Source organism: Prionailurus viverrinus, unplaced genomic scaffold, assembly GCF_022837055.1.
Source record: "Prionailurus viverrinus isolate Anna unplaced genomic scaffold, UM_Priviv_1.0 scaffold_50, whole genome shotgun sequence".
Classification (NCBI taxonomy): Eukaryota; Metazoa; Chordata; class Mammalia; order Carnivora; family Felidae; genus Prionailurus; species Prionailurus viverrinus.
Window position 1 is genome coordinate 122,315 of NW_025927613.1, and position 72,089 is coordinate 194,403.

At 43.4% G+C, this 72,089-nt stretch overlaps 1 protein-coding gene across 1 annotated transcript; it reads right to left on the reverse strand.

Annotated features, from left to right (window-relative positions):
- Positions 1-45,437: 45,437 nt before the first annotated feature.
- Positions 45,438-46,943, reverse strand: IVL (involucrin). The gene is made up of 3 exons (XM_047847793.1): positions 46,700-46,943; positions 46,553-46,636; positions 45,438-45,979 (listed from the first exon to the last, which is right to left on the reverse strand). Exons 1-3 carry the CDS (start codon positions 46,941-46,943, stop codon positions 45,438-45,440), a joined length of 870 nt encoding a protein of 289 aa, XP_047703749.1.
- Positions 46,944-72,089: the final 25,146 nt, after the last annotated feature.

The following is a 72,089-nucleotide window of genomic DNA, read 5'->3' on the forward strand; positions in this document are numbered from 1 at the left end:
GGCCATACTTTTGTGGGTCCAATTATGAGTCTTTATTCTATTCCATTGGTCTATGTATCTGTTTTTGTGCCAATACCATGCTGTCTTGATGTTACAGCTTTGTAGTAGAGGCTAAAGTCTGGGATTGTGATGCCTCCTGCTTTGGTCTTCAATATTACTTTGGCTACTCAGGGTGCTTTGTGGTTCCATACAAATTTTAGGATTCCTTGTTCTATCTTCGAGAAGAATGCTGGTGCAATTTTGATTGGGATTGCATTGAATGTGTAGATAACTTTGAGTAGTATGGACATTTTAACAATATTTATTCTTCCAATCCATGAGCACGGAAGGTTTTTCCATTTCTTTATATCTTCTTCAATTTTCTTCATAAGATTTCTATAGTTTTCAGCATACAGATATTTTACATCTTTGGTTAGGTTTAGTCCTAGGTATTTTATGCTTCTTGGTGCAATTGTGAATGGGATCAGTTTCTTTATTTGTCTTTCTGTTGCTTCATTATTAGTGTATAAGGATGCAACTGATTTCTGTACATTGATTTTGTATCCTGCGACTTTGCTGAATTCATGTATCAGTTCTAGCAGACTTTTGGTGGAGACTATCAGGATTTCCATGTATAATATCATGTCATCTGCAAAAAGTGAAAGCTTAACTTCATCTTTGCTAATTTTGATGCCTTTGATTTCCTTTTGTTGTCTTATTGCTGATGCTAGCACTTCCAACACTATGTTAAACAATAGCGGTGAGAGTGGACATCCCTGTCGTATTCCTGGTTAAGGGGGAAAGCTCTCAGTTTTTCCCCATTGAGGATGATATTAGCTGTGGGGTATTCATAAATGGCTTTTATGATGTTTAAGAATGTTCCTTCTATACCGACTTTCTCGAGGTTTTTATTAAGATACGCTGCTGAACTTTGTCAAAGGCCTTTTCTGCATCAATTGACAGGATCATATGGTTCTTATCTTTTCTTTTATTAATGTGATGCATCACATTGATTGATTTGTGAATGTTGAACCAGCCCTGCAGCCCAGGAATGAATCCCACTTGATCATGGGGAATAATTCTTTTTGTATGCTGTTGAATTCGATTTGCTAGTATCTTATTGAGAATTTTTGCATCCATATTCATCAGAGATATTGGCTTCTAGTTCTCTTTTGTTGCTGGGTCTCTGTCTGGTTTAGGAATCAAAGTAATGCTGGTTTCATAGAATGAGTCTTGAAGTTTTCCTTCCCTTTCTATTTTTTGGAATAGCTTGAGAAGGATATGTATTATCTCTGCTTTAAATGTCTGGTAGAATTCTCCAGAGAAGCCATCTGGTCCTGGACTCTTATTTGTTGGGAGATTTTTGATAACTGATTCAATTTCTTCAGTGGTTATGGGTCTGTTCAAGTTTTCTATTTCTTCCTGTTTGAGTTTGGGAAGTGTGTGGGTGCTTAGGAATTTGTCCATTTCTTCCAGGTTGTCCAGTTTGTTGACATATTTTTCATAGTATTCCTTGATAATTGTTTGTCTCTCTGAGGGATTGGTTGTAATAATTCCATTTTCATTAATGATTTTATCTATTTGGGTCATCTCCCTTTTCTTTTTGAGAAGCCTGGCTAGAGGTTTATCAATTTTATTTTTTCAAAAAACCAACTCTTGGTTTCATTGATCTCTACAGTTTTTTTTTTAGATTCTATATTGTTTATTTCTGCTCTGATCTTTATTATTTCTCTTCTTCTGCTGGGTTTAGGCTGCCTTTGCTGTTCTGCTTCTATTTCCTTTAGGTGTGTTGTTAGATTTGTATTTGGGATTTTTCTTGTTTTTTGAGATAAGCCAGGATTGCAATGTATTTTCCTCTCAGGACTGCCTTTGCTGCATCCCAAAGCGTTTGGATTGTTGTATTTTCATTTTCATTTGTTTCCATATAGTTCTTAATTTCTTCTCTAATTGCCTGGTTGACCCACTCATTCTTTAGTAGGGCGTTCTTTAACCTCCATGCTTTTGGAGGTTTTCCAGACTTTTCCCTGTGGTTGATTTCAAGTTTCATAGCTTTGTGGTCTGAAAGTGTGCATGGTATGATCTCAATTCTTGTATACTTATGAAGGGCTATTTTGTGACCCAGTATGTGATCTATCTTGGAGAATGTTCTATGTGAACCCGAGAAGAAAGTATATTCTGTTGCTTTAGGTGGCAGAGTTCTAAATATATCTGTCAAGTCCATCTGATCCAATGTATCATTCAGGGCCCTTGTTTCTTTATTGACTGTGTGTCTAGATGATCTATCCATTGCTGTGAGTGGGGTGTTAAAGTCCCCTGCAGTTACCACATTCTTGTCAATAGGTTGCTTATGTTTGTGAGTAATTGTTTTCTATATTTGGGGGCTCCCGTATTCGGTGCATAGACATTTATAATTGTTAGCTCTTCTTGATGGATAGACCCTGTAATTATTATATAATGCCCTTCTTCATCTCTTGTTACAGCCTTTAATTTAAAGTCTGGTTTGTCTAATATAAGTATGGCTACTCCAGTTTTCTTTTCACTTCCAGTAGCATGATAGATAGTTCTCCATCCCCTCACTTTCAATCTGAAGGTGTCCTCAGGTCTAAAATGAGTCTCTTGTAGACAGAAAATAGATGGGTCTTCTTTTTTTTTTAATCCATTCTGATACCCTATGTCTTTTGGTTGGAGCATTTAGTCCATTTATACTCAGTGTTATCATTAGAGATATCAGTTTAGAGTCATTGTGATGTCTGTAGGTTTCATGCTTGTAATGATGTCTCTGGTACTTTGTGATCCTTGCAACATTTCACTCACAGAAGCCCCCTTAGGATCTCTTGTAGGGCTGGTTTAGTGGTGATGAATTCCTTCAGTTTTTGTGTGTTTGGGAAAACCTTTATCTCTCCTTCTATTCTGAATGACAGACTTTCTGGATAAAGGATTCTTGGTTGCATATTTTTTCAGTTCATCACATTAAAGATTTCCTGTCATTCCTTTCTGGCCTGCCAGTTTCAGTAGATAGGTCTGCCACTACTCTTATATGTCTACCTTTGTAAGTTAGAACCTGTTTATCCCTAGCTGCTTTCAGAATTTTCTCTTTATCCTTGTATTTTGCCAATTTCACTATGCTATGTCATGCCAAAGATTGATTCAAGTCATGTCTGAATGGAGTTCTCTGTGCCTCTTGGATTTCAATGCCTTTTTCCTTCCCCATATCAGGGAAGTTCTCAGCTATGATTTGTTCAAGTACACCTTCCGCCCCTTTCTCTTCATCTTCTGGAATTCCTATTATACGGATATTGTTCTGTTTGACTGCATCACTTAGTTCTCTAATTTTCCCCTCATACTCCTGGATTTTTTTTTATCTCTTTTTCTCAACTTCCTCTTTTTCCATAATTTTATCTTCTAATTCACCTATTATCTCCTCTGCCTCTTCAATCCATGCTATGGCCACCTCCATTTTATTTTGCACCTCATTCATAGCATTTTTTAGGTCCTCATGACTATTTCTTAGTCCCTAGATCTCTGTAGCAATAGATTCTCTTCTGTCCTCTATGTTTTTTTTCAAGCCCAGTGATTAATGTTATGACTGTTTTTCTAAATTCTTATTCTGTTTTATTGCTTAAATCGTTTTTGATAACTTGGTTAGCTGTCGGTACTTCATGGATTTTCTTTTGAGGAGAATTCTTCTGCTTCGTCATCTTGGGTAGTCCCTGTGGTGGCTCCAAACTGCAGGGCACTTCCCATGTGCTGTCTGGAGTAACTTGTACTGGTGGGCGGGGCTGCAGTTAGACCCCATGTCTGCCCCCAGCCCACTGCTGGGGCCACAGTCAGACTGGTGTGTACCTTATCTTCCCCTCTCCCAGGGGCAGGACTCACTGTGGAGTGGTGTGGCCCCTGTCTGGGCTACTTGCCAAGCTTGTGATGTTGCTTTGATGGGATCTGGCATATTAGCCGAGGTGGATCTGCAAGTTGCACAGGGGCAGGAGGGGCAGGCTTAACTTGCTTTGTCTTCGGTGGTCCCCTGCAGGAGGGGCCCTGCAGCACTGGGAGGGAGGCAGATCTGTTAGAGGGATGGATCCACAGAAGCACAGCATTGGGTGTTTGTGTGGTGCAAGCAAGTTCGGTGACAGGAACCGGTTCCCTTTGGAATTTCGGCTGGGGGATGGGAAAGGAAGATGGCGCTTGCCAGCACCTTTGTTGCCCCTCTGAGTTGAGCTCTGTCTTCTGGGGCTCAACAACTCTCCGTCCCAGCGTTCTCTCACCCTCCCTGCTCTCTAAGAGCAGAGCTGTTGACTTTTAACATTCCAGATGTTAAGTCCTGCTGGCTGTCAGAACTCATGGAGTCCAGCCCCTCTGCTTTTGCAAGGGGCTCTGCCTTTCCGGGTGGGCTGCCCCTCCACCACCCCATCTCCCTCCCACCAGTCCATGTAGCACGCACCACCTCTCTGCCCTTCCTACCCTCTTCTGTGGGCCTCTTGTCTACGCTTGGCTCCAGAGAGTGTTCTGCTAGTCTTCTGGAGGTTTTCTGGGTTATTTAGGCATATGTGGATGGGATCTAAGTGATCAGCAGGATGAGGTGAGCCCAGTATCCTCCTACGTCACCATCTTCCCAGGTCTCTCAACCCCTATCTATTCTAAGGAGTATCAGAGTGAGCATCTTTGTAACCAAGATTCTGATTTTACAACTCTTCTCACAGGGGGGCCTCATAATACAAGACATGAAGGGAGACCAATAGGAAACCTTATTAAGATTGTGGTAACTGTTAGCACTCTTCTGCTTGTCCACAAAGAGAATAGCATGTATGCCTGTGTGTGTGCATGCACATACATGTGCACATACACAGACACACAAATGAGTGCTTTGTCTGAAGGGAGTCAAGGCACAAGGCACAAGCCACTACCAGAACCCAGTCTCATGTAAGGAACAGAATAAGAATATTCAGTGAAGACTTGAACTTGTGGCTGACAGCTGTCAATCAGTCTTAAACACAAGCTAATCTCTCTCTCTCTTCCAACAGAGAGGCTCTAGCTCCATGCACATCTGTCTTGCCAGTTACTTTTTATTTCCTTAAGGCCATCATAAACAATAAAAAGGGCTCCTGGTAAGTTCCATGGAGGCCAGAAGTAGTGGCTAAGCAAATACCCTATGAGATATCACCCAGACTTCTCTCCCAACACATACCCTGTGAAATGCAGATGGGAATAGCTCAGAACATGCTTTCCCTGTTAGTTTCTAGCCCATCCATCAGAGGAGGAATAGAATAAGTCAATAAGATGGGTTTGGGTGAAAGACAGCTCTTCAGCCACCAGCTATGTAATCTTCGGCAAAGTTTGTTACCTCCTTGGGTCTGATTTTCCTCATTATTTTTTATGGCAGTAATGAAGAATAGGGTAAGAGTGTTAAAATCTTAGCATAGTGCCTTACTTTTATTTATTTTATTTTATTTTATTTTTTTTCAACATTTTTTATTTATTTTTGGGACAGAGAGAGACAGAGCATGAATGGGGGACGGGCAGAGAGAGAGGGAGACACAGAATCGGAAACAGGCTCCAGGCTCTGAGCCATCAGCCCAGAGCCCGATGCGGGGCTCGAACTCACAGACCGCGAGATCGTGACCTGGCTGAAGTCGGACGCTTAACCAACTGCGCCACCCAGGCGCCCCAGTGCCTTACTTTTAGAAGTAACTCACTCTTTTTAAATATATATGTGTATATATATATATGTATATGCACATATGGGTATATATATATATAAATCTAAAACTGACAGCAGTTGGCTCCCTGGAGGGAGGCAGGTTAGTCCTAAGTCTGAGAGACCTTAGAATATAGATGTGGATTTCGGTGAAGCTTGCTCTGTTCCTCCATGGCAAAGCCACACCCCATCCCTACCTCCAAGGGTTTTCCGTGACTGTGACTACTTAAGGGATGGGGAGATTATATAAAGATTAGAGTGAGTCAGTCACCTTCTAGTGAGTCAGTGTGGGAAGGAAGCTGAGGAAGAATCCAGCAAGCCTGATGTGACCTTGTGTAGGTGAGGAAAACTGAGGCCCAGAAAAAGAAAATAATTTGCCCAGGGTCACACAGGGGTGCAATGACAGAATGAAGATAATAACTCAGGTCTCATGACTGTCCAGTGCTCTTTATTTGAAGCTACAGTGCCTCCTAAAGCCCACTGAAGGTGAACCCCATTGTCCCATCAGCCCTTGGGGCCTGAGGACATTCAAGCCGAAGGCTGCCTGAAAGGTACCTGATACCTGGTACCTGATAGCTGGCATAAATATTCTAGAAGAGAGGACTAGATGCCAGAAGCCGGGAGTCAGATGTCAACAATGACTCCTCTCTGCTCCTTGGCAGATCCCTCCAGATGACAGTAGCCCTTCACTCACACACACACACACACACACACACACGCACACAGTGCCAGATGGCACCACAGTGGCCCAGGAGGAGTTTCAGCAGACTGGGACACAGGCCAAGCCTGCTGTATCTTCAGTGCCAGGCATCTGTGATTCCCCCAGGAATTCCAGACAGCCAAGACACATGCACACACACGCAGAAGAAGGTAGAGTAGGCCACACTGGGCCACACCTATGGGCAGGGTTCCCACTTAAGATTCCCAGTGTCTAGAGCTGGAGCCTAGCTATGGAGATCCATCACCAGCTGGGGTCCCCTGAAGCATAGCGGCTGGCAGTTGAAAGAGGTCTTCACTTTCCCAGGGGGCCTGTGGAAGAAGAGGAGAGGGAAGGGCAAATCACCACTGCCTGTCTGCTTGAGTTTTTAACTCAGGCCTGGAAGTTTTAGTGGTTCTCATTTTATAGCTTAGAAAAGTTAAGTTGGTCAAGGTTACTCAGTGAAAAAGGGAATAAGAGATTTGAAACCAGGTTTCTTAGGCTTCAAAGCAGGTAGGTGTTCTTTTTCCTGTGCCACACCACCTTTCAGGGGATTTCTTTATTTGAAATACATAGCTGCATTCTTTTGTGAGGAAGACGCACATCCTTCCAAGCACCAGCATCAGACTGTCTCCCTCAGGTCTCAAGGCTGTGGCCAGATGTCCCTGCTGTAATGCACCAGAGTCCTGGAAGAAGCTACTGGGACACAAGAACAGAGGTTGGCCATCACATGAGTGAGGGTGACCCCGTGGGCATTTGTGTCTGTGTGTTCAGGTACCTACGAGTGTGTCAGTGTACGGCCACATCTTTGAGTGGGACTGACAGCATGTGACTATGTGTCAGTGTGTGGTGAGTTGTGAATTCCTGTGAGGGCTCATGAATGTATATATATGGGAATATGTGCAACGGTGTGTGAGCATGAGTGAGTGTGCAAGAGTGACTATGCACAGGGATGATATTCAGCAGGAACATTCCAGCATACACCGGTGTTGCAGACTCCATGGTGGAATATTAAAACCACTTCAGTAACAGGTGGCAAACTGTCACTGCACCAACTCCCCTGCCAACCAGCATTCCTGCCACCACCCAAGCTGCCCCAGACTCCTCTACACATTGAGAAAGTAGGGGGTCCATGACCATTCCATCACAATTCTGGAACACTGCCCCAGAGTTCTCTACACACTGAGAAACTGGGGGCACATGCTTATCTCACAAGGGCTTCTGGAACACTGCCTCAGAGTCCTCTGCACTGAGAAACTATGGGGCCCATTCCTATCCCATCAGGGCTTCTGGAACGCTGCCCCAGAGCCTTTTACAAATGAGAAACTAGGGGGTTAATACCCATACCATCACAATTCGGGACACTGCCCCAGAGTCTTCTACACACTGAAAAAGTAGGGGCCCATTGCCTACCCCATCAGGGCTTCTGAAACACTACCCCAGATTCCTCTACACACTGAGAAACTGGAGGCTCATGCCCATACCATCAGTGCTTCTGGAATGCTGCCCCAGAGTTCTCTGCACACTGAAAAACTAAGGGGTCTTTTCCCATCACATCAGGGCTTCTGGAACACTGCCCCAGAGTCCTCCACACACTGAGAAACTAGGTGGCCCATCCATGCCAATCCCATCAGGGCTTCTGGAACGCTGTCCCAGAGTCCTCTACAAACTGAGAGACTAGGGGGCCCATTCCTGTCACATCAGGGCTTCTGGAACGCTGCCCCATGTCTTTTACAAACTGAGAAACCAGGGGCTCATGCCCAAACCATCAGGGCTTCTGGAACACTGCCCCCAGAGTCCTCCACACACTGATAAACTAGGGGGGCCCATGCCCATCCCATCAGGGTTTCTGGAACACTGTCCCAGAGTCCTCCGCACCCTGAGAAATTAGGTGGCCCATGCCCATCACATCAGGGCTTCTGGAACGCTACCCCAGAGTCCTCTACACACTGAGAAATTAGGGGGCCCATAACTATCCCATCAGGGTTTCTGGAACGCTTCCCCAAAGTCCTCCACACACTGAGAATCTAGGGGGTCCATATCCAAACCATCAGGGCTTCTGGAACACTGCCCCAGAGTCCTCCACACACTGAGAGTAGGTGACCCATCCATGCCCATCCCATCAGGGCTTCTGGAGCTCTGCACCAGCTTCTACTCTCAATACTCAATGTCAGTCTATGAAGATGTAAAATGTACTTTGAATAACAACCCACTCTGTGTAATTTACATGAAGGTGTAAAAACAAGTTGAGGCTATGGAGGTTTGTGTACATGCTGGCTTTGCCTCCCCAGTAGATTGGTGGGCTGCACATTCTGGAGAGAGAGGATTCAGGCTTTAGGCCTCTTGTAGCTCCTAGCAGGGTCAGAGCTCTTCTTGTGTCACAGAGAATGTTGGCAGAGGGACAGAGGTTTCCAAGTTTGCAGCTCAGCTCCACTACCTACAGCTATTGTTACTGCAAGCGAAGAGGGAGCTTGTCTGAACCTCAGTCCTCCATCCATGATGGAGACAACCATACCTTCTCCTATAGGGTGGTGTCAATGTGTGTGTTAGTGAGGACCTTGCTGCTGTACGTGCTTCCTCAGCTTGTCAGCTTCCTTTCTGGCCTCCAGGGAGTGTGGCCTGCCTCACAGAAACACGGTTGGCTGTCCAAACTGAGAGCTGAGAACCACTGTAGGTAGAGCTGCCCAGAACTGCCTCAAGGGCAGGACCCGTTGTGGACAGGTATCAAACCACAGAAGATTCTGGAAGTAAAGGGCAATCACCAAATGGGGTACTTATGCCCTAAACTAAATCCTGTTTCCTCCTATGAACACCCACTGTGATTCTTTTCTCTACTTAACTGGATCTGTCCTTGATCCTGAAATGTTCCCTGCACCTTCATAACTTTGCATCATTAAAGGTCTAGAGCCCACGTCCTCCGGTGCAGAAATAGGTGAAGGGTGCTATCTGTGGGCTTCCTGCTCCACCAGAACTGACAATAATAATAAAAGCAACATATAACAGTCATCAAACACTTGCTATGGGTCATGTTATGCTCACTATTTATTTAAATTCTCCTTGAACACCTCCCCCTTGTACCCCAAGAGGTGACTAATCTTTCCCCCCACCACACAGATGAGAAAAACGAGCCTAGGGATATTCCCTAAGTCACTGTGAGTCACTCGCAGAAGGGGGGGGTGGGTTCTGGGATCCAGACATAGTATGACAGTGACGAACAAAAAACTGTCAAGATGGTTCACACGTGAGCTCAGGTGTTCGTGTGCTGATTATGGCAATTAGTAAGGAGAAAATTAAATGAAACCCAGAGAAGCAAAATTCAATCTTCTGTTATGCTGTGGAGTAAGGGAGGGTAAGGAAATACAGGCAAGAGCCCAAATGAGAGAGGCATGGGGAAAGGTGACGTATGGGGGTGAGGAGGACACACTTGGAGACTGTGCTGACTGGCAGCTCTGAATGTTAAAGAGCTGGGGTGTTAAAGAGTTCACCTCATTTTCAAGGTGTTCTCACTCTCTCTGTCTCTGAATTCCAAGGGTGTGAAGTGGTGCCTAAGTCATCACATAATTGATGCCACCCTGACATATTGTTCCTTGTTTCACAGAGGCCTTCTCCCAGGGATTGTTGGACCCAAAGGCCCAGAGCCCCTGTTCTCTGTTTTTATAGCACCTCTCATGTTCTGCACAAATAGGAGGGAGGTGCTTACTAATGTGCTGATGGGTTGGTAGGGTAGGGGGGGAAAGATGGATAAATAAGTGAGTGGATGAATGGAGGAGAGACCACTGAAAGGTGCAGAAGGAGTCTCAGGGACGAGAAGCAGCCCAGCCATGCAGGCAAGCAAGTCTCAGAGCTTTGGTTTGGAGCTAACTCTGTGTTCTCCAGGGTCTGTAATGTATGTTGGGGATAATCCAGACTTTCAATTCATGATAGTTTCCTCTCTGCCTCCTTTTGGGTATTTCTGCTGGCTCTTAGTGACTGCCCTGGAGCCCAGAGACATGAAAGAGAGACAGGTATAGGAAAGGAGGTTCAAAGACTCTAATCTGTGGACCATTTTATAGGAGTGGGGTTTTGTGGAAAGGGATAGAGGAGGTAGTGGAAACAATAGGAACTAGCAGTTTGGATTCCTTGTAGGTCTGAATTATCTGGTTACCACAATCAGATAATGTGAAGAATCAAAAGTAGGAGGGCAGTAGGGGGAAATAGCTCAGGGGAATCCCCGACTGAGGAACAACTGGGGGCTCTGATTTTAATCACATGTTGACAATGGATATAGTGTGTTGAGTATACAGTGTGGTTGCATAGATTTTTCCCAATGGCACATTTGGTTAGCTTGGAGAAAATTTGGTCTTCTCTTTTATTTATGGGAGAAGTTTCAGGCCTTATTCTCAATTCCTTTGGACCTGGAAGCCCTTGGAATGTATTCTCTGAAATATAATTTATCTGCCTCAGTCCTTCTCCTCTGCTAGGTAGCTCTTAGCTGATGGGGGGCGGGGGGTTCCCTTGCTCTTTCTCTTCTGCCAAGGATGCTTTTTCCTCACACATGTTCTCCAGTTGGGAATCATCTCCCCCTGGTTCCAGCTGTGCTTTCGATTTCCCTGGGTGTGGGGTGTGTCTCCATCCTGCAGAAGTGCTCACCTCAAATCCTTATCTTGGCAGGACCACTGGAAATGCCCCACCGCTTACAAGTACATCCATACCATGCCTGCTGCTCTGCCCTCACCCACATGCCCAACTCCCTAGGGCTCTGCAGCAAGGGCAGGGTACAAAACCTGCAGGATGTAACACTGTTCAACAACAAAAGAATCAGACTGAAACATTTGTGCCAGAGGAACTATGTTTAATTGTTTGGAAAACAGGAGTGAAAGAGGGAGGTGGTAAGAAAGGTGTCTGGCCTGCTGCCCAAGCTTCCGAGAAGCAGACGGTGATCCGAGAAGCAGACGGTGATATAAATACAAGTCAGTAGGGATGGTTACACAGTTCAGAACCAGATCCTTGTCTGAGGTGGAAATTGCAGCTGATAATTAATAAGAGGTGGAGATTGAAGAAGCCACACTCCTGGTGCTTGAGGCCAGAAGTTGGGGGTGAGTGGGGCTGACAGCTGGCTGTCTGAGAAAGGGGCAGTGAACTTCATGCTGCTGTTTTCCCTGGAGGTTCCGCCTCTGGTTACATGCTGGGGTCTTACTTCTGCTTGGACTTCTGGCACTGCTGAGGGGGTGGGCATTTCTGTTGGCACTTGGGCGCATAAGACTCCTTGCACTTGGGTGGAGGCTGACAAGGCTGCTTGGTTTGCTGAGGTGGAGGACAGCACTGCTGGGGTGGAGGAGCACACTGCTGGGGTGGGGGAGCACACTGCTGGGGTGGAGGGCAGCATTGCTGGGGGGGAGCACACTGCTTCTGCTTCTGCTGAGACATTCTGGGTTGATGCACAACTGGAAACAGAAAAACACAGAAGTGAGGAGCACCCTCACCACAGAGATACTCTGGGCCCCACGCTGGGTTGTGGGGGGGGACCTTCTGCTACATTCACATCCTGCTCTGCTTCTACTTTGCCTTGGTGGCTTCATCACTTAAGGTGTGTGTGTGTAAATGTGTGTGTGAGAATAAGTTGTGGCTAAAAGTTTGTAAGTCATTTGAATTCTTTCTGAGACAGAGAAACATGGAAGGAAGGAGGTAGGAAAGGAACAGGAGAAAAAGGGAGAAGGGAAAGAGGGAGAAGGAAAGACATGGAGGGCAAGAACAAAAAGAATATACTTTTATGGCAAAACTATGTAATGTGCAACAGGATTGCCTGGGATCAGAGTCCTGGCTAATCATTAACCTGCTGTGTGACTTTGAGCAAGTTACTTAGCCTCTCTGTACTCACATCTCTTAGGGTTGTCGAGATTAAATGAGTACATAAAATACATACATATAAACATGCATGCATACATACATGTACATGTGTGTGTGCACACCTGCAACCACACAGAGTACCTGGCACATGATGAACACAGCATAAGGATTTTGATTTATTAAATAAATTTCTAAAAGCAACTCTTTTCTCTAAGAGAATTATAGAAAAGAGGAATCTAGAGACAAAATGTATCTTTTAGCTTGACTCTTAACTACAGTTGAAGAAAATGGACCACAGAGAGGGAAGTAATTAGTCTCCAGTCACACAGCACAAGTGGGTGTAACAGTGGTCCTCAATTCCCGGACAGGACCTTGCCCCTGTGCCACATCATCCTGTCCCTGCTGTTCTGTGCTCCTCGGGGTCTCTGCACCCCTGTCCCCAATGCAGCCTTCTTCTCTCCCACCCTATAGTTACCTTTTCCATAAAAGGCAACTCTGCCAGCTGCTATGTCTCATAGCTGGCACACCCGCTCCTTCTACTAACCCCCTTTCAACACCTGGCAAGACCCAACACCCGTAATACAACCAGCAGGATCCTCAAGGCACCGGCCTGAGGCTTTCTTCTCCCATCCCAGCCCAGTCCCCACACCCCTTGGCTGGATGGCTTGCAGACTGCTACAGGTTGGTCCCCAATAATACAGAAAAGAGAGATGCTAAATGAGGTCTTCCCGGCCAACCACCCAGAGCTCCAGCCCAGCTCCCAGCCAGGTTGGGACCACATGGAGCAAGGCTGCGAGCAGAGGCACCGCTTTGCCAGACTTACCCAAGTTCTCTTTGCCAGGAGGCTGGAGTGTGGAGATGCCAAAGGGTTTGGGCTGCCCTGAGCCTTCCCACCTTTTATACATCTCACATCCCTGCCCGAGGCCATGAGATGGCTTAGGATTGGAGTGTCCTAATTAGTCCCTTCCTCAAATTTCAGGTTTTACTCACCCCTCCAGGGCTGTCAGCCTCTCTCGTGGCATGGCAGGACTTGGGGTGATGGTGCCTTTACTCTGGCCTCCGCCCCACCTCCCTGTCACTTTACAAGGCTGGCTGCCTTGGATTTCCAAACCCACTCGTGACTTTTGACTTAGAACCTTGGCATCTGGGAGGGTCCTAAGCAGACATTCAGGACAATACTGGTTATGGGGGTGTGAGGGCAGGGTTCCGGGAAGTTCTGTTTGGCAGAGAGGAGGGGGTGGCCTGGGTGGGGTATGCAGACAGCATTGTCTTCAGGGCAATTCAACAACTGAGGAGGTGAATGGCTCTCTGGGAAGCCCATTACACTCAGCAAATGCATGACTTTGACTTAACCTGGGCTCAGAGCCACATTCAGCTTGAACTGGTGGAAAGATAGGGCAAGCGGCTTTGGTTTTGTGTCTATTATTATTTAGGCAATAAATGAGGCCTGTAGTCCTCTGTCCTGCCTTCTATTGAAAAAAACATTAGGCTCCATTCAGGGGAACCAGGTGGTTACATTAGACAGTACTTATGTCTCATCTTTTTACATATATATGTATAAGTCACCCAGACTCTGGGATTCCCAAGGAAGTGATTATCATAAGGTGGAGGGGGTGGGGAAGCCAAGCATTGACTTAGACTGAGCTTCTAGAGGAGTCACCTAGGCTGGTCTCAGATTCTGAGCTGCCAGGGCCCCATCCCAATTCTTCCTCCCTACTCCTGTTAGAGATCCCAAGACAGAGAAGGATGATATAGGGCACAGACCTTGATGCCCTCCATACTTGAGGATGGAATATCTTTGAAACAACCCCAACAAATGTCCTGATCTTTACCGGTGGGTGACATTGGGCACTTAATGTCTTTGAGCTTCAGTTTCCTCATCTAAGGGAGATAACCACACCAACCTGCTTGTTAAATGGCTTAAACTGCACAGCATACATAAAGTACAAGTATTTGGCACAGAATGAGCATTCCACAATTGTTGGGTGCTCCAGAGTTGGGCTCTGAAATACTAGGCAAGACACACTCTTGGAAGCATGGAATATGTAATTGCAAAATTTGAGGGCAAGTAGTGGCACTTGCCAGCCAGCATCCTAAGACCTTGGCTGAAAGAAATGGAAGTTGGCACGCTGGTGGTGAGGGTGGTGTGTTCAAATCTCAACACAGAGTTTAGCTGTAGCTCTACTGAAAAACTTAGACTATCCCAAGATCTTGGGAAGTCAGACTGTAACACTAAAGACACAAGGCTTGGAAATTGATGGTCTCTCTCCAAAACATGGTCCTGGCAGGGTGGGCACAGAACAAGAGAAACTGAGAGGAATCCAGGGGGAGAAATCCTTTGGCCTGGTGTCACTCTGATGGAAGCAACCCTAGAGAGTCTTGGAAAGGGATTTCAGCTCAGGTCCCTAATAGCAGAGAAGAAAGGCCATGTGGGGAAGTTATCCTGGGATGGCTATTTATTCATCAAGATGGAGTACACCTCCATGGGGTGCTGGGCACTGTGCTGGGCCAGTGGTGAGGAAGGAGGAGCCAGGCCCTCACTGTTCCCTAAGGCAGTGGGGCATGGGTTTCCTGTGTGGCAGATCTACCTCTGTGTATTGGGCCTGTGTACATGGGAAAGGAAATAAAAGTACAAGTCCTCTTCTCCTCCTCCTCTTTCCAATGTTTATAGATCCTTTATTTTTAATTGCTGTATAGCTGACATACAATGTTACATTAGTTTCAGGTGTAAAACATTCAACAAATCTATATGTTAAGCTATGCTCACCACAAGTGTAGCTACTATCTGTCACCATACCATGCTATTACAATGCCATTGACTGTATTCCCTATGCTGTGCTTTTCATCCTTGTGATTTACTCAGGCAGTAACTAGAAGCCTGTACCTCCCATTGCCCTCCACCCATTTTGCCTATCCCCCACCCCATTCTCTTCCTTCTGGTTTGTTCTCTGTATTTATGGACATGTTTCTGCCTTTTCTGTTTGTTTGTTTTTTTCATTTGTTTTGTTTCTTAAATTCCACATGAGTGAAATAATATATAGTATTTGTCTTTTTTTCCTGTTTTATTTCACTTAGGATATTACCCTGTAGGACCATCTATGTTGTTGCAAATGGCAAGATCTCATCTTTTATTTTTTCTAAAGTTTATTTATTTATTATGAGAGAGAGAGAGAGAGGGAGAGAGCAAGGGAAGGGCAAAGAGAGAAGGAGAGAGTGAATCCCAAGCAGGCTCCATGTTCAGTGCACAGCCCAACCCTGATCTCACGACAGCAAGATTAGGACCTGAGCCAATATCAAGAGTCAGACACTTAACTGACTGAGAGCCACCCAGGCTCTGCTCATCCTTTTTATGGCTGTATGATATTCTATTAGTTAGCAATAAAATATTCTTATATACACATACACGCACCACATTTTCTTTATTTGTTCATCTGCCAAAGACTTTTAGGTTTGTTCCATATGTTGGTTAGTGTGAATAGTGCTGCAATAAACATAGGAATGCACATATCTTTTCAAAATAATGCTTTTATTTTCTTTGGGTAAATACCCAGTCGTGGAATTGCTGGATCATATTTTTATTTTTACTTTTTTGTGGAGACTTCACAATGTTTTCCACAATAGCTACAAGATTTTTCGATTGCTTGACTTAGATTAGCTGAAGAACTAAAATCCAAATGTCACTGAGTGATGTCTGTGTAGCTAGGGAAAGTATGAACATCAGCTAATTCATGAGTTTTGGGTGTTAAATTCTGTCAGTCTTTTCTTGCAAGGGTCCTGACCACACCAGACAACTACCTCAAGAATGTATTACACAATATTGCTTCTACCACCAGAAGACAGAAAAGGAATGGATAATCTAGAAGCCACCAATAAAACTAATGCTTATTCTGGGCATGTGGAATGCCATTATTCACTAGCTTTCATGAGCATCGCTTTCTGTCTGCCTGTCTCTCTCTCTCTAGTCCTTTTTCTCTCCCCCTCTCTCTCTCACACACACACACATGTTGGTCTCTCCCACACTCTATCTCTAAGTGCTTATGGGCCTATAAGTCCAGTTCTCAGTAAAGTTGATGTGATAGAAGCTGGTGCGTTCCTACTAATTTCCAAATCATGTGTACATACTACCTACCATTAGTCTGTATCTAGCAGACCGATGAACCCTGCTTTCTTTGTATGGCTCCCATCCTCTAAGGCTTTGAATGACTTTAGACGACATTTCTGCCCCGTTAGGTTGTCCTTGGTGTTCATCTCATCCTCATTTTACGTGCATGAACATGCACATGCTGGGAGGGATGGGGATGAGAGGTGTATACGGGGGGAAGGAAGTGAGTGGGGAAACTTCCAGGATGTCCCTGGCTTACAAAAAGACACTCATTTGCTCAGTTTCTAGTGATGGGCACCTGTCAGCACATTTAGCTTGAGAAGAACCAGGAACTAGCTTGGTAGAAGGGCAAGGGGATGACTGGATGATCCAGTCAGTCATCAAGTGTGCAGGAAGCAGACACCATGCCCAGTATTCTGGGGGCCGGGGACTGTGGGACCATAGGCCCAACCCTCAAGGAGGGTTTGATCTTCTTGGGGAGATAAGGCCAGCTCAGTGTGACAGAGGAACTGGAGCAGGGAGGTAGGCCACATGAGTCAAGAACCGAGGGATGATAAGGAATAAGGGTGGCACAGAATTGCTGAGTCGCCATCACCCCTATAGGCTGGACCGCTGTTGACAGCCAAGCATCAGGGAAGACATGAGCAGCTCCAAGATGGTAGGCTCCTTCTGGGCACAAACACTGACTTAATATTTGTACCCTGGTACCTAGCCAAGCTTCTGGTTCAGATTTAGAGCTATATAAATTTATGTGAAATGAACAAGGACATTAGAGGCAAGGAGATATGGACCGACTAAACGGGAGACGTTATGTGGTATTGGGGTAAAGAAAGTGACCTGCCTGGAGTGGGTGACCAGAGCAGATGAGCAGCAGCCAGGCCTATGGAGGGAAGACTCACCAGGACAGCAGGGATTTCAGGGTGGAAAGTGCAGTTAGGCCTGGGCTCTGGTTCTTAATGGTCAGATGTGACACATACTATACATTTAAAAAAAAATTCTATTGACTAGCATAGGGAGGTAGAAAGGCATTGGCTTATGTTAAGAAGGCCTTGGTATACTTCTGGTTCTGACAGTAATAAGCTGTGTGTGTTTGGACAAGTGGCTTCTCCTCTCTGGGGCTCAGATTTTCTATTTGGTGAAATATGATAATCCCCAGAGCCCTTTCCAAACATAAACATGTTATGACTTTCCCATAGGGAACGGGGAGCCAGAGGGCGGACATGTCTGAAAGCCTAGGTTGGCAGGAGGTGAGAGTAGGGCCTGGCGTGGGGATGACAGAGCCAGGGGGCCAGTTGGTAGAGAAGCAAGGATAAAGACCTGACCTGAATACGGAGGACTGCAGGGCTGAGGGAATGGAGGGAGACAGGGGAGAACTCAAATCAAACACTGTGATCCTAAGAGATAGAAATGGGGCTGGGAGCAGGGCAGAGAAGACCAGAGTGCACTTCATACATGCATCTGTGCCTGAAGGACATGGAGGAGCTAACTGACCATGCACTACACGCACACAGCTGTGCAAAACTGTGGTACACGCTTGTGAACACCAGGAAGGAGGGAGATTCCATCTGCTGGGCCTGCAGGAACCACGGGAAGCTCAGACAAGGAAGCTCTAGGTCCCTGGGGTGCAACCCTCCTTCCTGGTAGCAGGACTGGGTCAGGGGGCAGGAAGCATTCCAGACTGAGAGGCTGGAGCTGGAAGGAGCCTGTTGCACAAGCCCGTCACACAAAATATTCCCGATTCTTGGTCCAAGGACAGTGCCAGCGCTAACACTCTCAGCAGGCCACCAAGGAGTGACAGAGCCTTAGCACACTTTGCAGAGTGTGGTGTAAGACTGCGGAGCTCCATTGCTTTGGAAGGTCTTGTTTTCTGTTTGCTCTCTTGAGACTATGCACTTTCCAAAACCACCTATTTTAAAGTTAGCTTTATTTGTTCAAATTATAGTAATTATAAAGAGGCTTTGCCCTTACTTGGAAAAGTAAAAAGTTGGCCCTCTGTGTCGATTTTGTCATTTAAAAAAAAATAACTTTAGTTTTAGTGAACTTCAAACTCCTGGGTACCATGAAACGTGGTCCATCCAGTTTATCACTAAAAAAATGGAAAAGGTGAGGTAGACAAAGGAAGTGACTTACTTGAGGTCACATTTTATAAGATGCCTGAGAGAGGACTTGAACACTGGGTTTCTGACCAAATCCCAAGCCAAATCAAACAAAACAAAATAAAATATAACAACCAAAACCAAACAAACAAATGAAACAGGACTTTGGCCAGTGTCAAAATGTCAGCAAGAAATTCCCCTCCTCTCCTATCTGCTCCCTGCCTTACACCCCCCTTACAACCAGGCCTTTGTAATGATGACAGGACCAGGCTTGTGTGGCACTCACACTGTCTTTTCCCAGACTCTCCAGGATACTGTGCAAAGCTCTGGCCTGCCCTGGTCATCAGGAGACATGCTGTGGTCTGCACTGTGACCTCACTGAGATGGAATTCATTCTCTCTTGCCTTCATCCAGCCTCTCAGATTGGAGGGGATTAACCTCTTCAAACCACCTCTTCTTCCTGACTCTGAGGAAACCCCTTAGTTGTGACAAGTAATTCATTTCCAAGGTCTCCATGCTGGCTTTTATCCACCAGACATTTCCATGCCCAGAAGCAATGCTTTCATTGTGATGATAGGGATGCTTTGCTGTCCCAGGGAACTGAACTTAACTTTGCTCTTTGTGGTCCCAAGATGTGGAATGAGGGCCCTGAAATTTTGAGGATCCACAGGAATCTGCCTCTAGGTTCCTGGTCTCGCTTGGTGGCATTACTCATTCCTGTGCTTCTAATTACCACCTTTACAGTAATGACTTGGGAAATCTGTATTTCCAGACCAGGCTTCTACGTAGTGCTTCAGATCCATGGGACATCCAGTCGCCTCCTCGATATCTCCATCTGGTCTCATTGGTCTCAACACCAGTTCCAGAACTGAACTTCTCATTGTGCCCCCTGCTCACTCTTCATTTCGGTAAACAGGATCACCAAGGACCCCTACCATACACCCAGAAGACCTGACCAGAAACCTGGCACCACCTCTGGCCACATCCCACCACTCATCAAGTCCCACTGATCTACCATCTAGATATGTAGTGTATGCCACACACAGTGTAGATGATTTTAAGAAGCCCCTCCCTGGTCAGATCTTTCCTGATTGCCAAAGATATCCCCTAACCCATTTCCCTGTCTTCAGCGTCTCTGATGCAAACTGTGTTCTACACAGAAGACCAAAATGATCGTCCTGAAAGGCAAATGTAAAAGAATTTCTTGTCTTTGGGAAATATACACTGAAGTATTTTGGAACAAAGATTACCACATCAGTAGAAAACAAAACATAGATAGATAGATAGATAGATGATAGATACAGATATACAGTTATATAGATAGATATATATCTACATACATATAACATATGCATGTGTATCTATATGTATACCAGCTTTATATACATATATCAAAATATGAATATTGATACACATCTCTCTATATATACACATATATATCTTCTTTCTGAACATACATACATGTCTGTATATCTCTCCATATAAATACATACACATGCATACACAAACAGGGGGTGGAAAAGAGATCAACATTCGGGAATCTCAGTGAACCTGTGTGGAAGGTATCCAGAAATTCTTTGTGTTGTTTTTGACACTTTTCTGTAACTCTGAAATTGTATCCAAATAAATAATTTTTAAATAAACACATTTTAAATGTAACGAACCTGTGTCATTTTCCTACATAGAAGCCCCCATAGGTTCCTCATTGCCTCTATCTACAGGGCCGAATCTAAATTCTGATGCAACATAGCCTGCACACCTCTTCAGGTTTATCTCACCACTCCTTGGGTCATGCTTCTGTCCCAATAGGAAAAACCTTCACGTAGTTTCTGGCAGACAACGTGCTGTTTCTCATTGCAAAATTTTTGCTCACATGATCTTTCTGGCAGGAATCCCCAACACTCATCTGCCCCTTTCTGTCTACTGGGTAAGTCAGAGAAATGATCAAACACATAGAATGGTGGATGGAGCTGAATTAACTCCCCATTTTCTCACACCTTCTTCCCTCTGGGTGGCTATAGTTTGTTCCATTTTTTGTTATGGATGGTTCCCCTCACCCTGGAATACAGACAAAAAGGATTCTTAATTTTAAGTGGGTTAGAGGCAGATGTAGAAAACTTGAGGAGGGCCTCTGGGGAAACCAAAGTCTCCCAACAGAACCCCTGGATCTGTGGTTTTATCTCTTGTCACTCAAGGGAAAGGACATTAGTCATGAAGTCTGGTCCTGCTCCTCTCCTGATTCTCTTTAGAGACAACTAAACCTTCAGCCAATCTCCTCTGAAGTTCATCAGGCAACTTTAAGCTGGAGCCAGAGGCTCACATCTGTGTGTTTGCAGGGGTAGGGGCAAGGATAAGAGGCAGACAAGATGAATCTTTCCTCCACCAAGAAGTGCAGCACACTTCACCCTGGCTTTAGAGATATCAATCAGTTATCACATCTAATTTTTTTTTTATTTTATTTATTTATTTATTTTTTTTTCTCAACGTTTATTTATTTTTGGGACAGAGAGAGACAGAGCATGAACGGGGGAGGGGCAGAGAGAGAGGGAAACACAGAATCGGAAACAGGCTCCAGGCTCTGAGCCATCAGCCCAGAGCCTGACGCGGGGCTCGAACTCCCGGACCGCGAGATCGTGACCTGGCTGAAGTCGGACGCTTAACCGACTGCGCCACCCAGGCGCCCCCATCTAATTTTAAAAGTACTTGTGATACATCCCCTTTCCAAGAAAGAAGACATTCTGTTAAGGTCCTATGGATGGGGAGGAAGGACATCCACTGTTCTGGAACACTCAGATCCATAGAATGCAACACCTGCTTGCACATTCTCCGAATTGTCAGAGGACCCTAGAGCTGAAGACTGCTGTCCTTCAGTAGCATTTAGGAGGCCACAGTGCTTTCTCTAGGTTGATGAAGACTAAAGAGAATTATGTTTATAAACCATCTTGTTCCTCCAGACTGTTTCTGTTTCCGTATTGTTCAGGATCAGAGAAATGGGCAAATGAGAGAAACTGAAACTGAACTAAAGAAAACAGAGGCTAAGTTTATCTCTATATTAACGAACTGACCACAGCAGAGAGGAAGAGAGGGAAGGAGAAATGAGTGTGTACACTGAGCCTGTGGATGTTGGTAGAGATTCTATGCAATTTTAGAAAGGAAGGAAATATTTGTTTTTTGAAGGACGCAATTTCTATCTGTGTGGTATCATCCATCTCTATCTATCTACCTATCTATCATCTATCTGTACCTACATATGTCATAATAAATGTAATTTAAAGAAATTTTGCTCTCAGTGTTAATGGAAATTTTCCTTGGTATTTTTCTATTGATCTTAAGAATTTACTTGCTTTCTGAGGTAACTTTTTGATATGATACATAAATCTGTAGCTAAAACATTTTAGTTACAGATATATGGAAGTCTATTAATATATGACTGTTTATCTGTGTAAAATGTATTTTTACAATGTTAAAATATAAGTTACTCCCTGGTTCTTAAGATTAAGGAGAAATGCATTAAATAATAAGCTTGAAATATACTTCAATTTAGGCAGAAAATAATCAGTCAAAAAGGCTGGGGCATAGTCTTGCACCATTAATGCTCATGAGACATAGCAATGTTGCAAAGTGTAGAACAGATACCAAGTGTGGATCCCAAGAGCCGCAGGTCCCACTACTCCTGGCTCTTTCCTGAGTAACTTCCTTCTGTTCTTAGCAGTAAAGCAGAGGCTGGGTAGACAGAGGCAGTGAAGGATTCTTTCCCTGCCTCCTCCTCCTTTTCCATGCATAATCTTCAGCTGGGATAGTGCTGGTAAGTGGGTGTGTGGAACCCAGACAAGCAGGTATCATGTTTGTTTCCCGGTAGAGATATCAGAAACTGTCTGGAATTCTGAGTCATATCAAGGCTCTTTAAGGGTGAATCTCTCTATTTCTTGTGCTACACACACACACACACACACACACACACGTATGCACCTTTAGTTGTTCCCCACTACTCTGCAGGGACTCTCTTTGTGTTCAGTGTCCTTTGCTAGGCACTGGGGGAAGTACATATAAATAAAATGCATCCCTAGTTGTTTGCTAAGGACCTACTGTGTAGTTAAGAAGGAGTTGGGTACCATTGAAAATGGAAGGAGTATAAAAAGATCCTATCCTCAAGTTGCTTAGAGTCTAGCAACTGGAAAAAAAATGAAATGCACAAAAGGGGAGCTCAAATTTTATGCACATATAGAATCCTAGGTTTCTATTGATAATAGGATTGTGGACAGAGAAATAAGACTCTCTGAGGGAGGACAAGGCCCAAAGACTCTGCTCAAGAGAGGAAAATAGAATTGCTGCAAGTAGGGGGGAATGGGTGTGGTGGCCAGTGTTGCACCTATGCATTTCCCCATCACCATGTGGGTCCAGAAGGAGCAGCAGCAGGGCTAGATGGTAGGGCTGGCATTGGCCAAGGACCTCATGGATGTTAATAAGAAGGCCTTGACAGCAATGGAAGACTTGTCCAGGCTGCAGAAGGAGATAGGTGGTAGAAACTCTAGAGGCTACAATAAGGATGTGATGACAGTCTCCCAGAGACACTGAGTCCAGACCTGTAGTGACAGAGAGAAGAGAAGTACTGTCTAGCCTGGAGGCCAAAGCTAACTTGTTAAGAAACAAGTTAGTGCTCTTGGAAATGAAACTTAGACATCCCAAGAGGGAAAGGGTGAATACATAATGAGAAGTTAGCTACCTCCATTTTAAATGAATAATGTCTAATATTTTGAGGTTCTAATAGAGTAGAAAACAAATACCCTTGAAATATACAATTCAAATGGTATCTTCTTCATAAAGCCTTTCTCATGCCCAAGAAATGTGTCCTGTCTAAAGATAGACATTATTTCTCACATCCACAGTCTTTACCACATCTACTAGGATATATAGAATGTTCCTATTGGTTATTGAGATATTTGGCCATACAATTTGTTAACTTCAATAGTGTTAAATGCTTGAGGACAGACCCACAAATGTTCTCCCCCAAATTAGCACAGAGTCAGGCTCCTTACAAGATCCCAGTAAATATTCCAGGGACTGAAGTCATGTTGTTCCACGGATGAAAGCAGGGGTTGAGGGAGTTGTTGTTTTGGAGAAGAGTAAACAGCAGTCTTAAGGAACAAAGCAACCAGATATCAACTTTCCAAGGCTCCCTAATCACAAGCTCAAATGAATGTGGGGCTAAATACAATAAATGTATATTGAATGAATGGTTTGAAAAGAAGGTTATGGGAGGTTGAGCTGAGAGAGACAGTCATGTAGGTAACAGCTTCTTCACCCCATATCCCAAAAGGGACATATGCACACACACACACACACACACACACACACACACGTGCACACACACACATGCATACTTGCCGACTTAGGTGTGTAAAGAACTTTTGTGTTTACAGATACATCTGTATTCCCAATTAAGGAAGGGTATAAATAGAATGGTATCTACATGATGCAAGTTCCAGATTTGCCTCTCTGGGCTCCTCCTTTTGTTGTGAGGCTGCTCTGAAACATGGGTCTATGTAGGGGTGTGGTCTTGGATGCCAATGACATTGAGTGGCTCTTTGCCTGGTAAGACCGCTTCAGAATTGTAGGGAAGGTGTGGTGTAGAGACAGAGAACTCAGGCAAGCCTAAAAAAATATACGCATTCAACATTTAGTGAGCATTTATTATGTTCTAGTCATGGAAGTAGCACTGAGAGATAAACAAGACATTTTGTCTGCTCCACAAGTCAGCAGAACTACAGCAGAAAACAGACTGAATAAATTATTTCAACAGTACCTAGTAAGTGCTTTGGTGGGGTTACTTGGAGACTGTTGTAGAAGTAGGGAAGGACATGAACCAGCCATGAAGCATCGCTAAAGGCCTCCTACAGGAGGGAGGTCCTGCTCAGTATTGTCTTCTCAATGAACTCATGGTGAGTGCAGGTCAAGGATGCCCTCCCTTGTCCCCCAGAAGTTCCCTGATTTGAGAGAGAACTTTATTCATCACTCTGGCTCAGAGAAGTCTTCTCCTCCCACCTGTTTCCTCCACTTCCACCTAACTCCATGGAAAACCATTCCATCATGCTACCAACATTCTCACAAAAGCCCAAAGAAGACTGAGAATTGGGCATCTGTCCAGAAATTGGTCTGATGCACTGACCAGTTTCCAGACTCATAAACTGTGTGATGGGGGTCCCTTCTTGCTACACCTCAAGGGTTTTTGTGAGACCTAATTAGGTGGGGAGGGCAGGAATCATCAAGAACACCCCATACCTGGAAAAACTCTTTTTACAGAGAGTCAGTGTGCTTGCAGCAGCAAATACTACTTATTGAGTGCCTACTTTGCACTGACCACTTCCTGAACACAGAGCAAACAGGGCACAGCAAAGCTCACACAGGCTCTTCTTCCTCAGGGCTGACATCTGGGGTGTGTGGGGGCAGGAGTGGAAGATAGATGATAAGCACATACACAACCAAGAAACAATAAGTGAATAACATCATTTCAGGTAAGGCATGAGGGCTATGAAAAACTACAACATGGTGATGTTTAGTCAGAGTGTTTAAGGAAGGCCTATGTGAAGCAGGGACATTGGAGCTGGGCTCAGTCATGGCAAGATGGTCATGCAAAAGTCTGTGGATAGAGGCAGACCAAGAGCAAGTGCAAAGGCTCTGAGATGGGGATGGTTTTGATGTGTTCAATGAGCATCATCTGACTAGAGCATATTAGATGAAGAACAAGTGAGTTCAGGGTACTGGGCAGAGACCATGTTCTATAGAGTATGGGATTCTGGAAGAGTCTGAGCTGGTAGTGAATTGATCTGAGTTTTACATGAAAAAGGCCACTCTGACTGCTGTTGGAAAGTGGCTGAGCCAAAGCATAAGTCAAGGTTCCTATCCTTCTCTTATCTTGGATCCGTATCAGAACCCAGAAAGCATATTTTTTATTCTAATTTTTTTAATTTTAAACTTAGCTGTGAAGCTTCACAGCTCCTTGGTTTCTACCAAGTTTCAGTAGGGGAGCAGTGATACATTTATTGATACTAAGGGTAGGTCTCTGTACATCATGACTCTTCTGGGAAAGTGTCTTGATTTTAAAAGTTTGTTTATCCATCTGAGCACATTTGGCCCTGTTATTTTTTTTAATTTTTTAAAATGTTTTTATTTATTTTTGAGACAGAGAGAGACAGAGTATGAGCAGGGGAGGGGCAAAGAGAGAGGAAGAATCTGAAGAAGGCTCCAGGCTCTGAGCTGTCAGCACAGAGCCCGATGTGGAACTCGAACTCATGGACTGTGAGATCATGACCTGAGCTGAAGTTGGACACCCAACCGACTGAGCCACCCAGGCGCCCCACATTCTGCCCTATTAGACCACTGACTCCTATTTGAGAAGGCTGTCACTATAGCAAGTGACCTCTTGCTCAAGGAAACTTCTCTCACTGCCCTTCCTGTTAATCATCTCAGATTAGCCCTACCGTACTTGTTAACCTGGTCTTCATCCGGGCCTCCTTTTTTAGCTTCTCAGAGTTTTGGTTGCTTCGGGGTGCTCCAGAGTTCAGTAAGGGCCACACAGTGCTGCTGGGTTCTGTCTTACCATGTGGGTTGGGTTCACACTTCTTATTTCGTTTTCAGCCATTACATGCCTACAGCAGGAGATTCAAGAAAGAACACAGTAGGAAGAACAAAGAACATAGTATCAAGCCAACCAGCCCTTTCATTTTTTTTCTCTCTGCTTCCCACACTCCAGCTAAATGGAACCTCTTAATCCCTTCACACTCACAGTGTTTCTCCCTCCCTCTCCTCCACTGAGTTCCTTCTGGAGCCCTCCTCCATCCCCTTTTGGTATCCATCTCTTGGTACTCATTCTTCAAAGCCTAGATCATATGGAATCTCCCCTAAGAAGGTGCTCTGAGAATCCACTAAGCCTCTGTGTGATTTCCTATCACTGATTCCCTGGAGCATTTGCATGGGAATGGGCTCTGGATTCACATATATCTGAGTTTGACTCTCAGTGACTTGCTGACTACTTTGGGTATGTGACTTGTCCTCTCTGAATCTCAGTCTCCTTGTCTCTAAGGTAAGGAAGATAATCAGACATACATCATAGTGTTGTGATGAGGAGATGAGATCATGCTTGTAAAGACATTGGGTCTGACCTATGGCCAACAACACTCAGTAAATGCTGGCAGTTGTTGGTAGAGTCATCTGTGCATTTGTCTTATACCCCTCCCTACTCTGAATTCTTCAGGACACAAACTGCCCTATTCATCACCGTTTCCATGAAGGTGTCTCAAGTAGTATTGACACCCAAGCTTTGCTTTTTGGAGCCTTCCTTGGATGGAGTCATTCTTTTCCAGGCCTGCACTTCTGCATCATGACACTAGAGGGTAGCAAGAGACCACAGGCACTTTGAAGACTGGCAGGTCATCTTGGATGTTCTTCCTCTTAGATAGCCTGTACCAGGCTCAATCCCAAGTGTGTCTTACTCCAATGGGCATCTTTTTAACCTCCACAGTGGTACCTCGCCTGGTCAGATTGTTTTATTTATTTATTAATTTGTTGTTGTTGTTACTATTACCTAGTGGAGTGGTCCAAATGTTTGTTTCTGAGAGATAAGAGCCAAGGTTATTTTTCTTTGTGGGATATGAAGATATTAGATCCTGATCAAATGAGATATTGTGACATTACATTAACTTTTGCTACTGGAAATGACAATCTGGAGGAAATGCTTAGAACTAAAAGTAACATTAAATACTGAAAACCAGAACTCATCAGATATGCAGTAAAGACAACACAGTGAAAGAGAATGAAAGAGTTAAACTGTTCATAGACATTGAGAGTTAGTGATCTAAAAATGTATCATAAGAAACTAGAATTTAGGACATTAGAATATACAAATAAAGTTGATGTAAGAAGATACTAAATATAAAATCAGAAGTTTGTGAAATAGAAAATAAATATACAACAGAGGGAGAAGCAACAAAACTAAATTGATTCTTTTTGAAAACATGAACAGTAGTTAAGACTGAGAATATTGACCAGGGTAAAAAAGAGAAAAAAATCAATGCTGAAAATATAAAAGGAGGGTCATAACTAGAGTCATAGCAGAAACTACAATGTAAAACAAATTTATAATAAATTTTAAGTTGAAATGAGAAAGAAAAATTAGTAGGAAAATAGTTCAGTTGCTGTCAGTCTTTTATTATTACCAGTAGTAGTACTAGTAGTAGGAACAGGGAGAGACTTTATTCAAAATGATAATTGTAAGAAGAGAGAGTAACTATTGCAATAGAGAGACCTCTCTAACAACTGTCTCCTGTCAGGCTTTTTAGATGCTTACAGTCTGAGGCCTTTATCCCCACCTCCCAATTTCTCAACCTCCCTTTTTGCCTAGGGGTATTGAGTTCTGGCAAGCACAGGGCTCAGGGTTAGCCTGACAGCACCTCACCTTAGGGGGCTCTTCTGACCCAGGGCTTCATGACTCCATGTATAGAACACTAGGAGGAGTCTGCCTTATGTTGGTGCCAGCACAATGTGGAAGCATGAGGGAGGTAACATCCTCTAGGACACCACTGAGTATTGGAAGGCAGGCGTCCATGAAGAGACGACAACCTTTGGGTGCCTCAGGTTAGCAATTCTGACGCATGTCCTGCATGGTCCTTAGAAGCCCCAGAGTGGAGTTTAGCTGAAGGCGCCCACAGTAGCACTCAGCTCAACAGCCCGCCCTTGGATTGACTTCTCTCTTGTTTTGTTTGATTTTTTCTAGTGCCCCCGACTTTGGCTACTTTTGGTCACTTCTCAAAGTAAACTACTTGTGTGCATTCTGCTGTCTTAGACCATACCTTTCTTGAGGGGAAACTAAGCTAAGGTATCTCTATAAAATGTATTAAAAGTTCTTTACTACTCTTTACATTTTTAAGTTGAAATCTGGTTTTTATTATATATATAAGTAGTTATAAAGGACAAATTTCTATATTGTCATTATTGGTATTTTTCAATGACTTTTTTTACTATCTATGGAAAATTTTAAACATATACAAAAGTGGACTGGATAGTAGAATGAATCTCATGTATATCATCCAGCTTCAATAATTACCAAATTATATGCAGTGTTGTCTTATTTATATCCCCAATCATTGCCCTCTCTGGGTTTTTTTTAAAGCAAATGACTCGTGTCATTTCATCTATAGATATCTCTAAATTAAGGACTTTTTTTCTCCAAGCAGTTATGTTAAATATTATCATACCTTTAAAATATAAAAAAATTAATAATGAAATATCCATTCAGTGTTCACATTTCTAATTATCTCATTAGAGTCATTAATTTTTTTCAGAATTTATTTGAAATGTGATCAAAATAAGGTAGACTCATTGTTATTGGCTAATATGTCTTTAAAGTTTATTTTAATCCATAAGGTTCCCTGTCCATTTTTTTGCCTCCTTGAAATCTTCTATTGAAGAAATCATATTTGTCATACAGAGTTTTCATGGTCTGGAGTTTACTGACTGTGTCCTCATGGTGTCCTTCAACATCACCATTGGTATGGTATTACTTCCATTTGTTCATATTGTGATTTTTCTTCATATGACTGCCCTTGGACAATGGAGTCTGCTCTGTCCTCATATGCACAAAGTCTGAAGGGCCCAAGATTTTATGTCTACTTGGAATGACCCTTAGCCATTGGCTTATAGGCACTGGAGTGTGGAAGCTTGTCTCTCTTGCCTCACATAAATACATCTCTGAGTGTAGGGCTGTCTTTGTTGAGCCAGGTTGAAGCTACCCTCCATACATCTATTCCTAAAAGCAAACACCTACATGGCTTCATCTTCTTCCCAATCCTACTTCTACTCCCTTAATAGTTTCTCCTGGAAGAACTGCTTTAATAAATAACTTGTAAACAAACACTCACCTTAGGGAGTGCTGCTGGGGAACCCAGCAATGACAACCAGCTGTGGTTCCAGGAAGCAGAGACTGATGGTGGGATTCTGTAGTTGGCTTACTCCCTGGCCAGAGGATACAAGAAACCCTTCACTGTGGTAAGTGGAGTGTTAATTGCCCTTGGAATGTTGTAGCATTGTCATTATTATATTTTATGGTAAATTGGGGCAAGATACAGCGGATGGTCTTGTGCTGGCTTGTGAAGTATTTTTGACATTTGAGAACATATGGAAGAAGTGGTAACCATAAAGACAATGGAATCGGTTGATTGTTCCTGGATCTTACTGATGCCTTAAGGAGAAAAAAATGACAAACTCAGGTCATCCATTAACTATGTCGGGACATAAGAACGTTGTGTTTAAAGACCCTCATCTCCTGCAGAGGGCAGATGGTTCTAAACACCGAGCCTAGGACATAATCGTGACCCTCATAGAAATTTGAATTTGTAGCACCCGCATGTTCCTTTTTTTGTTTTAATTGAAATGTTTCTGGCACACAATGTTACATTAGTTTCAGTGTATACAACACAGTGATTTCGTACATCACTCACCATAAGTATAGCTATCATCTGTCACCATACAATGCGATTACAATACCATTGACTATATTCCTTTTTAAAACAAAACTTAAGTTTATTTATTTATTTTGAGAGAGAGAGAGAGTAGGGAAGGTGCAGAGACAGAGGGAGAGAGAGAGAGAGCCCCAATCAGACTCTGCACTGTCAGCACAGAGCCCGACGCGGGGCTCAAACTCATGAACCATATTATGATCTGAGCCAAAGTCAAACTCTTAACCAACTGAGCCACCCAGGTGCCCTTTGACTATATTCTTTATGCTACACCTTTCATCCCTGTGACTTGTTGATTCCATGACCAGAAGCCTACACCTCCTACTCCCCTTCACCCATTTTGCCCATTGCCCACTCCCTCCCCTCTGACAACCAATAATTTGTTCTCTGTATTTATGGGTGTTTCTGGTTTGTTTGTTTTGTTTTTTAGATTCTACATATGAGTGAAATCATATGGTATTTGTTTTTCTCTGTCTGATTTATTTCACTCTGCGTAATACCCTCTATGTCCATCCATGGTGTCACAAATGACAAGACTTCATTCTTTTTTATGGCTGAATAATATTCCATCATATATATATATTATATATAATATATATATAATATATATATGTTAAATATATATATGTTAAATATATAATATATATACTATTCTATATAATATTCCACTATATACACACACACACTCATACACACACACATGCATATATGTGTATATATATATATATATGTGTGTGTGTATATATATATATATATATATACATATACATTCATCTATCAATGGACACTTGGGTTGTTTCCATATCATGAATATTGGCTATTATTAATGCTGCAATAAACATAAGGATTTGTGTATCTTTTCGAATTAGCTCTTTTGTTTCCTTTGGGTACATATCCAGTAGTGGAATTATTGTATCATATAACATCTCTCTTTTTATTTGTATCTGTACTGTTTTCCACAGTGGCTGCACCAACTTACATTCCCACTCACAATGCATAAAGGTTGTTTTTCACATGTTTCTTATATCAAGAGCAGGCCTTTAGGGAAGAAATGGAAACATATTCACAATGTGCTTGATAACACTGAATTCCAGAATCCTTTGAATTTTCTCAGCCTGTAGAAATGGGCCACTTTCCTTGGATAGGTGATCTCAGTCCTCACATTCCCATTGGGCCAAAGACTCTGAAGAGTCTCAGCAGAGCCAGCCGGGTTAGTGCTGGTTCTGCCTTATAAAAGAGAGGGATGGGAGAATTATTCACTGAAGAAGCTGCAAGCAATATATTCAAGTGCACAAGAGAATTTACCTGAGAGAGAAGCTTGAGAATGTTAGACCTTAAGGAGAGGAATAGGAGACCGACTAGGACATTGTTTATTGATCTGGGGCAATAATTATGACTCAGTTCCTCAGAGATGGTCCTAATATGCTGCTGGGATGCTTGTGGGACTTGGAAAAAATTATAAGGAAGGTGCAATGCCTGCTGAGAATATTGAGGAAAGGATAAAGTGTTTGAGAGGTGGATGTGCTAGAATGAATCTGTTATACAACCAAAACCCAGCAACTGGATATGTTCTTCAGGATAGCTTGAGAAACAATCCTTTTACTAAAGTTACAAAGAATGTACTGGTGAGGAAGAATCATCATCACTGAGAATCCAGATAGTGGCTGTCCTCTGTAGTCTGGAGCTGAGGTAGGAAATATTTATTGAACTGAGCTCCATAGTCTTAGTAAAGATGATAGGATTCTGGAATAGCAGAGGATAGGTGGCATTAGTTAGCCATTAGAGGGAAGGGAGCTGTGATTACTATCTTAGCAACATTGAAATGTCAGAATGTTCACCTGGGTCCCCTAACTTACAGGGATCTAGAGCAATGGGTGATAGAAAATGGTATTCCTAGGGACAAGATGGATGAGTAGGAATTGGCGATATATATATATATATATATGTATCCATAAATATGGCTGATGTCAGCTGCCTCAAGGCTAAGTTATAATTCTTTACCTGATATTCAGTTCTGAGGCAGTTCTTAGACGCTGAACCCATTGATTTAAAGGAATACAGTCTTTTTGAGGAAAGACTTTATGACACTTCATCAAATATATACCATAGTGATGTATCCAATTATTTCCCAAGTAACTATTCTTTGGAAAAAGGGAAATATCCAGATTTTTTAAGGACTATTGGATATACAGTCAGAGCAGTGATAGAGTTCTGGCCCAGGTCCTTTTCCCAATGGGTCCAAGAGGTCCATGGGCATACAGTGGCCATTGTTTTCAGTTCCTGTATGCACTGATGCCTTAAAGATAAGATGAACTTGCAGGATGAACATATTTAGGACATGGAAGTTTTCTCAGGATCAAGTGTTTGTTTCTTGATCCATAGAGTAAGAGCTATCATAATAGAAAGGCCAAACTGAAAGTCATAGCACTGTACAACTCCCCCCCCCCCAACCTATAGATTGTAAATAAAAAACAGCACAACATCATCCTGGGCAAAGTGGAAGAGAATAGTGCCACACTCATAGTAGTCCCCATTATACACACCTATTTAATACACCAATATAACCCTCAAAAAAATCGTTTGTATCATGATGAATGACTGTGGTGTCAATTTTATGTGTCACTTTGGAGGGTATTTACAAAGCTAAACATATTCTTACTAAGTGATCCACAACTATGCTCATAGGTACTTGCCCAAATTATTTGAAAATCTGTCTCTAAGGCAAAAACGTCTACACAAAGATTTTCAGCAGCTTTATTCATAATTGCCAAAAAATTGAAGCATACAAGATGTCCTTCAATAGGTGAATGGATCAACAAATAGTGGTACATTCATACAATGAAAGATTAGTCTGAGATAGAAAGAAATGAACTACCAAAATATGAAAAGACATAGGTGAACCTTAAATGCATACTGCCAAGTCAAAGAAGCCACTCTGTAATGGCTACATGCTGTATGCTTCCAATTATATGACATTCCAGAAAAAGCAAAACTATAGAGACAATGTAAGGATCGGTTGTTGTCAGGGGTTCAGGGAGATTAGGGAAAGGTTAACAGGTGAAGCATAGGTGAGTGTTTTAGAGCAATGGAAATATTCTGTATGATAATGTTATGGTGGATACATATAATTATGCATTTGCCGAAGCCAATTGGATTTTACAGCACAAGTGAACCTTAGTTTAAGAAAATTGAAAAAATTATTTAAGAGGTCAAGACATTCTAGGGAAGAATGCAGACTGTGACAAGAGAATCAGTGTTATATGAAACAACCTCACTGGAGGGATGACCCCAATAACTTTGGAAATGAGAGGTATCAGTAAACAGGCATCATCCCATAGTTGGCAATGATATTTATACTCATGGAAAGGGGTCCAAGTTAATAATTCTAATTCTGCTATATCTGTATACTGGAAATGAATAATAAAAAAAACTAGACGGTATATGGTGGGTATTGGGTTTCTTACTGTTGAAGTCAAAATTTGAAAGTGAGAAAGAGGAGGAGGCTAGAATGACCTATGGGGTAATGCATTACCATCAGAGACATCAGTGTGAACTTATGTTTACCTGAATTTAGTTACATATGGAACCACACACATACACACACACACACAAACACACACACCTTAGAATATACAGTATATTTTGTTAGCTGAGAGGTCCTAAAAGAAGTGACAAACCAGTAGCAACGAGCACACCACGTACCCAGGTCTTGGTTTCTAATATCATTCTTCATAAAATGAAAAAGAGATCCCTAAGAGAAATTATTGATTCTAGACAGAGGCAGAAAACATACAAGATGAGCCTAGAGCATTTTGTAGTTCCAGAAAGGACACAGGAGCTAACTGAAAGAGCTCACAATGACTAGAGCTGGAACAGTCTGAGCAACAAAATGAACTACTACTCATGTCCTTTATCCATTTCTTAATTTATTTGTTTGTTTATTGATATTATGTAGTTAAGTGTTCTTTATATACTTTGAATGTTAACACTTTATCAGATACATGGATTGCAAATATTTTCTCTTTTCATTTCATTGATTGTTTCCTTTACTGTGGAGAAACTTTTATAAATTCTAGTTGTTTATTTTTCTCGTGTTGTCTGTGCTTTTGGTGTCAGATCTAAAAAAAATCATTGTAGGGGCACCTGGGTGGCTCAGTCGGTTGAGTGTCCAACTTTGGCTCAGGTCATGATCTCGTGGTCTGTGAGTTCAAGCCCTGCATCGGGCTCTGTGATGACAGCTCGGAGCATGGAGCCTGCTTCTGAGTCTGTGTCTCCCTCTCTCTCTGACCCTCCCCTGCTCACCATCTGTCTCTCTCTGTCTAAGAAATAAACATTTAAAAAAAATCATTGCCAAATGGGAGTGGCCAAGATGACAGAACAACATGGAAGTTCTCTGCTTCTCTCATCCCTGAAATGCAGTTAGATCAGCATTAAACCATTTTGCACACCTAGAAAATTGATCTGAGGATTAACACAACAATCTGCATAACTTGAACCACAGAACTCAACAGGTATGCATCACGGAGAGGTGAACAGAGGGAGAGAGAAGCCATGGAGGGTAGGGAGGTGTAGTTATGGAAAGAGGACAGAGAAAGCAGGGAGAGTACAGGAAAAGCACTCCTCCCAAAAGTATATGGAGAGAAAGAGAAAGAATGGAAAAACCCATATGTGACTGAATACAAAAGGGAGAAAGGAGAAAGGAGAGGGTTTCCATACCATTAGGACTCTATAAACAGAGGAGAGCAGCATTGGAAATTCTGCAGCCCATTACCTGGTGGTGCTCTGGTGGGAAGGGCAAATCTCCAGAAGAAAGCAGCGAGGTCCAAGGGGTCCATGGGCCATATGGGGAGAAGCAGTTCCCCTGCTATGAGGGCATTTGGTAGAGGCCATATGGCCTTCCCACAGGCAAGGTCCCAGCAGACCCCAGAGAACACGATTGCTGGTATTGGAACAAAGATGCCAGGGTGCAGTGAAACCTGGAGCTGGTTGTGTGTTGTTTACCATAATCCCTGAACCGCTTCTTACACAAACTTTTTCTGGGACAAGCCAGCACCTGGCCACAATCTCTGAGCCTCTGCAGCAGCATGATCACAGGAATGTTCCAGGGGCAAGCTAGCACCAAGCCATTTGTCAGTGAGACCCTCTTCCAGGGGGTTGGAGAGGGTCTAAACCACAGGGCCCTCAGAAGTGAGGGGTTTGGAAACACAGCCCCATCTGAGATAAAATTCAAGTGGGAGGTACCACCTGCCAGGCTGACAGCTTGATCACAGACAGAGTACAAGTGGGAAGTGGACAGAAGCTGGAGACAAAGGAGGGGTGCTTGATGGTGGTGGGATAGAGTGCAGAATTCCTGAGCCAGAGACTGAGAAGCTGGATGACATTATTTTTACCTCTTCCATGTATGCACACACACATGCACACATGCCACACGGATCCACTCCAGTAAGCTAAGCAGTGCAACCTAGTGGAGAAGGGAGCCATTACACCAAGCCCCATCCAACTGTGCCAACCAAGCCCTAGAAGACCACCACAAGTCTCTCTACCTGCTTAGTGTACAGACTATAAAGTGCTTTGTAATTTGACCTCTAGGGGAAACTGGATGTAATTTCATTCAGATTTCATTCTGTTCACTGGTCCATCTATTCATTTTTCTTTTCTTTTCTTTTTCTTATACTTGGATACAGAAGGAAAAAAGGTTATTTTTTATTTTCCGTTTTTATATAATAAAAAAATTTACTATTTTTTGTAAATTTATTTTTTATTCTTTTTTTACCTTCTTAAATTTATTTTATTTTATTTTATACATTTTCTTAATTTTTAAATGCTTTCTTACTTTTTTCTTTTCTTTCCCTTTTTTCTCTATTCAATCAAGCTTTATTTAACAACCAGAGAAAAACATACCAAGACTCTAACTTCCTTTATTTTATTTTTTGTGTTGTTTTTAATCTTCTTAATTTTAATTTTATTAATTATTTTTCTTCCTCCAAAATTACAAAATGAAGGAATTCACGTCAAAAGAAAGAACAGGAACACAGGGACAGCCAGGGACTTAATCAGCACAGATATAAGCAAGATGTCTGAACTAGAAGTCAGAATCATGATAATGAGAATACTAGCTGGGGTTGAATAAAACATAGAATCCCTTTCTGGAGAGATTTAAAAAAAGTAAAATCTACTCAGGACTAAATTAAAAATGCTATAACCGAGATGCAATCTCAAATAATGCAATGGTGGCAAGGATAGATGAGGCAGAGCAGCAAATCAGCAATATAGAAAACAGAATTATGGAGAACAATGAAGCAGAAAAAAGAGGGAAACTAAGGCAAGGAGCATGATATAAGAATTAGACAACTTAGTAACTCACTAAAAAAGAATAGCATCCAAATCCATAGGAGTCCCAAAAGATGAAGAGAGAGGAAAAGGGGTAAAAGGTTTGTGCTTAAATTATAGCCGAATATTTTCCTAACCTGCAGAAAGATACAGACATCAAAATCCAAGACAGACTGAAAAGTCTCATTAGACTGAACAAAAACCAACCATCAACAAGATATATAATAGTCAAATTCACAAAATACACAGACAAGGAAAGAATTATAAAAACAGCAAGGCAAAAAAGTTCCATAACCTATAAGTGAAGGTACACCAGGTTTACAGCAGTCCTATCCACAGAAACCTGGCAGGCCAGAAAGGAGTGGCAAGATATATTCAATGTGCTGAATCAGAAAAATATGCAACCAAGAATTCTTTATCCAGCAAGACTGTCATTCAAAATGGAAGGAGAGATAAAGTAGTTCCCAGACAAAAACAAAACAAAACAAAACTAAAGGAGTTTGTGATCACTAAACCAGCCTTGCAAGAAATTTTAAGGGGGACTCTCTGAGGGGAGAAAAGAGGAAACAAAACAAAAAAGACCAAAAGCAACAAAGACTAGAAAGGACAAGAGAACACCACCAGAAACTCCCACTCAACAGGCAACACAATGGCAATAAATTCATATATTTAAGTACTCACTCTAAATGTCAATGGACTAAAAGCTCCAATCAAAAGATATAGGGGAACAGAATGGATAAGAAAACAAAATCCATTCTATATGCTGTTTACAAGAAACCCATTTTAGACCTAAAGATGCCTTCACATTGAACGTAAGGGTGTGGAAAACCATCTATCATGCTAATCATTGCCAAAAGAAAGCCTGAGTAGCCATACTTATATCAGACAATCTAGGTTTTAAAATAAAGACTGTAACAAGAGATAAAGAAGGACATTATATCATAATTAAGGGGCCTATCCACCAAAAAGATCTAAAAATTATAAAAATTTATGTTGCCAACATGAAACACCCAAATATATAAATCAGTTAATCACAAACATACAGAAACTCATTGATAATAATGTCATAATAGTAGGGAACTTCAACCCTCCACTTGCAGCAAGAGACAGATCATATAACCACAAAATCAACAAGGAAACAATGGCTTTGAAAGACACACTGGACAGGAAGGACTTAACAGATATATTCAGAACATTTCATCCTAAAGCAGCCAAATACCCATTCCTCTTGAGCGCAAATGGAACATTCTCCAGAATAGATCACATACTTGGACACAAATCAGCCCTCAACAAGTTCAAAAAATGGAGATCATACCGTGCATGTTTTCAGACCATAACACTATAAAACTCAATATCAACCACAATAGAAAATTTGGAAAGACAGTGAATACTTGGAGATTAAAGAACATCCTACTAAATAGTGCTTGGGTTACCCAAGAGATTAAAGAAAAAATTAAAAAGTACATGGAAGCCAATGAAAATGAAAATATGACAGCCCAAAACCTCTGGGATGCAGAAAAGGTGGTCATAAGAGGGAAACATATAGCAATCCAGGCCTTCATAAAGAAGGAAGAAAGGTCTCAGATACACAACTTAACCTTACACGTTAAAGAGTTGGAAAAGAACCGCAAATAAAACCCCAAACCAGCAGAAGACAGAAAATAATAAAGATTAGAGCAGAAATCAATGCTATAGAAATTTTTAAAAAAACACAGTAGAACAGATCAATGAAACCAGAATCTGATTCTTTGAGAGAATTAACAAAATTGATAAACCCTTAGCCAGTTTGGCAAAAAGGAAAAGTAAAGGACCCAAATAAATAAAATCAAGAATGAAAAAGGAAAGATCACTGCAGAAAAGGAACCAACACTGCAGAAATACAAACAATAATAAGAATATTATGAGCAATTATATGCCAATAAATTAGGCAATCTGGAAGAAGTGGACAAATTCCTAGAAATAAATGAACTACCAAAACTGAAACAGAGAGAAATAGAAAATTTGAACAGACCCATAACCAGTAAATAAGTTGAATTAGTAATCAAAAATCTCCCAAAAATCAAGAATCAGGGACCAGCTGGCTTTCCAGGGGAATTCTACCAAACATTTAAAGAAGAGTTAACCCCTATTTCTTTGAGTTTGTTTCAAAAAATAGAAATGAAAGGAAAACTTCCAAACTCATTCTACGAGGCCAGCATTACCTTGATTCCAAAACCAGACAAAGACCACACTAAAAAGGAGAACTATAGACCAATTTCCCTGATGGACATGGATGCAAAAATTCTCAACAAGATACTAGCCAACCGGATCCAACAATACATTAAAGGAATTATTCACCAGGATCAAGTGGGATTTAAACCTGGGCTGCAGGGCTGGTTCAATATTTGCAAACATGATCCTCTCAATAGATGGAGAGAAAGCATTTGACAAAGTATAGCATCCTTTCTTGATAGAAACCCTCAAGCAAGTAGGGATAGAAGGATCACACCTCAAGGTCATAAAAGCCATATACGAAAGGCACTAGGGGTGCCTACGTGGCTCAGGTAGTTAAGCATCCAACGTCAGCTCAGGTTATGATCTCATGCTTCGTGGGTTCAAGTCACACATTGGGCGCTCAGAGGCTGGAGCCTGCTTTGGATTCTGTGTCTCCCTCTCTCTCTTCCTTTTCCCCACTTGCTCTTTCTCTCTCTCTCTCTCTCTCTCTTTCAAAAAATAAATAAACATTAAAAAAATAAAGACCCACTGCTAATATCATCCTCAATGGGGAAAAACTGAGAGCTTTTCCCCTAAGGTTAGGAACACAACAGGGATGTCCACTCTTACCACTGTCATTTAACAGAGTATTGGAAATTCTAACCTCAGCAATCAGACAACACAAAGAAATAAAAGTTATCCAAATCATCAAGGAGGAAGTCAGACTTTCACTCTTCGCAGATGACATGATACTCTATATGGAAAATCCAAAAGATTTCACCAAAAAAACTGCTAGAACTGACTAATGAATTCAGCAAAGTTGCAGGATATAAAATCAATGCACAGAAATTGGTTGCATTTCTAGACACCAATAATGAAACAGCTGAAAGAGAAATCAAGGAATTGATACCACTTAAAGTTGCACCAAAAACTAAAATACCTAGGAATAAACCTAACCAACGAGGTGAAAAAACTATACACTGAAAACTAAAGAAAGCTTAGGAAAGAAACTGAAGACACACACAAAAAATGGAAAGGTATTCCATGTTTATGGATCGGAAGAACAAATATTGGTAAAATGTCGATACTTCCCAAAGCAATTTACATATTCAATGCAATCCCTATCAAAATAATATCAACAATCTTCACAGAGCTACAACAAATAATCCTAAAATGTGTATGGAACCAGAAAAGACCCTGAATAACCAAAGCAATTCTGAAAAAGAAAACCAAAGCTGGAAGCATCACAATTCCAGACTTCAAGATGTGTTGCAAAGCTGTAATCATCAAGACAGTATAGTACTGGCACAAAAACAGACACTTAGATCAATGGAACAGAATAGAGAACCCAGAAATGGACCCACAAATATATGGCCAACTAATCTTTGACAAAGTAGGAAAGAATATCCAATGGAATAAAGAGAGTCTTTTCAGAAAATGGTGTTGGGAAAACTGGACAGCGACATGCAGAAGAATGAACCTGGACCACTTTCTTACACCATACACAAAAATAAACTCAAAATGGATGAAAGACCTCAATGTAAGATAGAAAGCCATCAAACTCTTAGAAGAGAGAGTAGGCAAAGACCTCTTTGTCCTTGGCTGCAACATCTTACTTAACATGTCTCCAGAGGCAAGGAAAACAAAAGCAAAAATGAACTATTGGGACCTCATCAAAATAAAACGCTTCTGCATGGTGGAAGAAACAGTCAGCAAAAGTAAAAGGCAAATAATGGAATGGGAGAAGATATTTGCAAATGACATAGCAGATAAAGGGTTAGTATCCAAAATCTATAGAGAACTTGTCAAACTCAACACCCAAGAGACAAATAATCTAATGAAGAAATGGGCAAAAGACATGAATAGACACTTTTTCAAAGAAGCATCCAGATGGCTAACAGACACATGAAAAAATGCTCAACATCACTCATCATCAGGAAAATACAAATCAAAACTAAAATGAGATACCACCTCACACCTGTCAGAATGGCTAACATTAACAACTCAGGAAATAACAGATGTTGATGAGCATACAGAGAAAGAGGAGCTCTTTGCAACTGCTGGTGTGAATGTCAACTGGTTTAGCCACTCTGGACAACAGTATGAAGGTTCCCCAGAAAATTAAATTAGAACTACCCTATGACCCAGCAATTGCTATATCCAAAGGATACAGGTGTGCTATTTTGAAGGGGCACATACAGCCCAATGTTTATAGAGGCGTTATCAACAATAACCAAAGTATGGAAAAAGCCCAAATGTCTATCGACTAATGAATGGAATATATATATATATATATATATATATATGATATATGATATATATATTTATATATAATATATATAATGGAATATTACTCAGAAATAAAAAAGAATGAAATCTTGCCATTTGCAACAATGTGGATGGAACTGGAGGGTATTATGCTAAGTGAAATTAATCAGTCAGGGAAAGACAAATATCATATGACTTCACTCATGTGGAATTTAAGATATAGAACAGATGAACAGAAGGAAAGGGAAGCAAGAATAGTATAAAAACAGGGAGGGGGACAAAACATAAGACACTCTTAAATATAGAGAACAAACTGAAGATTGCTGGATGGGTTGTGGTTGGGGGGATGGGCTAAATGCAAGGGGCATTAAGGAAGATACTTTTTGGGATGAGCACTGAGGGCTATATTCAGGGAATGAATCACTGGATTCTACTCCTGAAATCATTATTGCACTATATGTTAACTAACTTGGATGTAAATTAACAAAAATTAATTAATTAATTAAAAAAAACATTGCCAAGGTCAATGTCAAACAGCTTTTCCCACACATGTTCTTCTGGGAGTTTTATGATTTCATATCTTCCATTTAAATCATTAACCCCTTTTCAGTTGACTTTTTGTATGGTTCTAAGAGGCCAATTCTATTCTTTTTCATGTGGATGTCCAGTTTTTTTCCAACACCATTTCTTAAAGAGATTATGTTTTCCTATTGTGTATTTTTGGCATCTTTGTTGAAAATTAGTTGACCATGTGTGCATGGTTTTATTTATGGTTTCTCTCTTCTGTTCCATTGAACTATGTGTCCATTGTTGTGTCAATACCATACTGTTTCCAACAGGAATATGAAAAGATGCCCAGCATCACTAATCATCAGGAAAATGAAAATTAAAACCACAATGAGATATCACCTCATATTTGTTAGAATAGCTATTATAAAAAAAAAAAGTCAAAAGCTAGCAAGTGTTGGCAAGGATGTGGAGAAAAGGGAACCATTGTACGCTATTGGTGAAAATGTAAACTGGCACAGCCTTAATAAAAAATAATATGGATGACCCTCAAAAAACTAAAAATAAAACTACCATATGGTCCAGTAATTCTACTTCTGAGTATATACCCAAAGGAAATGAATTCCGTATCTGCACTACCATGTTAACTGTAGCATTAGTCACAATGACCAAGATACGGAAATAATATAAATGTCAGAAGATGCATGGATAATCAAATGTGATATATAACATATTATATTATATTATATTATATTATATTATATTATATTTAGTGTACCATATAATTTTTATGTAATAATATATATTTAGCTTAATACATAATTACTTATTCATGACCAAAAATGCTGAACTTGGAGAGTAGAATGATAATTAACAGAGGCTGGCATTTGGGGGAAAGGAGAGATTTTTTAAAAAAGACAAAAAGAAGCCAAGAAAAGAGAATGAATGGTGGTTGCCATTGTTGTGATTGGTTTGCAAGATGAAAGAGTTCTGGAGATGGAAAGTTGCATAACAAAATAAATGTAGTTAATCCTATTGAACTGTGTAATTATTAAGATAGTAAGTTTTATGTTATGTGGGGTTTTTAATTTTTTTTTAATATTTATTTTTGAGAGAGACAGAGCATGAGCAGAGGAGGGGCAGAGAGAGAGAGGAAGCAGGCTCCAGGCTCTGAGCTGTCAGCACAGAGCCCAATGCAGGGCTCAAACCCACAAGCCATGAGATCATGACCTGAGCTGAAGTCGGATGCTTTAACTGACTGAGCCACCCAGGCGCCCCTATGTTATGTGTGTTTGACCACAATAAAAAAGAAAAATAAATAACTATTGGATTATAAACCAGAATATAAAATAAATATCATGAGTCCATACTGATATAAACAAGTGATTAAACATATAAACAGCAAGAAGGAAGAAACAAGTTTCCTATACAGAAAATTCCAAACAATTTATGTTGATACTTGACACTCAGGACAGGACACTATAGATAGATGGGAGTCTTCATACAATGTGATAACAATGAAATTTTACCCCTATGCTCTTTCTCCTTAAAACCCCCCAACTTAATTCTAATCATAAGATAAATATCAGACAAACCCAAATTGAGGGATAGTCTACAAAATAGCTACTCCCTCAAAACGGTCAAGGTAAACAAAAAAAAGAGAAGTCTGAGACACTGTCACAGTCACGAGGAGCCTAGGAGACAAGATGACTAAATATAGTGGGGGCATCTTAGGTGGAATCCTGGAACAGAAAAAGACATTAGGTAAAAACTAAGGAAATCAGAGTAAATCATGAACTTTAGGTAATAATAATATATTAATATTATTTATTAATTGTAATAAATGAACTATATCCATGTATGATGTTAATAATACAAGAAACTGGGTGTGTAGTGTGTTGGAACTCTCTGTACTAGCTTCTCAACTTTTCTGTAAATCCAAAGCTGCTCTAAAATAAAGTTTATTTTAAAAAAATCAAAACCTAAGACTCTAAAGGGAATGTGTGCATACTCTAAGTTTTTCTGGTAACTTCTCCCTTGGCCCCCAATCTTCCTGTCCAGTCCTACCCAGGATTCTCTTAACTCTTGTCCTGTTGGGAGGACTGGAGTGTGTTCATCTTTAAGTAAGTACAGATGGTTCCTAACTTACTATAGTTTGACTTAGGATTTTTTGACTATGGAATGATGTGAAAACATTATGCCTCCAGTAGAAACCAAACTTCAAATTCTGAATTTGGACCTTTTCCTGGGCTAGCAATGTGTGGATGCTACTCTCTTGTAATGCTGGGCAGTGGCAGGGAGGCCAAGCTCCCTGTCAGCCACACAGTCACAAGGGTGAACTGAGACACTTATAACTATTCTGTAACCATACCACCTATCTGTTTTTCATTTTCAGTACAGAATTCAATAAATTACATGAGATGTTCAAGTCTGCATTATAAAATGGGCTTGGTGTTGGATGATGTCGCCTAACTATAGGCTAATGTAAGTGCTCTGAACATGTTTATGGTGGGCTATGCTATGCTCTGATGTTTGGTAGGTTGGGTGTATTAAGCGTATTTTCATCTTACAGTATTTCCAACTTATGATAGGTCTAGCAGGATGTAACCCTACTGTAAGCTGAGGAAGATCTGTAATGAGTGCCACTGACAAGTGTTAGCAGGAGCAATGAGGTTAGATCAGAAGTTTAAGTAGAATACCCTGTCCTCTGTGTCATGCGTGCAATGTGGGGTGTGTAGGGAGCCAGGGAGTAAAGGAGACCAGCTTGAAGGCCACTGCAATAGAGGAGGTGAGGAATGATCTCAGTCCAAGCTTGGGCGTGTTGCAGGGATAGCAAGGAAGTGGTCCTGGGCAGGGCCTGGGGAAGAAGAGGAGGAGGAGTGATCATGGTGTCTCTCCTGAGATGAATACACAGATGGTGGTATCACTGCCCCAGAAAGGGTACTTAAGGGGGAGACATGGCGAGTGTTGCCATGGGGTTGGGCGGGGAGTGAGGGAGGCGAAGTGCCTTTCAGGTCTGTTGAATCTGGCTGCCTATGGACGTCTCAATATACCCCAGACATATACTCATTGCTGTGATAAAATAGCTTTGGGTGGCTTGAGACAACCTGCTTGCAATGATAGGGTTAAATAGTGAAAGGCAGGTGATTTGGAGCATTAAAGTAGAGTTTAGGAGAGAGAGTGTCCCAAGTCCTGATGTGACTGATGGCAGTAAAACTGGAGAAGTGTCATCAAGGGTAATGACTGCAGTGGCCTTGGGTCTGTATTTATACAGCCTTTTTGGCACTCCCATGATTACAGCAAGCCCAATCTTTACCTTCTTTAGTCACACTGTCACTTTCCCCATCAGACACCAGTCTTGAGCTTGTCTCCTCTTCTCACATTGCTCAATTCTTCTCCTATCACTTTCTTAAAATCTTCCTTAGCCAAGTAGACAGTTCATAAGATTCTTGGAAACTTTTCTACAGACAGAACACCCAGAAAAGGACAAGAACCCAGCTGGAGCCCCACACCTCCCTGGTGTTGTCTTCCCATGGTCGTCCCCGATGTGAGGCGATAAAAGGAGATCGGAGGCAACGTGTGGAGCTTGGCCAGGGGCTAGGATTGAGCCTAGTGTGTGGTGTGAGGCAGTGCTGGAATGAGGTGGACAGATTCTCCTTCCCCCAACCAGAATAACTTGTCCCTGTTTCACGGCCAGCAATTGGCAAACATTGATTTCAGGTACATGAGTGAAGTTATTTTTGTTTGGTTTGGTTTTGGTTTTGGTTCCTTTTAAGAAGTTGTTGAATGCACTGGGTGGTTTGGGGAACAGAATTAAAGATGTCTGTCCTCTTTTGGGAATTGGCCAAGAGAGTGCATTGCAACCATTGACTCATGCACAGGTTCTTTACATGGTGAGAGACAGAGGAGAAAAGACAAAGAGAATACAGGATCCCAGACTTCCAGGATTTATTCTGTATTATTGTAAATACTCACAGATTCAACTATAATACTGGGGACAAAGTCAGAATTAGTGACAGAGGCCATGGCCACCTGTTGGGACTGAGCTCATTAGGGATGGGTTCTGGGCAATAACTTTCCCTTCTCCCAGCCCCATCAAAGAAACATGCAGAAGGACAGGGTTAGGCAGGTTCACAGATGAGGTGGGCCACCAGGCTGGGGACCTGAGGTAAGAGAGGCCACTGGCTCTCTTGTCACTTGTGTGGGATAGCCTGAGAGCCTCTGGGACTGGGGGTGCTTACTTATATTTTGGGGGGCCATATACCTCCTGCTTCTGCTGCTGTTGGTCTATGAGGGGCATGACTTCTCCCCTCAGTGGATGGACTAGTAGGGGCTCTTGGACCTGGCCAGGAGCTGGGACAAATGCAGGCTGCGTCAATTGGCCTTCCTGCTGCTCTGCTGGCTCTGGCTGCTGCTCTTCTCTCTTTTCCAGATGCTCATTTCTCTTTGCTAGATCTCCATCCAGTTGCTGGCCCATGATCTTCTTCTCCTGTCCCAGCTGTTCCTTTTGCTGCTGCTTCCTTTGTGCTTTCTCTTGCTCCAGCTGCTGCTCCAGGTTTTTTGCTTCCTGATGTTCCTCACACTGTTCCTTTTGTTGCTGCTGCTGTATTTCCTGCTCCTTCTGCTTTTCCAGATGCTGTTCCAGGTGCAGTTCCTGCTCCTGTGACTCTTTCTGCTGCTGCTGTTCCAGATGCTGCTCCAGGTGAATTTCTTGCTCCTGTGGCTCTTGCTGCTGCTGCTTCTGTTCCAGATGTTGTTCCAGGTGAAGTTCCTGCTCCTGTGACTCTTGCTGCTGCTGTTCCAGATGCTGTTCCAGGTGCAGTTCCTGCTCCTGTGACTCTTGTTGCTGCTGGTTCTTTTCCAGATGCTGTTCCAGGCAAAGTTCCTGCTCCTGTGACTTTTGCTGCTGCTGCTGCTGCTGCTGCTGCTGCTGCTGTTCTGGATGCTGTTCCAGGCAAAGTTCCTGCTCATGTGACTCTTGCTGCTGCTGCTGCTGCTGCTGCTTCTGTTCCAGATGCTGTTCCAGGTGCAGTTCCTGCTCCTGTGACTCTTGTTGCTGCTGGTTCTTTTCCAGATGCTGTTCCAGGCAAAGTTCCTGCTCCTGTGACTTTTGCTGCTGCTGCTGCTGCTTCTGTTCCAGATGTTGTTCCAGGTGAAGTTCCTGCTCATGTGACTCTTGCTGCTGCTGTTTCAGATGCTGTTCCAGGTGCAGTTCCTGCTCCTGTGACTCTTGTTGCTGCTGGTTCTTTTCCAGATGCTGTTCCAGGCAAAGTTCCTGCTCCTGTGACTTTTGCTGCTGCTGCTGCTGCTGCTGCTGTTCTGGATGCTGTTCCAGGCAAAGTTCCTGCTCATGTGACTCTTGCTGCTGTTGCTTCTGTTCCAGATGCTGTTCCAGGTGAAGTTCCTGCTCCTGTGAGTCCTGCTGTTGCTGCTGCTGTTCTGGATGCTGTTCCTGCTGCTGTGAGTCTTGCTGTTGCTGCTGTTGCTGTTCCAGATGATGTTCCTGCTGCTGTGGCTCACATTGTTGCTCAGTCACCCCCTTCACGAGAGTTGTATGATTCTCCCCATGCTCCTGGGGGACCTCCCCTGGGAGCTTAGAGGGCATCTTCTGGCACAGGGCAGGCAGTGGGGTTGGCTGTTTCACTTGCTCGGGCTGGGTATTGATGGGAGGGCAAACTGGCTTGAGGGGCTCCTGACAGAGTGTGGGAGGCAGAGTCACTGGCAGAGTGTGTTGCTGGGACATCCTGGAAGCTGCTTTAGATCAACCTAAAAGACAGGAGGGGTCAGAAGGGTGACTGAAGTCAGAGGGAGTAGATGAATACTTGCAATCTGTAGCAGTGCCTGGTTTCTCAGCATCCCTTCTCTTACCTTGGGTTGGGGCTCTCCTACCCACTCTGGGTTGCTGTTACCCAGAATCACAGAGTGGAGGGGAGGAGGGGGACAGCCAAGAAAGACCCTCCTGGGAACCTCTTTTTCCCAGAAAGAGCCAACAAAGAGGTCTGTCTTTGAAGTTTCTGGACAAGGGTCGGCTGGGTGCCATTTTTTGCCTAATCCTTGCTTCTGCCCTCGCTCCTTTTTTTTTTTAAAAAAAAAAAAAAGAGAGTGTAAGCTGGGTCGGGACAGAGAGGGAAGGAAAGAGAGAGAATCCCAAGCAGGCCCTGCACTGTCAATGCAGAGTCAGACACAGGGCTTGATCCCAACCCACAAACCATGAGATCATGATCTGAGCTAAGACCAAGCTGGACACTTAAATCACTGAGCCATCCTGCCTCTGCCCCTACTTCTAATCTCCACTGACCAAGAAGGAGAGATAAGCTCTGATGGGAAGAGGTGAGTCCCTAGGAAGAGAGGGACTATGGAGGACTCCTGAGTCCTAGAAAATCAGTGGTCCATGCCAGGGTCATGGCACATGCCCTGGACTGGTCACATGACCTAGAATCTGCTTAAGTGTCACACTGAAAGGCTGCGTGTTTCTGAGCAGGTCGCTTAGCCCCACTGGGCCTCAGATTTCTCCTCTGAAAAGTTAGCAGATTGGCCTGTTCCACTCCATAGCTTTCTCTCATGACCTTTGGAGCTTCCACTGCAGCCCTAGCACCTGGGGGGTGGGGTGGGGTGGGGTAGAGGGAAGGCCTGGGAGGTTCCTGAGAAGTGGAGCGAGTTCTTTCGAGTCTTGTACCTTTCAGTTGCATTTTCCTGCCACTGCTTTGCTTAGGTCTCTCCAATTAGAAGTCTTTCCCCATTTTTCAGTCCTCCATTCTGCAGCATAGCAAGAGCCACATGCATTTCCCTCAACCCCTGCCCACTGATGAAGGCACAATCACAGTCAGCCCAAGTAAGACAGTTCAGGGAAGAAATTGGCTCTACTTCTCCTCATCCCCATCTCCTCTCTCTCTCTCTCTCCTCTCTCTCTGTCTCTCTCCCCCTCTCTCTCCAAAACATCAAACCAAGAAAAGATGGTACAGGAGGGGAGCAGATTGCTCTCTGTTCTGTATTTCCATGCCATGGCATATGTCTCTCAGCATAGTGACCTGAGTCCACCTGGAAAGACATGAAGTCCATCTGAATCCAGTCTGAGAGTGATCCACGCACCCACCCAGGCTAGCCACACAACCACACTCTAGTGTGCAGTGCCAGTCCCAGGGCTCCCAGCTAGTACTTACCAGACTCACAGTGGGGACAGCTGTGGAGGCCTCTAGTGCAGTGCTGAGCTGAGCAGGGGCCAGGGTGCCCTTATATGTTTCCCCAGCCCAGCCTCCTGCCCTGCTTGAAGAAGATGGACTGGTTTCACCACTCAAGTTGGTCAACTTCTTCCAGCCCTTTCCTGACTCATCACAGGTACCTGAAGCAGAAAACCCCCCAGGGTCCCTTTTCACAGAGACTCACAGAGGGCTCTGGGGACTCAGTCATTCCTGTGATACTCATCTGACCTGGGCATGGGGAGGTGAGGGAGGCATCTTGGGAAACTTGTCCCCTTTTTCTATTGCTTTGTGACTTCAGCCAAGCCTTTTCTCTGAATATCAATTTCCTCACTTGCAAAACATGGTCATTCTCACAATTAGACCTAGAGATTCATTTCCAAGGGCACAGAATTGAAAGTTGTATGCCTCTATGGGATGTTCAGGCCAGCGTATGTGGTATCAAGGTGGAAGAATCACATCTCATGAGGGATGAGTTTGCCAGACCACTAGCCCACAGCCTGTCTGCTCTCAAGAAATACCTATAACTCCGCTCTATGTGGAAATAAATCCTGGCTGGAGGGGGTCAGACTTTAGACCTAAAGAATAGAGTAGAAGGCTTGTAAGAGTCTTTTGCTATAACCTAGGGGCTGTCTAGGTCCCATGTGCAAGTGTGTAGTTACAGAAGTTCTCAAGAAAACCATGTTCATAAATAATCCAAAGCATGGATGAATCCAGGCAAAGAAACAAGTATTAAATACACAATATATAAAATAATAAATATTTCTTTTTATGATTGCTTTTTGTTGCCTTTTTCTACATTTTTTTGAAATGCATAACGGTTTTGATCAACACCAAATCATTCATTGCTTTCTCCAAACCATTCTCTAAAAATAGCTTAAACAATCTTTCAGAGTAAGGGTTGAAATTTATCCCTCCTCAATGCTGAAAGTGACTAGCTCATCTGGAATAAAATCCAAACTCACTGCTATGGTTTCAAAGGCCCTCACAAAGTGTCCTCAGTTCCTAGGACAAGTCCAGGGCTCCCCACCTCAGGGCTTGGTGTCTACTCTCTTTCAGCCAGCAGGCTCCTCCAGGGTCTCTAACTCTTTGTGTCTTTTAGCTTCAGTATAAGTGTTGGGGTCTGCCAGAGAGCCTTCCTTGACTACCTACCTAGAGGCTTATCTTCTGGTTCGCTTCATTTCACTAATAATAGTCGAGATTTGTTCACTTACTTATTTTTTATCTTTCCCACTGGAAAATAAGCTCCATAAGGCAGGGGGTTTGCCTGCTGTGTTTTCTGCAATGTCCCCAGGATCCATCATAACCATCACATATACAAAGTGCTCTATAAGTATTAGTTGAAGGAATGGATGAATGGTGAATTTCACCACTTGGAGATAACCACTATTAAACATTTTAGCATTGTGTATGTGCAAATGTGTGTGTAAACAAAATTGAATTATAACATGCTCTTCTTTTTTTTAATGTTTATCCAGTTTTGAGAGACAGAGAATGAGCGTGAGCAGGGGAGGGGCAGAGAGAGTGGGGAGACACAGAATCTGAAGCAGGCTCTAGGCTCTGAGCTGTCAGCACAGAGCCTGACGCGGGGCTCAAACTCACAAACTGTGAGATCATAACCTGAGCTGAAGTCAGATGCTTAACTGACTGAGCCACCCAGGCGCCCCTAACATGCCTTTCTTTTTAATGATTGGTTAATAGCTTATTTTGTGGATATCACTTATTTAAACTCTCTTCTTTACAACCTAATCAAAAGGAAATATTAGAATAATATGAAAGCAAATACTCATTTCTGGGGCTAATTGTGAGGAATATTCTGATTCCCTGTGGTTTCCTGACAGGCATCTCCTTCCAGCCCCATAAATATCTATTTATAATGCTAATTTTGCCATGCTCCTAGAGCTCAGTCTGGAAAAACAGGTGGAAGGTCCTCTGCCCCTGGAGTACCACTGTCTGCTCATGCCATCTCTGTTCCCTGAACCCACCCAGGACCTCACACTTCCTCCCCCATAGCATAGGAACTACGTTATCTGCTGGGGCAAGAAAAGCCCTCTTCACACCCTCTGACCTCCCCTTCCCCAGTGAAGAACTAACCAAGTATCCTCACATGGACACTCATGCCTTGCACTCAGATGCTGACCTCACATGGGAGGAATCGGCCTCTCCCCAGCCATTCACAGTCAGTCCCAGGGCAGCAGACCCTGCTCAAGGAAGTCACACCGGTCTTATGGGTTTCTAGGGGCTCTTATCTGCCAGATCTGCCTCCCGCCCTCTGATTCACAGCATAATGAGAGCTTTGGGGGGAAGATCGTGTGTGTGAACCTTTGGTCACTGGGCAAAGCTAGGGTGTGGGGAGAAGGGTGGAGTGGGGAACTGAGGGAGTCCATGTGGGCAGGGGAGAGTTTAGAGAACCCCCAGCCTGTTAGGGGCTCAGAGGTGCCAGACTCTGCCCTCAGACTGCCCCATTTAGGTGACAGACATACATGCATATGGAGGAGATTCAGTGTCTGTGTGAGTGACCTCATAGGCCCCGGGTGCACATGATGAGTCTGGGTAACTGTCCAGCCCCCGCCCAGTGTAATGAGTATGAGCTCATATCCCATGACACATGCAGAGGACTTGACCCCAGCTCTTCCCCAACCCAGGGAGGCTCCAGATATTTCTGTCAAAGAAGCAGAAACTGGCTGGGTTCTCTTTCTCCCTAAGTGAGACAGCCCATTTGAACTGTTGCTTAGCTATAGGGGGAGGGAGCGTTGGTCACAGCATTTCACTGCTCTGGGGGCAGGATGTCAAGGACAGCTCTTAGTAAGCTGTCAGTATGGGGTGATGGCAGATGGTCCTAGGAAGGTGACTTGGACCAGGAGGTCCCTCGTTCCCACTTTGGGTGGCCATGTCCAAGCTGTTCCCTGGTGAGGCAGTGCCCCCACTCTCTGAGGCTGCTAACTTGTCCTTCTTCCCCATAAGCCTCCTCCTCTGCCAGAGTCACTGCCACTAACATCATCTCTCAATCTGCAACCTGCACTGGTAGGATCCCCACGTGCCCTGAGTCCTTACTGGCTTCCTTCATGGCCTCCTAAACCTGACCTTCACTCCTCATTCGCCTCTTGTGTCCATCTGTTGTTCCAGGAGGAAACAAACCAAGGACGAGAGATGAGACCCATAAAGGGCCAGGAGGCTGATTCTCCTTCCCCAGGGCTCTGGATTGGCTCATGTGATGTGCCCTGTTTGTCCTTGTTTGTCTTCCTCTGGCTTCCCTTCCTTAACCTGTGGGATTGCTGGTTCCCACTTTCAGTCCCAGTGCTGATTGCTGTAGAAGGCAATGTGTGACTCTGCTTTTAGAACAAGAAGAGCAAAGACATGGAAGACTGTCAGTAGGGAGAAACAGAGATGCTTAGTGCCCTCCCCTCCAGCTGGCAGGTGCCCTTCCCCTTGGGCTCACTGTTTGGGAAATTGAATTCTTTGTGGTTGAATTTTGGCCCAGAATGCAGTGGCATGCTTGAACTAGAGGGGACTTAATGAATGGGGAAGGCCTCATCTGGTGCCTGGTACATAGGAGCTTCCTAAAACAGCCAGGTGAAAGCAAGGGGGCCAGACCCTTCTTGTGACAGGTGAGCACTGAAGTCTGGAGAGGAGACATGAGCTGCCCAAGAGCCTATAGGAGGTCTGAGATTGAGCTAGGTTTAAACCCACATGATCCTGATCTCCTTGTAGTGGGCTCTCTTCCCTACCAGGCTGCCTTCCCAGATGCCTGAGCATCTGATGGTGGTGACAGATTTCATTATGTAACTTCAGACATCTTTCAACTCTGTCAACCATTTACTGACTGACCCCATTGTGGTCAGTTCTGGGTTTTCTGGAAGAAGGGCCAGTCTTCCCTGGCTCAGATTCAGCAAAAATGCACTTGCTTTGACCCTTGTTAGTCCTGGGAATAGAAAGCTCTACTTCCTGGCTAGTATTGGTGTATATTTTAGCCTAATACAACCTGGAGGAGTGTTACTTTTCAAGGATGGACACTGGCTTTGGGATAAGACAGGCCCGGGTTTGAATCTCACTGTACCTCTTGTTATCTGGACATGTCACATTTACTCTATGGCCCTTAGTTTCCTTTTCTATTAAATGGGCATACAAATACCTCCTTCTATTCCTGTGAGGATTTGGTGAGGTAATATATGTGGTTAGCACATAGACTGCACTGAAACTGACTGTTTTATCATTGGGGGTCATGGCCATGTTTTCTGATAGAAGTCAGTGTGTTACCTGCCTAAATATAGAGTTTTAAGGATAAATGGTATTCCAGAGCCAACAGATTTAACCTTCTCATTTTGCCAGTGAGAGGCCTAAAGCCCCAAAGGCCCACAGTGCATGGGAGTGGAATGGAGACAGAAGTTAGGTCTCTGATTTCCCATTTGCTCCTTCTTGGGGTCAGTCTGCTCCTGGGCCTCTGGCAGTGCTTCAGCTTAGCCCACGAGATGATCTCTCTTGTGCACATGAGTCCCCCTGTGGACCAGTTGTGTTCCCTTATGCTGGGCTCACTGAGAAATCCAAATGAGATTGCGTTCCTACAGCATGATAGCTCCTGGAGGGGCCTGGGGGCCTGTGTGGGAAGAAGACAGGCAGCCGTTTGGGTCTAACTTTGATGTGGACAACAAAAGGAATCCACTTCCTTTTATTGTGACAGTTGAGGAGTGCACGGACAGCCAGAGATTGGTGACAAGGTCTCCACCAGCCACACAGAATGCAGATTATGGGCAAAGAACACATGGGGCAAGACTTCACCAGGCTATGTGCAGGATCTGATGGTGCTGGGAAGGACACAGCTGGTGGAAGGCAGACTGGAAGAGTGATAAGGCCACGAGTGGAGGGAATAGTGAGGGACATCACAGAGCAGAGACACGAGGCAGATGCAGAACAAAAGGGGAGAGAGGGACCAAGTCCAGCTGTGCAGCCCCTGAGAAGGGTTGCCAGTGATCAGACAAATCAAAGGAGGCAGGACTTGGCCCCAGGACTTGGCCGACCTCCTGGCTTTACACTCTCCAGCCCTCTTCCTCCCCTGCTCGTTAGGGAGGATGGGCACCAGACCCTGCATCAGCTGCCTCCTGAGAGGAGTAATTAGTCTTAGAATTACTTCTGCAAGAGGTTGCAGTGTGTGCACACACGTGTGTATATACAAGTGTGTGTGAGTGAGTGTGTGCAGGTGTGTGTGATCAGGGCCATCTGGAGGAGAGGCTTTCACTAGGAGGAGTTAGTGCCTACATTTCCCTGCCTCTCTTGGATTCTACTGAGCTCCTGTGAGCTGCCCCAGCATGGCCCCTTTCTAACCTCATCTATATCATGAAGCTGTCCAACTGGCCCAGGCCACCAGATGGGTTGGTGTGGTCCAGAGTATAAAACAGTGCCTATTTCTTCCCTGAAATGTGCCTTCCCACTTAACTATTTCCAGCAAACCGGGCCCCAGTGCAGAGTCAGTAGACATGCTGGCATCTGGGGCCCCACTTGAGCCGGTGTACTGGTGTGGGCCTTGGCCTGCCACCCTACCTTCCCAGCTGGACAGGGAGATACTGATGACTTCAGGAAGTCCTAGATTTATGTGGGGGGGGGGGCTGCATCTGCTCTCAGGAAAGCCCCATTGGATGGAGCCACAGGTACAGAAACTGAGACATGTGGGTACCCTTCAATGCCATACCACATGAGCACTCAACTACCTGGCCTTGCATGGATGCAAGTGAGAACAGACCAGGACTTCAAGAGTCCCCCTGGGGAGAATGCAAAGGAAACAAACCTACAAAGACTGCTGTTTCTGAGATATAGTGCAAAATTCTCCTCATCCCCTGTCTAATTTAATTCTCTGCATGTCACAGATGAGGGACTGAGGTACAGAGCAGTGTAGCAACTGACCAGTGTCCCACAGCCAGCAAGTGCATCAAAGAGGGAGCCTCTGTTCCTGGGCCAACCTCTTTCTCCACCACTGAAGACAGAGATGCCCACTGAATGTGATAGTAACAGGAGTCCTTCTGTGTCCCCAGGATGAGCCCAGGGCTGCCACAGAGAAAGATTAGAGAGCTGCAAAGCATAAACAGGCAAGATGAAAACTGCAGGAGTGTTATTTTCCTGCCACTCAGGTTTTACTGGAAAGCTTATGTGGCGTGGGACAGGGGCAGGAAGGGGAAAGAGAGGTCAGAGGGATTTGGGGAAGAAAGGCAGGTTCAGGGCTTCTCCTTACAGACAAGTTCTTGCTTGCTGGACTTCAGCCTTGCCCTCCTCTCTTCCCTGTGCCCGGTTTCTGGTGTTTCTCCCAGGAGGCTCTGGTCCCAGAGCCATCTCCTGGCAGTAAAGGATCCAGGTCTGAGAGAGCTGATGCTGGAAGGGCCTTCAGAGTCAGTGAGTCCAACTGGCTTTGCAAAGGATGACGCAGTTTAGAGAGAGGAAAGAAGCACACAGATCACATCAGGGTCAGCAGCAGGTCTGAGCCAGGCCCAGCTCTCCTGAGTTCACTTATACTGACCTCTATATTTTTGTACATTCCATTCTCTCTGCTGACATAACTTTTTCACTTTATGTCTTATTGCTTTTTCATTCAACTGCTATTTATTGAGAGTTTCCTGTGAGCCCTTGTTCTAGGTAGTAGGGGCACAGCATTGAAGAAAAGAAGTGAATATGCCCACCCTCCTAAAGCTGTCATCCCAGTTCAGGGGCAGACAATGAGCAAAAATAAATGCATACCCAGAATATAAAGCATGTGAGAAATACTATGTAGAAAAATAGGGCAAGAAAGAGGTTTATGGAGTGCTAGGAGAGGGGATGTGGTTTATTTTAAATGGATTAGTCAGGAGAGACCTCACAGCAGGAGCCTGATGAAAATGACATCATTGTGAGGATAAGTGGGGGAGAGGAAACAGCAGGGGCCATGTCCCTGAAGCAGGGCTTTGCCTGGCATGTTCTGGAACCAGCAAGCAGGTGAGTATGGCTGGGCATGTGTGAACAAGGGACAGAGATGTAATAGAGGAGGGCGCAGAAGTGGGTGATGGTGGGCAGTGCAGGAAATTATGCAGCATCTAGGGCTTTCCTGGTGGAAGAGACGAGAAGCCATATAGAGCAATGGCATCATCTGACTTACTCTGAAAGGGGTCTCCCAGGCAAGGATGGAAGCAGTTAGGCAACTGTGTTAATGTAGCAGTGGCTTGGACCTAGGGGGATGGCAGTAGAGGCAGGGAGCAGTAGTCAGATTACAGACGTGTTGTAACGATGGAGTCAGTAAGATTCCCTAACAGATTAGATCTAAGGTACAGATGGGAGCCAACAGGAACTCAAAAGTTCTTGAATGGCTGTAAGGATAGAGCTGCCATTCCCAGTGATAGAGAAGACCACGGAAGGAGCTGGTTTTGTGGAAAAGATCAGTAGTGAGCTTTGGGGCATGCTATGTTTGGGGTGCCCATTAGATATCCAAGTAGACAATTAGATATACCGTCTTGAGTTCAGAAGAAGGGTTCATGCAATGGTTGTAAGTTTGGAATCACCAGCCTATCAATAGCATTTGAATCATGGGCCAAGATGAGATCATCATGGGAATGAATACAGATAGAAAAGAGGAGAAACTCACGGACAGTCCCCTGAATCACTCCAATGGTAAGTGGTCAGATGAGGAGGAGGTCAGTGAAGACTGAGGAAAACTGGAGAAGAGCAGCCAGTGGGGTAAGAAATGCGCCCTGAGAATGGGGTCTGCTGGAAGTCATGTGGAGACGGGGCCAAGGAGGGGCATAGACACGGGAGAAATGCTGTACAGATGAGGACTGAGAATGCCACGGGGCTAGGTAACGTGGAGTCTGTTGCTGACCTTGACAAGGAAGCCAAAGGTAGCAGTGAGGATGAAAGCCAGAATGTGGTGGCTTCAAGAGCAAAAGAGAAGAGGGAACTTGAGAACAGTGAGCATAGACAGTATTTCCAAAAAATGTTGTAGTGAGAAGCAGATGAATGGGGTACCAGCTGGTGCTGACTCCCTTCCTCTAGCTCCTAAACCTGGCACCTGGCTCTACCCTTCCTCTGCTGGGGAGCCATTACTGACAGACCACAGTCCATGAGGCTTTGGTCATGCTACACCCTGTGTTTGTTTCAGCCCTCCTCCCACTCCCCAGTTCCTATTGGTGGAGGGTTTGCTTGCAGACTGGGACTCTCCCGCTTGTTCCCTGTTCCTGGGGACCTCTTCTGCAGATGTCCCTGTGACCTACTTGTGCATGTCAGCTAGACCTCTACTTCAAATGTCACCTCCCTGAGATGGCCCCTCTCACCCTACCTAAAACAAAGCACTGACTGCACCACACTATCTGTCTCATGACAGCTCTCAGCACTGTTTGAACTTACATTATTTATTTGTGTGCTTGCTTCACTAGAATGCAAGTTCATGAGAGTGGGACTCCCACCCATGTGAGCTTCCTGACTTCCCCAGTGCCTAGACCCACACGTCCATCTCCTTCCTAAATACCTCTTACAGGAATGAATCGCCTCATGTTAAAGAGGAACATGTGCTTTTCCATAAATTAGCTTAACATCTAATAACTACTCACCATTCCTGATGACAGAAAACATCACGTGTTCAAATTCCTGATAAAGTCAGGCAAGTCTGGTTTAACCTTAGGCACTATAGGATCTCTTCTCCCACTCCTGCTTTATGGAAGGTATAAGTTTTTAGATGTCTTCCATGAGTCCCAAAAGTCTGCTTAGAAACTTCAAAAAGTTTATTTTGAGGATCCAGCCCCAGACTCACCTGGATTGCATGCTGCTAACCAGAGGGATGTGCTTTGTGGGAGAGAAAGGATGGGGTCTCAACATTCCAAAAATTTGCACCCCCCATACTATCTCTCCTTTTTTGTGGCAGTGCTGATCATGTGACTTTGTAAACACCCTTTCCTTTAATAGCCCCAAGTTTCCAAGAGCAAAAACAAGACTCCATGTGTCCTCTGGCATCTGCTGGTGGTATTTCTGTGCTTAGAGTTTCACTGCTTCACTCCCTGCCTCCAGCTGGGGCAACAGCAGGAACTTTAGCCACCTTCCATCCCTGCCTCTAAGCAGCTCCAAGAAGCAAAGGAAGCTGAGTGGGTGATGCCAAAGATAAGTGTGAAATCTTCATTCAGGGATGAGAAGAGTGTGCTGAGTCCTGGCACCTCTGAAGGGCTGGATGGCTAATAAAGTCAGGTGAGCCCCAGCCCTCCTGAGGGGTCTGTGTTGCACCCACCTCCAGGAAGTAGGCAAAAGGGAGAGGGGCTGGAGCCAGGATTTTACCTGGAGAGAGAAACATTCCAGCTGGCTGAGGCTCAGGGAGCCCAATCTTCTGTAGCTTCCTAGGCCTTGCATAGTACGAACATTTTTGGTGTGTACAGCATGACGTCAGAGCTTAAAAATACAGTTTGCAATTTTTGCCCATGACTCCTAAATGCAACTCATCCAGTTCATTCAGTGCTCAACCAAGCACACAGCAATCAATTTAGTCCTGGGCGGAGGAGAGGGAGCTAGCTGTATTGGACTACTAAAGACTCATTTGCATCTCTCCAAAATGCCACCATGCTAATGTGAGTTTTCTGTCACTGAAATAATTCCTCTTTCCCCTCAGTTTTATGGAGGTATAATTGAAATGTGCCATGTAAGTTTAAGGTGTCCAGCATGATGTTTTCATACACACATATATTGCAGGATGATTATTCACAATAAGCTTAGCTATCACTTCACATGATCTACTCACTTTCAAGTATATGACAGCATATTAAGTCTAGTCACCATGCTGTAAATTCCCAGAATTTACTCATTTTATAACTGGAATTTGTACTCTATGTGAACAACATCTCCTTTTCCTCACCGCCACTCCCTGGCAGCCACCACTCCTCTGTCTGCCTCCATGTTTGGCTTTCTTACATTCCACATGTAAGAAAGAACGCACTGTAGTTCTCTTTGTCTGATTTATTTCACTTTACATAATGTCCTCAAAGTATCCCACACCTTCTTCCATTCATCCATTGATAGATTGTTTCCATGTTTTGGCTATTGTAAATAATGCTGCAATGAACATGGGGGTGCAGGTATCTCCTCAATATAGTGATTGCGTTTGAAATTGTTCCTTTTTATTCACAATACTTCTTTGACTTCACTTCCCTCACCACCCCACATCCAACCTCTTAGAGTGGATCGAACCATTTGTCTTAACATTAGGGTTCCTGTTTTCTGATTCAGGAGCAGGTTGGCAGCATCAAGGTCCTGGACCTTGGGGATTTCCATCCCACTCCAAATGTTTATGCCCATGACCCCAGCCTTTAATGAAAGGCCCAAGAAAGTTCCTTATCACATTTTAAAAAGGTTTTCCAGTCTCATTTTTAGTCTCCTGAGCCTAGAAGTCTCCTGAGTCCGGGCCATGGCACACAGCCTATGACCAGAATCATACCCCCTGCAGCCTCAGCAGAGAGCTTCTGCCTTTGCTTTTTATGCCATGAGGATGTACTCAGGAAGGAACCCAAAGAAATATGTGGTGAAAGGATGTATTCCCAGGAAGGATTAGGTTTTTGGAGTTAAAAAAATGCTTTCTAACACAGCATTTATACCTGTTGTATCTGTTCACCTGTGTTGCTTTTAAACTGCAAGCATCACAGTACAGATTTGACTTATTTATTTACTTTATCTATTTATATATTTCAGAAGGGTATCACATAGAACCTGGCACTTATTTGGTGCTCAAACAAATCATTGGGAAAGCACAGTGAACTGCCATTTCTATGAGCGTAAGGTAAAAAAGAACAGATTTATGCCTCTACCTTAAAAAGTTAAAAAAGAAAAAAGACACTACATGAGACAATGGTTGTTAAGCTACTAGACACATCAGGCAATGAAGGAAAAATAAATACTTTTTCAAAACCCAAATCTAAAATAATTTAACACCAGCAGACTCTGAACCATAAGAAATGTTAAAGCAGTCCTTCAGGATCAAGGAAAGTGACATAAAATGGAATTATGGCTCCATACAGAGGAAGAAAGAGCCGTGTAACTGGTAACCACCTGGAGGAAAGAAATGACTTTTGCTTATTGTTTATTTTTTTAATGTTTATTTATTTTTGAGAGAGAGAGACAGAGCGTGAGTGGGGAGGAGCAGAGAAACAGAGAGACACAGAAACCGAAGCAGGCTCCAGACTCTGAGCTGTCAGCAGAAATCCCGACATGGGGCTCGAACTTACGAACCATGAGATCATGACCTGAGCCAAAGTCGGATGCTATCAACTGAGCCACCCAGGTGCCCTTTTTGCTTACTGTTTAAACCTAAAGAATATATGATTATTTAATGCAAAATTGAGAGCAATGTATGATGACAATATAATTCGTTATATGTATAATATGTATACATGTAGAAGAGAAAAGTATCACACCAACAGCACTGGGGCCAGAAGGGGAGAAAGGGAAGCACACTCTTCATAAGTTTTTATGCTACAAGGCAAGGGGTAGAATGTGGAGGTGGGCTGTGCTGAGTTAGAGATCCATACAGTAAATCCAGTGTAACCACCAAAATTACACAGTGAAGGTTACAGAGAAGTCAACAACAGAGATGAGATGAGATCATATAAAACTCAGTGCAAAAGAAAAAGAAAAATAGGCAAGACAGAAAACAAATCTCAGGATGCTAGATTAAACTCAACCATAGCAATAATCATACTACAGGCAGTGATCTAAATACTCTGACTAAAAGGCAGAGATTGTCAATTTGAATTTTAAAAGACCCAATTATACATATTTTTTAATTTTTGAAAAAATTTATATCCATGTTAGTTAGCATATAGTGCAATAATTTCAGGAGTAGAATCCAGTGATACATCTCCCACATATAACACCCAGTGCTCATCCAAGCAAGTGTCCTCCTAAATGCCCCTTGTCCATTTAGTCCATCTCCCCTCCCACAACCCCTCCAGCAATCCTCAGTTTGTTCTCTGTATTTAAGAGTCTCTTATGTTTTGTCCCTCTCCCTGTTTTTATATTGTTTTTGGTTCCCTCCCGTATGTTCATCTGTTTTATATCTTAAATTCCACATATGAATGAAGTCATAAGATCCTATGATATTTGTCTTTCTCTGACTGACCAATTTCACTTAGCACAATACACTCTAGTTCTATCCATGTTGTTGCAAATGGCAAGATTTCATTCTTTTTAAAAATTTTTTAATGTTTATTTTTGAGAGAGAGACATACAGACAGAGTGTGAGCAGGGGAGGGGCAGGGAGAGGGAGACACAGAATCCAAAGCAGGCTCCAGGCTCTGAGGTGTCAGCACAGAGCCTGACCTGGGGCTCGAACTCATGAACCATGAGATCATGACCTGAGCCAAATGCTTAACTGACTGAGCCACCCAGGTGCCCCATAATTTTATTATTCTTTGTTGCCAAGTAATATTCCATTGTGTGTGTGTGTGTGTGTGTATGTGTGTGTATATATATATATATATATGTATATCACTTCAAATATATATTGTCTGGGAGGAATCCATTTCAAATATAAGGACACAAATAAGTTAAAAGTACAATAAATGCTTGCCTTCTACCAATCAAAAGAAAGCTGAAGTGGGTAGCTGACTTCAAAGTAGATTTTAGAGCAAAGAATATTACCAGGGATACAAGGTCATCTTTTAAAGATTAAGAGGCAATTTATGAAGAGGATATAATAAATCTAAGAATTTGTTAATCTAATCAGAGATTTTCAAAATATATAAAGCAAAACTATTAGAATTACAAGAAACAACAGAGGAATTCACAGTTATGGCCAGAGGTCTCAACACGACTGACTTAATATTTGACAAAACAAGGGGGTGTGAAATCAGTACAAATATAGAGGACTTGAATCATGCAGTGTAACAAATCAGCCTAACTGCTACTATCAAATATGCCATGCAATGAAAGTAGAATGTATTTCTTTTCAAGAGGACATGGAGTATTTACCAAGATGGAGCATATTCTCATCCATAAAATAAGACTTAATAAATTTAAAAAGATTCAAATCATACAAAGGATGTTATTTGACAACAGAGGAACAAAATTAGAAATAACAAAGATCTTTTGAAAATCTCCCAACATTTGGAAAATAATAATTTAACATAATTGTAACTAACTCATAGATCAAAGGAGGAATAAAAAAGGAAATTAGGAAGTCTTTTGAACCAGAAAATAAAAACAACATATCAATAACTTTTAAATGTAGCTAAAACAGCCCTTAGAGGAAAATTTATAGCATTAAGGGTACATATTAGAAAAAGAAAAATTTCAAATTAATGGCCTTGGCTATCATCTTAAGAAACTAGAAAAAAGAAACATAAATTAAACTCAAAGTAAGTGGAAGAAAGGAAATAATAAAGATGAGACTTATCTTTAAGATATCAGTAAGACAAAAACTGAAAGCAACATAGAAAACCAATGAAACAAAAAGCTGGTTCTTTAAGAAGACTGATAAAAATCAATGAAGTTGCCAGCCAGATGGAGTGGGAAACAAAGAGAGAAGACATGAAGGACCAGTACCTGAAATGAAAGAGGTCACCTTATTACAAATTCTATAGGTATGAAAAAATAATAAGAGCGTACTATAAACAACTTTATGCTGATAAATAAAACAGATAAAATATATTTCCTAAAAGACAAAAACTAACAACATTCATTCAAAAGGGAATAATCTGAAACACTCCAAATCATTTAAAGACATTGTGTTTTTAATTAAAAACCTTCCCACAAGGAAACCTTCAGGCACAGATGGTGAATTCTAACAAACACCTAAGGAATGAATTATATCAATTCTCTCACAAATTGCTGTAGAAATTAAACAAAAAAAATCCCAAAACTGTAGATCAGTATCCCTCATTAACATAGAAGCAAAACTTCTTAAAATTTAGCAAATCAACTAAAAGGACATGTAAAAAAGGATTAAACAAACCCAGTCAAATAGGGTTTATCTCAGAAATGCAAGGTCTTTTTAACATTCAAAAATCAATCAATATAATTCACCATATTAACGGACTATAATCATCTCAATAATGCAGACTTTTTTTTTTTTCAAAATCCAACATTCATTTTTGTTAAAAACTCTTAGCAGAGTAGGAAGAGAATGAGCATCCTCAAGTGACAGGGAAAAAAGATAAAATGTATACAAAACCTTATGAATTTACATGAAGTTATTAACACTAATAAGCAGTATACAAGATTGGTAAACAAAAATAATTGTGTTTTTACATACTAACAGTGAAAATCAGAAACTGAAGATAAAACATTCTGTTTGCAATATGATCACTTTGATAATACATATGAAATATATAGGGAAAATATGACGAAATATGTGCAAAACTTGTTCACCGAAAATTACAAAATTTTAAATAATTAAAGGTAAGCTAATAAATGAAGAGATAATTTCATATTTATGAATTGAAACACTTAATATTGTTAAGATGTCCATTCTTCTTCAAATTAATCTATAGATTTAATTAAATCCTGGTCAAAATTTCAACAGGCTTTTCTTTCTTTTTTTGTGTGTGGAACTTGACAAGTTTATTCTAAAATTCATATGGAAGTGAAAAGGACCTAGAATAGCTAAAACAATTTTCAAAAATAACAAAATTAGAGAACCTACATTATCTGACTTCAAGACTTCTATAAAGTACAGTAAATAAGACAATAGTGGCAGAATAGAAAAATTGACCAAAGGAACAAAATAAGAATTCAGAGATAAATGCAAACAGATATGCTACTTGATTTTTGACAAAGATGCACAGGCAATTGAGAAAGGGTAGTCTGGAACAACTGGAGATCCATATGCTGTCTTCTACACTCCCTCCATCCATCCCCACAGAGAACTCCTTTGTTCATACCTTTCATCATATGCAAAAGTTAGCTTATAGAAGGAAGCATAGGAAAAAAAATCTTTGTGACCTAGCATTAGGCAAAGATTTCTTAGATATGACACCAAGAATAAGATTCGTAAGAGAAAAAAATTGTTTAATTCAATTTTATCAAAACTAAGAACTCCTCTTTGAAACTGTTTGAAAATGAAAAGATATAGCCCCAGGGGTGCCTTTGGCTCAGGTCATGATCTTGCAGTTAGTGAGTTGGAGCCCTGCATCAGGCTCTGTGCTGACAGCTCAGAGCCTGGGGCCTGCTTTGGATTCTGTGTCTTCCTTTCTCTCTCTTCCCTTCCCCTGCTCTCTCTCTCTCTCTCTCTCTCTCTCTCAAAAATGAATAAACTTAAAAAAAGAAAAGAAAAGATAAGGTCCCAGACTGAGGAAAATATGTGCAAATAATTTATCTGATAAAGAACTTGTGTCAAGAATATATATATTTCAAAAACCCCTCAGAATTCAGCAATAACAAACCAAACAGCTCAGTAGAGTAACAGAGAAAATATTTGACTGGACAATTCACTAAGAAGATACATGGAGGCAAATGGGCAAACAAAAAGTGCTTAATATCATTAGTCATTAAGGAAATGCAAACTAAGTCACAATGAAATAACACTGTATATTTATTAGAATATCTAAAACTAGAAAAACAGCATATGAAATGTTGGCAGGAATGTGCAGCAGCTGGCATTCTCAAGTACTTCTTGTGGGAATGTGAACTGGGACAAACATTTTGGAAAACAGTTGGGTGGTTTCTTAAAAAATAAAGCATACACCTACTAATGACATAGTCATTTTACTCCTAGGACTTTACCCAAAAGAAATGAAAGCATATATCCATCCAAAGGCTTGTCGTGAATGTTCATAGCAGCTTTATTTGTAATAGCCAAACCTGGAAACAACCCAAATGCCCATCAGGAGATTAATGGATTAAAAAAGTGAGGTGTATCCATACAATGAAGGCATTCACGACACAGCAATAAAAAAAAATGAATAATTGATACATGCAACAACTTGTTTGAATCTCAAAGTAGTTTTGCTGAGTGAGAGAATCCAAGTATAAAAGAGTACATACTAGATGATTCCATTTATAGAAAATTCTTGAAAGAGCAAACAGATTTATAGGGACCAAAGTAGATCAGTTGCTTTCTGGGGATTGTAGGGTGGGACAGTCATGAGGAAGGAAACACAAAGCAGCATTAGAAACATTTTAGAGGTGATGGATATATCAATTATATGTCAAAAAGGTGGTAAACATTAAAGGTTACAAGTATAGTGAATTGAGGCTGATTTCTCTATTTCTACCTGCCCACCTAGATTAATGGAGGTGTGTTTTAGGGATACATTATTGGAACATTGTAGGTTCTTCGCAGGGAAATCAGGACCTGGTGGCAGAGAGAAGTTTGAGGACCATGTATTGTATATCCATGTGTCTGACTTAAGTACTTTAAGGGAATTATCCCATTTAATTCTCATAAAAACCCTATGAGGTATTATCATTACTTCCATTTTACAGATGAGGAAATAGAGGCTGAGAGATTGAACAATGAACTCTAGAACCAGAGAGCCAGCACTGATGCCCCAAGACTGCACTGTCTGTGCCACCACAGAGCTTGCCTGGGGGCCCTACCTCCACCTAAAAATCTCTGCAGTGGGGGAGGGGAATCACTCCCAAGGATGTCCTCTGGCTTGTTCTGGCCTCAAATGCGGTAGCCATAGACCCAGGGGCACTGATATTCTTGCATTAAGGGTGACCAACTGCCCCCCCCCCCCGCTTTAACTGGGACTGGAGGGGTCCCTGGAATGCAAGTCTTTCATTTTAAAACCGGGATGAGGGGTGCCTGGGTGGCTCAGTTGGTTAAGTGTCTGACTTGTGGTTTTGGCTCAGGTCATGGTCTCATGGTTTATGGGATCCAGCCCCACATCAGGCTCTGTGCTGAGAGTGTAGAGCCTGCTTGGGATTCTCTCTCCCTCTCTCTTCCCCTCCCCTGTTGGTGCATTCTGTTTCTGTCTCAAAACAAACAAACAACCAATAGGATGAGTGAGTCACCCTAACTCTGCCAGGCAGAGGCCTTGTGCTTCCAGGCTCTGGTTCGCATGACATTTCCAGAACATTTTCATGGACTACAACTAGATTGGTGACATGGTTTCACAGATTAAGGAGAAAAAGAGTGACGTTCTTTTTAATGCTCTTTTATTTTTGTGCTAGCTAATGTCAGGATCACTGGGAAAGACGATTCTAGCTTCTTCAGCCTTCCGTTTCCAGTTGGGGGCCTCCCCAGGGTAGGGAGCTGTGAAGGCAAATAGGGACTTCTGCTTGGGAGTAAATGGTGGTCAGTGAGAAACAGCTTTTCTAAATGTAGGCTTCGTCTGACCCCACCAGGTGATGGACATGACTCCTCTACTTGTTTGGCTTCTTTTGCCCCAGCACACCTGGCTTGGGAACCTGTTTTGGACTTTGGGGCTTCTCTTGGGTTTGGGAGCTCTTGTTCTGAGTTTGGGGTGATGTGGGCTCAGAGTTCTTAATAAGGCAAGTGCACTCAGGCTTGGGTTCTAGACAGCAGCACTTGGGCTGAACGCAGCATGGAGACTTTTTCGGGCAGCATGGGGACTTTTGTGGGCAGCATGGGGACTTTTGTGGGCAGCATGGGGGCTTCTGTGGGCACCCTGGAGGTTTGGGTGGGCAGCACGGGGATTTTGACTGGCTACACAAATTGCATTTTGGCTGGTCACACATCTTCTGGAGTTTTGAACGTCCTAGGAAAAAGAGAAGAACATTCTCAGAAGGACAGCTGGCTGACTGCTTTCACTCCCTCTTCTCTGACCCCCAAGTGCATCCATCCCCAGAGTGAAAACTGAGACCAGGCTGGGAAGGCAGGGTTGGATGCCTCTTGGGCACAAGTCAACCCCTCAGTTCTATGCCTTTCCATGTGTCAGTGTGCTGGTTGCTCACCAGGTGGTCATTAACCATATGGAAATGCAAAGACCAGAACATGTAAGAAAGTTGCCTAAGGTTTCTCAGTTAATGAGGAATAGTGTGACACTTAGTAGCCTGAGTTCAAGTCTAAAGTCAGGCACTTCCCAGACATTGTCTCATGAGTGACCACAGCCAGCCTAAGAGGTCAGCATTTTTGCCCATTTTCCATATTAGGACAACTGGGTCTTGGAGGTCTACGTCAGCTTCTGTAAGTGGATCCAAGCTGGACTCCGACCCAGCTCAGAGACCATGGTTGTTTTGGTGTCAAATGTGGCACCCAGAGACCCAGGGGCATCAGGAGTCTTGCACCTTGTGTGACCTCCCATCACACCCTTCTGGAATGCACCACCTTCTCCCATGTGTCAGCAAGTAGGAAACCAGCTGCCAGGGTGGGGGGCTTCAGTGACAGGAAATGGAGAGGAGGGGTTCTGGTACTGGGCGTCTGAGATCTCAGCTGAGTCCAGGCCAGCCTCCATAACACCTGGGTCCTGGGGAAGTCGCAGAGCACTTCTTCACCTCTGGGCGCTATCTCTTGGCGTAGGTGTCAGTGATAATGAAGCCAAATGAGACTTTATAGATATCCTCAGACCCAACCATTCAGGACTTGTGTAATTTCCTAGTTCTTTTAGGAGTGGGAAATTTCAAGACAATCCTGTCTTTGCGCCTCACCCACCCAACCCAGGAAATCCAAGTGTCCCTGAACAGCTCCCAAGGTCTCAGTCCTAATATGTGGCTCTATAGCAGCCCCTTCTTCTCCCACCCCCACACCCTGGTTTTTGCCCCACCTCCCCAATAGCAGGTGGATAAAAGCTGCTGTCAAGGCCCCAGAGCAGGACAGAGGGTCTAGAAGTGGCCAGGAGTCAGAAGGCAGAGAGACCTGGGGAGTCATCTAGACTTGAGGCAGACAAGGAAGAAGGGGGAATGAGCATGTGCCTCCAGTCAGGTACATCCCACAGGCTATACGCCCACACTGGGAGGTGCCAAGTCTGTGAGATCCTGGCCTCCTGGGTGGAGGACAATAGGTGTGACAGTTGCTGAGGTAAAGCTGCCACTGCCATCTGGCCTCCAGCACTCACGGATAAGCCTCTGGCCTACACGGGTTTTTTAAACTGAACCAATTCCTGCTATGGGCTTTCCACGAGGCATACACACTCATGCATCTGGTGTGTGCGTGCAGAAGCACAGGCACAAGGACAGCAGGACTTGAGGTTTCTGACAACGGCCATGTGGCTGGACCAAGCAGAAATTTCTGTGGACTTGTTCATTAGGCTCTAACACTGGAGCATGTGTGAGCAGCTCACAGGGAGCTTGTTTCTGCTCTGGCCTCATTGCCTCCTGCCCATGGGCCTTCTCCACCTCATTCCTGCCCTGCCCTGCCCTGCCCCAAATACTCCACTTGATGCTTTGAAAGCCATATCTTTTATCTTTTTGTTCTGTTCTTTTCTATGTTCTGAGGATGGGGGAACTCCATCCCCCTAAAAATTCCCCTCACACTAAAGACTTCCTGAGGGTTACCAGAGAGGGGCAGAAAGCTGTATCATCCCCTCCTTGCCAAGACCGCTTCTGTTCACTGAAAATGTGCAGGACTCTCAAATCAGGTGGTCTTTCTGACACCTGAAGATGACCTACTTCACTGCAGACACAGGGCCTTGGTGGCTTCAGATGATAGGTGTCAGGCTGGCAGACTCAACCCTTTTCATCTGCAAATCCACCCCAGTCTGCTCATGTGTACCAGCAGCCTCCCACTGAGCCAGGCGTGGCAGACACGTCCACCCACTGAAAACAGTAGCTTTCAAAGTGACGATCTGTGTGCTGCCCCAGTCTAAGCTCTCCTCACCTCAACTTTTGGAACCAACAGAGCTTCATCTTGGAGTTCCTCTGTGGGAAAGAACCCTTGGGGTGTGCCTGAGGCACCTGTCACTGTGTTCCTTGCTGCTGAGGGACAGACTGTGGCCACTACCCTTTGGAATCCACTATGTTATGAATCTCCTGAACTAGAGCAGCAGACGTGAAAGAAATTTGAGGAGGATCACCTTGCAAGGGCCCCCACCACTGGGTCTACACCCTTCACACTCCCAAGTCCTTGGTCATTTGGCTACAGTCTGAACTGGGTCAGCGGCAGGCTCTCACCCATGAGGGGAAAGTGACTGTGGGAGGAGGGTGTTGGCCTCAATTTGTTTGTGACTCTCTGCCTGTTTATCTCTCAGGAATTCATTCTGTCATTCAGGAAGAGTTTTCTACTTAGTTTTAAGACGACAGCTGGACCAGGAGTCCTAAGGGGTGGGAGTGGGGACAAGTGACACAGTCCCTTCTTCCAGCTCAAGAGATGCCAAAAGAAGCTGAAGTGGCAGAGACCTGTGGATGCCCTGACTTGCCTGGGAGGGAAAAGAAAGGAAGAGGCAGAGCAAGGGAGACACACAGAAAATGAACACAAAACAGTCATCAGCATAAAAGTGGGGAAAAGGAGGGGAGTAAAAGGCCACAGGAGTTTTGCTCTCTGTCTCCTCAGAGACAGAGCTTTGGGAGCTGTTTGGAGTAAAGTCTGTGTGTGTGCTTGGGCACCAGCAGCCACAGCAGGGTGTGCGTGTGCAGGGAGCCTGCTATCTATCCTCTCTGTCTACACATGTCCCCTAGGGGCCAAACCCAAGTTCAGGATCTGAGAGGTCGAAAAGGAGGAGGAAGCCCCTTTCTCATTTTCTGTTGTTTTTCTTTGTGAATGTTTTTGCCTCCTTTATGACTTCTTCTCTCTGCCCCTCTCTATCTCTCTCTCTCTCTTTCTCCTCTTCTGTGTCTATGGTTTACCTTTCTCCTCTGAAGGGCAATGCTCCCGAATTGACAGTTTGGAGCTTCCTTTCTGGAAGGCCAGCCTGTTTGTCAGGCTCTATGCTTTCAAGTCCCAGCTGGGCTATTTCTACAAAATCAATTCTTATCCTGGTCGCCAGAGGGCACCCAGAGCTCTTGGCCAGGGGTTCCCCTAGCTTCCCCCACAGACATCCCTGCTGAGCCCATCCCCTAAGGACAGTCCCTGGGAACAGGTCCTGAATGGGGGAAGGTTGCCATGTCACAGATGAACAGGAAGTGAGAAATCAGTCTTCTGCACTGCGGCATTGGGAGGGCAAGGAGTGGTCTCAGGTCCCTACCTCCTGAGCTACCTGAGCTACTGCTTTGCTGCCTGGACAATGGCAAGGCTGGCTTCTATTTGATCTCCGCCCACCAGCCCCACCCCATCCCCTCACTACATGTGAATCTTAACTTCAACATCATCCCCTTGAGGAAAACTTTCCTAGCCCAAAGGGGTGATGCCGCCATGTAACTTCCTGGGGGGGGGGGTCCCTTCACTTCTTGTTACATTCTCACACACTTGTGGTTTCCCTCATTATCTGACTTTTCTAGTCTGTTTGCTTCCTGAGCACAGATATCTGTGCTTCCTGCTTGCCACTATTCTCAGTGTTTAGCACAATGAATGACATGATGTGGGCTTCAACAAGTGAGAAATGACATGAAGAGAGGACCCAAAGAAACAAACTTTCTCTGGGTTACCTGTTTTGGCTACTTCTCTTCAGTTTCTTCTCAATTTATGATAGTCATTTTTGACCCCTCAGAAAAACAGTCTTCTCTGGACTGGTTCTAGCAGATATAACCTCCTCTCAGCAACCTAGTGAGTCCATGACTGTGAGATGCCAAATGGTTTCTCTTCCCTCCTAGATTCTGAGGTTCTAAGCCTCTGTGACACAGTCATTCTTCCCCCAAGATTCTGTGACTGTGACTGATCCACCAGCATGCCCTGCTGGTGGGACCGCTCAAATCCTCTTGTGTTTTTCTCTCCTGAAGGACAAAGGGAGGTCTGTAGTTAATCTAAAATCATTCAATCACCTAAAAAGGAAAACTAAAGGTCACATTTGTATAAACTGGCCACTATCTGCCAGGCTCTGTCCTAAACATGAAGTGTGTAAGTTCAATAAGATATACTTCACATGCCCAGTGCTCTTCCAATTCAGTATAGAGACAAAAAAAGTGTCAGTCCTATACCATAAAAATGATGTGAAGGTAAGCCCTGGGTGTCACAGGAACACATGGGGCCAGGCTTGGGATAGGGAATGCTTTCTGGAAAGAGTATGTTTTGAAGTGGGGCATGGAGGTACATGTGAAAGGGTGTTTAGACTCAGGTGCACCAGCACTGATGAGCTGTGGGAGGAGCCTAGTGTGGCTGGACAGCCTGGGGAGAAAGGAGAAGAGGTCCAGTAAGCCACAAAAATGGGTACAGGCTGTGTTGATGATGGTCTGTACACCGTGAGAGCTTAGGCTTTATCCTGGGGGTCTGGGGAGACTTTGAGGGTCTTTTTTAATGTTTATTTATTTTTGAGAGACAGAGAGAATGAGCAGAATAGGGGCACAGAGAGAGACAGAGGATCCTAGGCTAGTTCAGCAGGCTCAGCAGGTTCAGCGGTCTCAGCGATGACAGCACAGAGCCCAATGTGGGGCTGGAACTCATAAACTGTGAGGTCATGACCTGAGTTGAAGTTGGACACTTCGCCTACTGAGCAGCCCTGGGGCCCCCAGTCTTCAAGGGGTTTTAAACAGGAGAATCAAGGGCAACACAGAATCAAGGAGTCCTTGGGGGGCAAGGACTCCCATTTTATTCATTTTGATATTCCTCTCATCTAGCTCAGCACAAACACACACATGCACATCCAAGAGCCCTTTGTGCTGGCTCAGACTCTCTTCCCTGTGGTGTCTTCTTGACTAACACCCTCACCTCCTCTAAGTCCTCGCTTGTCTGTCACTTTCCAAATGATGTGTTATACCATGATCTTTCCATTTAAAATTACAGTCAGCCACCGTTTCCCTCACTCCAGTCACCTTTATATGGTTCTGTTTTCTTTCCCACAGGAGCACTTTTCAAGTACATGCAATATACTATGCATATGATGCACTATACATACATTATACTATACACACATGCAATATTTCCTGGCCATTTTTATGTTTATTGTACACATGTGTGTATAGTATTTTAAAGCTGTTTTATTGAACTATAGCATGCATACATTGAGAGTCTGCACGAACACCACCCAGTCAAGAAACAGAGCATTACTTCCTGTACAGACTCTGCGTCACACAATTCCAGGAACTGAATTAGCAAGGGTAGAGCCGGCGAAGGCTGAAATATCACTGACAGGTGGAGCAGAGAGGCTCTGTGGTAGAGCTTTCTCTGAGATTGCTGTGGACAGCGGCCACAAAGGGGAGTGCATTGTTTGCTTTTGCTGGGTTCACAGGCTCCCACCAGAGATGGCCAGTTGTCCCAATATCTGCCTCTTCTTTGTCCATCACGCTGAATACTGTTCATCTCAGATACTTCTTGGGCCTTGACAGGCTAAGCTGAGCCACATGTGTCATAGTCCTCTCTCACAGGCCTTAGATTGGGGAATGTGTGTTTTCCAGGGAGCAGACATTTCAGGGTAAGGACTCAATCATCTCCCTCACAAGTGTTTGTGCTTCTGCTGAGGGGTCTTTGGATTTATTATGGGCAATGGCCATATTTGATACCTTGTATAAGACTGAATTGAAACACAGCTAGTGAACTTTTTCTTTGTATAGAGCTATAAGCAAAAAGGAATGTGCTTGCTATGCAAAAAAGCTTTTAGGCAAATCCCCTGGCTTCTCTTTCCACCCATCCCGATTGCTGTCTCTAAGCCATGTATACATTCTGGAACAACCCTGGGTCCATTTAGTAAATTCCTTGCTTTGGGGGTCAGTGGCCCCAAGATCAGAACAGGTTCAGGGCCATTTGTGTTCCACAGTATCCTGAACAGTCTGTGTACAACATG

What these genes read in the sequence shown, in the direction of transcription:
- IVL (XM_047847793.1), bottom strand. Translation starts at nt 46,943, where the DNA reads ATGTCCCAGCAACACACTCTGCCAGTGACTCTGCCTCCCACACTCTGT. An exon ending in TGAGCCACAGCAGCAGGAAC is followed by an intron (nt 46,637 to 46,699) that starts ATCATCTGGAAC and finishes AGCATCCAGAAC; the next exon opens with AGCAGCAGCAACAGCAGGAC. An exon ending in GCAACAGCAGCAAGAGTCAC is followed by an intron (nt 45,980 to 46,552) that starts ATGAGCAGGAAC and finishes AGCAAGAGTCAC; the next exon opens with AGGAGCAGGAACTTCACCTG.